The following is a 72089-nucleotide window of genomic DNA, read 5'->3' as shown; positions in this document are numbered from 1 at the left end:
TGGCAAGAAAAATGCCAGAGCATTAGCATCCTCAGCAAATGATTCTTACATATAAGTTTGCTCATGTAAGATACCAGTAGTTCTAGATCATTCTAAGGAAATAATAATTATTAAAAAATCTTTAAAATAGCTCTGAGTTGTATCTGAAAGATGTGACAACAGTTAGATCAAGTGGTGGTGTTGGTATATAATTTTTCATAATTGCATTTGTTTAAAATTATTACTTGTATTTAATCATCTTTGAGTGTAAACATCGAAGATTGCATTGTAAAATACTTTCTGAAAAGAGTATCAGTTTTCATAATGCTAAATGCCACTACTACTCACATGAGGAGCATTGCTCTATTATATCTTAGCAGTTACTAAAACAAAATTAGAACTTGCAATCTTGTTACTTCTAAAGCAGTACTCCTCATCGCCGTGCATCCTTCAGCTCTCTCAAACCCATTTTAATCCACCCTGAATGCATTTTTAAAAATAATTATGAAGAGCAACAGCTACAATTTAAGTGTTTGCTCTGAGATGGATCTTAAACAGATTTTCAGGCATTAGATTCTGTGGGATGTTTAATCATTTTCCCTGGCTAATGTAAATATTTTCCTGTATTTTTAAACAGTTCAGTATATCTCAGTAGGTTTTGTAAATGGAATATTTCTTTCCCTCCTTAGATTAAGTCAGCTGACTGTTTTCTGCTTAGTTTTGAACACAATAGTACTAACTCATAAAATTAATTCCCATTTTGTGGGATTGTCAGAAATGAGGATTGCTCTGACCCCTGTTTGAACTCATCAGCTGAAATGAAGTTGTTCAGTGAGCTGGAGAAGACAAAGCTGAGTTCCAAGAAATTAATCAACTCCATCAGCCTCCACGATAGGCCTGAAAATGGCACACATCAGACTGACCCTGAGCAGCTCTGGATTCCCTCCGTAAATGAAAGTCATCATTCCTGGCAAGGAAGATACTAAATTATAGGCTTTTAAATTTAATTTTCAGTTTACTTGTGTTTTCGATTAGTGTGCCATGTTTCATAAAGATGGTAGTACCTTTAAGTAGTAAATGCCCTTCATCTACCAGCTCGATCCCTGTTGTAATAAAAAGGTAAATTTGAACTAAAAACTGTTAACAAATGAAACATGTGGTTGGGTTTTTTTCCCTTTTCTCTTTCCTTTCTCAGTGACACCTTAAGCAACAACACCAAATTATTTTCTTCATACCAAAATCAATAACAGGCTTGGAAATAAAAAGTAGCCCCACAGCCTGAGGCCACAGATTTTCATGACAGGCTACTAAAACTATCTTTCAGTAGCCTGAAGGACTGTGAGCTAATCATTCACTTTCCTCTCACTATTTAGTTGTCGGATATCTCTCCGGGCTAGTAAAACTTAAAGGCTATGTGACAAATTGTCTGCTAAAGAAACGTTGTCCATTTTTATCTTTGTGGAACTTCAATCTTTAGCACATAGGCTGGAAAGTTCACATTGCTTTGGAAGGAAGACAAATTCAAATGCCAACTAATCTTAAATCCTTAAATGCCATCTTATTTTATTACACGCAAAGCATAAAAGCTGTTGTTGTCTACCTTTACAAATCAGTAGTACTAAAAATACAATTTTCTTTGGGAGAGACAAGTTGTATAAAAAAGGGAAAACAAGTTTAAGATTCTTTAGTTCAAGTCTCAAAGGTGAGGGAGAATGACAATTAAGACTAAAAATCTTAATTAGGTTTCCCCTCCCTTGTACATATGTATGACAATATAACCTATGAGTAACTATAAAAATAAAAAATTTTACATGTAAATTATATATAATAAGCATTATATATGAAATTATATAAATAAATAATATAATTATAGGTAACTACAGGAATTCCCAGCATCCATTGTAAGTGAATCTATCCTACGGCAGAGCTGATAGGAAATTGGAAGGTGATGAAAGCTGTTAAGTCTCCTCAAAATTATCTTTTGTACAGGCTTTCATTTAAATATATAAATGTATACATTTTGTCTAGATAGTAAAATTTCATTTCTACCTTTTCAAACAATTCTAATGGTTACCAAATAAGAAATCTAGCAACTTCCTAATATTGTCAGCAGTAATTTCCCCATTAACACATTTGGGAGAGATTTAATTAATTAGTTTGACCAGCATCTTTCTAGTATTCCAGACTAACCATGTGTTCCTAGATCCCTACTTATATGATCTTTCAAGTGCATGGCTTGAGGCAAAATATGCATCTTTGCTTCTGTACTGTTCTTCAACATTTCCAGTGTTCCCCTTTTCCCTTTATACCTCTATTCCCTCCAAACTGTGTCCTGGAAGGGCTTTTGCAGATAAACCAAACTAAAGCTTTCAGATACATAAGTATAATCTATGCTAAACCTTTACATCATCTTAAACAGATTACATCAATATAAGTCTTTAGATCATCATAAGTACCTCAGACCTATTAATTTGTTCTCTAATAGGCATTTAGCAACAGAGGTGCACAGATAACGGGGTGACTAGGGTTGGGGCAAGACAGTCAAACCTAGTCTGAAGCAGGTGAAGTGCTTCACCACCGTGGCTATGTGCTAAATTTTAGTGATTAACCTTTGTGGCCTCCAAATATCCTGACACAGAGGATAGTGCATGTCAGTTTAGCTTGGCTAAAAAGCAACGAGCCTTCTCAACCTTAATTACTGCTTATTGGGTTTCATATCTGAGAAGCAAGTTTTGAGGTGTTTCAGTTCTCTGTCACTATAATGGGGAAGTAGCTTGAGGAGTCAATTATTTCAAAAGTTTTTCATTGTGAACAGGAAAGTGCACTCACAATGTGTGTTTGTATTGTACACAAAAACACACGTAAAGGAAAAAGGTGATTTGTACTCTTTTCACACTGTTCTTTTAAAGCAAGTACAGCCAGAAGCAGCAAACTCCCTGTCAGAGTTCCTTTCCATATCCACACTACCATTCTCCTTAAAAAAAATATCTTGCTGCTGGTGAAAATTATCAGACTAAATTAGGTGTGATGATTGCCTTATGATAAAACCAGAAAAGAAGACTATAGATGATCTGAACATCTAACATCACAAATGTGATCAGACTTAAAATATCCTTTATGGGAACTTTTTGGAGCCTTGAACCCCTTACAATTTGAAGAGAAAGTAGAACAGACAAGTGCTAAGATTTAAACAGAATAGTAGTAGACATGAAGTTCTTGAAAAGCTGTTGAAACTCTTAAGTTTTCTTGTTAAGGCAGGAACCAGGCAGCCTCATGACTTTACTCACTAGAGTGTAAACATCCGAACTTGCATCAGGCTTTGCATACCTCACCTTAGGTGGAGTGTAAGGGACAATATTCATGTAAGTATTTCACCTTCACGTGGTATTTTCCACGCTTATTTTTTAAGGCAAAATGTTTGAGGTGACTCCCATGGAGGGGGATAATGGTTTACCAGGATCACTAAAACATTGCTGACCCTCAGCACTCAACTGAGTGAGTGTACACCTTCCCTGCAAAGTAGAAAGCCTAAAAATCCCAAAGTAATTTCAAATAAAGGTGGCAGTGTGGGTTGAGTGAAGGGGTACTATATAATTAAAAGCACTTTGCATGTTTGGGGGAAGGAGTCCTGTAAGAGCACTTAAACAAAAAAAAAACACACCTCTTGTTTCAAAGTCTTTGAAGCATAATTACTGAGACATGAGGGACAAAGTAATTGTTGCTTGTTCTTACCATGTGTCTGGTATAGAAGTATACTTGGCAATATACAGAGCTGAGATAACTAAAAAATTATTTTCAGTTACCTGTCCATCGTGTCACTCTGCTAAGATCATCACTGGAGAAATAATGAATTAATGGTATAAACTGCTGAGCTGTATTAAGTTTTATAAAAGGAGCAGAGTATTTAAGCTAACAGATGACCATTTTAGTTTACATTAATAACTGCATGTTAGCTCTTAAAAATGTACTCAGAGATACATTCAAAATTCAAATGCTGGAAGTCAGATGTTTTACATCTGTGGATTAATTGTGGATTAATCACAAATGTCTTGATATTTCATATTCCTATTTGCAGTTTGACAAAGAAGCCACAATTCAAATGTTCTGAAAAACGTTCTTATTATTTCCCCCAAAGAATACTTTGCAACACCTTGGAAACTGAGGTCTATCTACACATGCATGCAGATGTTCAGCTCCAGTCTTTCCTTTCTTTTGATAAATTACATTTCTGTGTTGTGCCCATCTCTCCCTACGAAGGCATAATTTGTTTTCTTCCCCTTGCTGGTGCTGGGTCTCATACAGGCATCCACAATGACACACGCTGGTGGAAACAAGGTGAGAACACCGGTGCCGACCTCCTCTGCTCTGTGTCAGTTATGTCATTATTGGCACTTGATCTAGTGGCACACATTTGTTTAATGAAGCATGGTTGCTTTAACCTTCGAGACTGTCCCTCTCTGAGAAGCATCAGCTCTCTCCTAGAAATTGAGTCATGACTCAGTAACGTGCCAGTTATTATTGTAATAAAAACTGTTCCCCCACAGCAAAGACCACAGAAAAGAGGAATTTGTTAATCTTCTACAGCTATCTGTACTTGTTACTCTTCAGATGAAGAGTTAACCCATTACTGGAATATACTAAACATTCTTTTATTGCAAAATGATGGAAAAAATCCTGAACTTCTCAATTTTTCTTGCATTTATCTCTTACATGACTTGATTCAATACAGAAATGAGGCTTCAAAGTCTAATAATTACAGTCGTTATTTTCATTTAAACCTAAGTTACTAGTAGGAACAAGCTTCCTGTCTTAATATTACCTTTAAAATACTAGCCTTAAAAAAGGTGTGCTTTGCATTAGCTAGCCTGAAAAATCACACATATAACTAGAAGTTGGAATCTCAGTCACTTGTCATTAAGTACAGAGGAACAGCCTTATATGGTTAATAGATACTATAAAGGTTGTTTTATTTCTGTGTTAGCATCAGAGACTTACTGCAAACATCAAAATCAATAAGGGATTTAATTCAACTGAAACAAAGATGTGTTTGAGGCAAATCACTGTCATACTTGAGGAGTTCTTTTCCTGCTTTTTTTTTTAATTTTGGTAATCAGAAAGTGACTGCTACTCTTATAGCTAAATTTTATTGTTAGTGCTTGATTCCAAAACAGCTGCTGGTGCCCCTGAAAGAGGAATTCAGCTAAGCTTTATTTAACAATTCTGTTGTATACTCTGCCAAGTCACATATCTTCTAGCTTGACTATTAACATAAATCAAAAGATCTTGTGAAAACAACAGACTGTCTAGGAATTGGTAGTGCTATAGAGAATATGGACTTGGAAGCAATGCAAATGTTCAGATATTTACCTACCTTTCTCTGTAAACAGGGTATTATGAGCAGAAAGATTACAAATTTCAAAAATGTAAATAAATGGTTGACTACTTCTTTACTCACTTTTTTGAGTTGGATACATTTTCTAATGGGGTTTTTAAACAAAGGCTTTGTGACACATGAATACTACTGCTTGTGGTTATGATGAAAGCTTGGTGTTACTAAAACTTCAAAGGCAATGATTCAGTGTGAATTTCTCTGATTTGAGCATTGATGATAACCTTTGTCTAAAACACTAGGCTGGAACACTTTTATTGTTAAACACTTGTGCTGCATTGACCTTTCTCAGGATTGTTTGCAGTTGGATATTTCAACACACCATACCTGCAATTGTATTGACTAGAGTATTTTGCCTGTCAGGATTAAGTTAATGTTGTTATCTTTGGCTGTAATGAGTTTTGAGCCTGCTGATGCCTGCCTGCAAATGCAACTGTAAATTACTTTACAGTAAGACGTGATGATTTGCTAAGTCTCTTGATAGGTTCTTTAGCCAGATTTAGTGTAAAATATAAGGTGAAAAAGTTTCTGTGCTCTGACATTCTGCATTACAGCTAATGTTTTTGGAACCTTAGCTCTTATATATACATATATATATGAGAAATTTCACTTATATCCTGGAAATTTTAATACTCTTTCCTATCAAAGTAGGGGGGGAGGGAAAGAATAAAGAAATAAATGGTCATGTGATTTCAATTTTTCCATCTTATTTTTAATATTACTGGGAACTTCTAGGTTTCATGTAAAAATATTTATAACCTTGTAACTGAGCCCAGTTGCACAGATACTTGGCACATTATCTTCAAGTGCTTTCAGCAACATCTACCAATGATCTCATGCTTCCTCATGTTTCCTCTTCCAAATCATATGGGTGAGACAAGAAAGCAAGCCAGGACAGAGAAGCTGAGTGTGCATATTGTCTGTCCCATGTTTGATGTACCAGCTGTGTGTCCTGCCCAGCCACAAACACAAGACTCCTGTACACATTCCTATAATTTTCATCTCACTTAGTGTGATACCTTTTTTCCTACTTTTGACAAATACAGTATTACCTTGTTTATATTTGTTCAAGACAAGTCTGTAAAAATTGCTTTCTTGGGCAGGACCTAACTTAGAGATCTGGTGCCAAAAAGAGCTGCCCTTTGCCTATCACACCAAGAATCAAGCTCCTAGTTTCCAACCTAAGTAGCCACAAGAACCTAGCTTCATCTTACTTAGTATCATGCTGAAGTTAATAGGAGATGAGCCAAAATGGGTGCTGTAATACAGTGATCAGTGTAATCTCAGAGATGCGAAAGGACATATTGTCCTCAGCAGGGTGACACATTGGGAAACCCTGGGAGAAGAAAAGGGAGAAATACTCTGCAACCTCTATCCAAGAAAAAAATCCCCTTGACGCTAACTTTGGCAAATATGAAAATATATTTAAATTGAAAGGCAAATTTGACCTGGTTGAGAAACAAATAATGAATTTAGAGATGCCTAGAGAAATTAAAAACAAAAAACCTTAGCTCAGAATGAAAAACTGAAACTTAGAATTTTCATAAAATTAAAATGCAAATTGAAATGGTTCAAGACAATTGAAAAATTTCGTATCTTGTTTTGTTTAGACTTAGAGCTTTGATTTGTACAATTACACATTTTACACCATCACACTGTAGCTCATACTAAGCTATTGTCACTAATACCAAGCTATTCACTAATGTCAAGTGAATGAAAACGTCATTGTAAAAATATTTTGGGTTTTGTTGGGTGAAAATACAGTTGCTACGTTTCATGTACAATTGACAGATTATAATTAATCTTTTTTGTATTTAAGACACTACAGTGGGATTGTTTGGACTGGGTTTACAGTTTCTTTGCTGATGATAACCATTTTAATTTTGGGGATAAGATAGGAAAGTGTGTTTCCATCAGAGCAGCTGTGGTACCAGTCAGCTAATCAGAATTCAGCTTCCCATCTGTTTCCAGTTCTATGGACCACAGCTATGGGATTCACCTCATCTGCATGTCAACACATATTTTAGAGATATCTGGCTAGTTTGCTAGGCTTTCCTTATAAGATGCAACTTTTAGGTGCATTTAAGGTGGTTAGACCTCTCTGATGGCTGTAACTGCAGTCTAATGATTAATGATTAGGAGTAATGCAGAAATCTAAGGGGAATCAAGGTGAATGCTTGATATGACCAAATTGTGCACCAATGTCCTTACTTTTTTTTGTTTGTTTGTTTGTTTCTGTAAATCATTGGTTTCAAAAGGTGGTATAAGTTTAAGAGACTTCTAGATTTTGCTAAAAACAAATATATAAACTCTCATGCTGACACAGTCTCCAGGACAGATTCAAAAACTTATAGCTTAGCAAATCTCACTTCATATCCTGCCACAGCTGGGGAAATATGAAGAGTTAAAACCATTAAAGATGTTGTTTCTGGATGATGTGTAAGTCACAAATACATTCACAGATATATTAAAAAAAGAAAAAGGCAATTATATCATGAGATAGTTCATAATAAAAGAAGAAGAAAAAAATATTAAAAGTGCATCAGTATTATATATGCTATAGTATTTGACAAAAAAACAGATACGGTATTTATCTCTAACAATATTCATCCTCCCAAAATTTTCACTCTATTTGGAAAAAAAAAAATATAAAAAACAAAGAGGGGGAGGATAGAACTAATTTTCCAAATTTAGAAATAAATAAACAGAAAGGTAACAGAAGAAAACTGTCACTTAGGTGAGTGAATGTCGGCTGACTTATTACACTTTCTCTTGCCAGTGTTTCATCGTGGATGAGGTGAGGTAATTCACATATCACCAGAAAGGTAGCAGCACATCCTTGAGTTTCAGGGTCACCTGTTGAACTCAAAATACTCATAACTAAGTGGTTCAGGAGAAGCTCTTTGATTCTATCCTGTCACCTATAAATATTGAAGTGCCTGAGCTGGAATAGCATGGAAAAGAGTTTGAATATAACAGAAGTTGCAGCTGCTATTGCCCTAATGCCATCCCAGTACTTAAAGGAGGTTATCAGGTTTCAGCCAAAAAAGGCCCCTACAGTAGCTTTGTTAGGGGAAAGAGAGCAAGATGTCCTAAGATAGATTTGTGTGTTATGACCTAAATGCTTTTTTCAGATTGGCTAGAAACACAAAGATTTTCAATGAAAAAAAATTTAAAGCATATATTTTTAAAACACCTTTTCCTGACCATATTGTATGATAAAATAATTATGCAGCATAAATTAAAAGAATTTTCCTAAAACTTGCTAACGGATTTTGAAGATAGATTTAGAAGAGTGTTCAGTGCACATGCAGGGCGCTGTATGTCACTGAAAGAAAAAAGAAATTAAGCAAATGGATACTTTGGACAGAAAGACTATACAAATCTACTTGTCATTATGAATTTTCACTCCAGCTGGCTGCACATCTTGCAACAAGAGATGATCGTATCATTGTATTTTTAGAAACATTAAAACCACAGTTCTTCCTCCCTACCTGTAGAGCCAGCTCTTAGTCTCCATCTACTGCTGAACTTGTTTCACTGTTACTCACACCATTGTTAAAGTGCATGCTAAAAATTGTAGATTATTTCTGTTCACTGAACACTACATTGTTTTACCATGGATAATATTTTATTCATAAGGAAAATAAATTGTCAGAGTTAAAAAACACAGTGCATTTTGTTCTAGGCAACACATTGCTTTTATCACACAAATAATTTATTGGTTTTGCTCCCAGATGAGTTCTGTGCTGACCTTTCCAGGTATACTGAATATTGCTGCATAATTCGTCTTGTTGTGAAAATGTATTTATTTTAGCCATTAATACATGCTGTGATAACCTTTGTGTTGAGGAGCAAGTTTGTTGTTTTAATTCTGATACATATTTTTACAGAGGGATATATGGAAAACAAAACTTCCTATCTTAAAGCCTTTCATTCTGAAGAAGAGGGACAGAATCCAAACCTACTGTACAAGCTTTGGTAAAGGATCGCAGCAAAACCAGAACAGCCCCATTTCCTGGTTACAGGGCAGACACAGGCCCGCTCTAGTTCAAAACCAGCCTCTGCAAGTCATCAGCCCAAAATGGCAGGTACATCTTCAGAACAGCTCACTGCATTTTAGTAATACCTAATGTGAGCTTGAATAACTTCAAACATTGTTTCACAGCACCCCTGTCTTGTGCAACCAAATCAGCCACCACATCAGCCCATGTCTATTTGAATATTTGCTTTCAGGTTCTATAGACAAGGGTCTGAAGGCCAAATAAATGCCAAAACCACATTTTTCAGTTTATAATGAACAGCACACATGTCAAATTTTAAGTCACAGGAAAGATGTCCAAAGACTAAAGCCAAGCTAGAGTAGTGAAATCAGTTAGAGTAATGAAATGCATTTTGAGCAAAATGAACACAAATTTTCATGCAGTAGTTAGGTTTTTACATTGTTAAATATATGTCTAATAACTTATTTTGAAATAATTAGTTCAAATTTTCTCTTCCCAGTATCCTGAAATTTTCATGAGAAAAAATGGTTCATTATAAGTGCAGAAAACCAATATGGAAGTCTGTGGCTTACACTTCTGGAAGAAATGAATCTCTGAAAATGAAGTTACATCTGTTTTGTTTTGTTGTTTTCTTTTCTGAACATCAAGCACTTAATATCTCAATTTTTGTAGTTTCCAAGTCCTTCTACAAGCTGCTCAAAATCTGGTCTCATGTCTCATGCTGGGTATTTGCCTACTCAGACAATGTTGGTGAACATATTTATTAGTTTGTTGGGCTTTTTAAGGAGAAGGAGAAAAAATATTCTCAAAGCAGAAGAATTCTCAGGGTTGCAAGGTGAGCAAGGACTTGCAAACGTTTTCCACTTCAACAGCTGCTCCAGCAGTTTAACATCACTTTGTGTTTTTTTTTTTATTTCAGTACACCTTCTGTTTAGACAGCTGCATGAATACATGTTTATAGCACACAGAAGAGAAAACTCTCCCAGTAAAATGTAGCACTAGTTAAAAAGGCAGACCATAACATGGAATAAGCCTACCTCTACAATTCTTCTCTCTACTATAATTAATTTGGACACTTTCTGGCATTTGTTGCCTGAGATTTGAAACATAAACACTGCTTACATCCATATGCACTCATGTTCAGCTTGGTCAACTTATGATACAAATGGTAGGAAAAAAGAATTAAATCCATTTTTTTCATAATTATATTTTTTTTGGAAATACAGACAAAAAAATGAAGTGTTCTGCCCAAAAAATCCCAACAAAATATGTGAAAATGTTATGAGAAAGATCTTAGTGCTAGGATTTCTCCTGCTCTCTCTCTGGCCCATTTATTTAATATTTATTATTTAACAGTAATATTTAATTATTTATGTGAAGCGGAATAGCATCAACAAGAGAGGCTGGGAGAAAAAAAACCAAACCAACCTGACTTTGTAGAGCAGTGGTTATTATACTTGCCCATGATGTGGAAGAGGGAAGATGGAGGAGTTTATATTCCAAAGCAGGGAAAACAAAACTTGAAGCTGTTTTCCAACCATATTTGTATCAGTAGATTAAGCTATTTCATGATAAAAAGTATTTTGCATTTTTTTCCTTTCTAAATTTTAATGGGATAGCATTACAACCCACTGCTGCAATTTCTTAAAATAAAAATTGCATGCCAATGTTGAGAATGGAAATGATCCCCTTTAGCCTGGGACATCAGCTTAGGTGTCTCAATAGGCAGCTGCAGGCATCTTGGCAAGGAGATACAGAGCACTTATTTTTGATATATACATTCTCTATCCACTGCACAATTTCAGCTTTTTCAAAGGATGATGGGGAAGGCCTGTGGACCACAGGACATGACTTGGGCTTATGTGCAAAAGACGGAGATGACTTTGAATATCTGCACCTCTCTAGAGCAGGTACCTCAGATTAGCAAGAACCAGATGGAATATTTCTGTTAATTCCAGTTTGTCAGTGAATGGACTTTTAGAAAGAAAGATGCTAAAGGGGAGACACCTGTTCTCTCCATTTTCTTCCCTGGACTATGGGGATATAGAATTCATACCACAAACTTTCTGGTAGAATAGACTGTCTTGCAAAATTGGATGACAGAGAAGGACCAAGAAGCTGCCACTCCCAATTGGTGTCAAGACACCTAGAAAAAGGAACTCTGAAACTGAAAATGTTTATGTTCAGTATATAGTTGCTTAGATTAAGATCAGCCAGCCTTAGCAGCTGCAATATCTGGAACACAGTCTTCCATTCCCTCCCCATCTCAATCCCCACTACAGATTCTCTTCCAAAGAAACAAAAATTCTCCTTTCACAGCACCAACATCAGCTGTCACCAAGAAATTTATTCCCCTATGTACCTGTTGACACGGGTGACTGCTATGGGGAAGAGAAGAGAGTAGCAGGAGATCAGGTGGATAGCTGCATTTGTTCCATGCATTCCAGCTGCTGGGCTAGTCGCAGGGGATAAGGAAAGAAACAGTACTAGGAAAAACCCAGTGCTGACACTTCAGGATGCTGAGCTCAGTCCAGGTACCTCTTTCTGCTGGAGTGGTTGTGGAAGGATTGGTAGAAAGAAACCTGCTGAAAAGCTACCTGGCTAAAGAAACTCTGCTTGGCTGCTGGTGTAACTACCCCAGTTTCCATATAGATGCAGTAGGGAGGATAGGAGGTTCTTCTAGACTAGTCTGGGTCTCTGGTGGTGTGCTGTGTTAGGCAAGCAGGGACTGGAGCCCAAGCCCTACCCTCTAACAGAGGCATAGCTACCAGCCAGGCTCTGCAAACTCCAGTCTCCATCCATCTCTTGAAATCAGGACACTCAGTGCTCTAAAGATCTCTAATCAGCCTCCTAGTGCTTCATGCTCCTGACAAACCCTGATCTGAATTTATTCATGCTTGAAGCATGGATGTACATGAATGTCTTCAGTAAGATTGCTCGGCAATAGGTCCTCTGTTTCCACATGATACTCAGTTAAGAAGGGTCACTATCTTTCCGTTGCATTCAGCATTCCTTAAATTTGTTTGAAAATTAGATTTACATCTTTTCTTTCTTTAGTTCCATGATTGTTGTTCATTATTCTCTGTTTCCATTTCTCCTTCTGCTTACTGGAAAATCTTATGTGTAATTCTTTTTCCCTGAAAACCTTAAAAACAAACTTATGAACTTAAACGTTGCCTTTTTTCTAATATTTTTTTTTTTTTTTTTATTCTGTGTCGTTAACACAATTTTTTTTCCAAATCAAATTTCACTGTTATTTTCTTAGTAACTTAATTTTAACTGGTCACCATGAATCATCATAATTCTCAGAGAGCAGTCTCCCCTGCCCACCATCTCAAGCTGTTTTCCTCAGTCTTTGTCTTGTTTGAGGTTAGATGGCCTTGAAGAGGGTGCATCCAATCAGCCCAGTTTTAGCATAGCATTGCATTTAAGAAGTTCTGAGCAGCTGCTTTGAATCACCTGAAGAAGACAATTGTCTCTGTCCATTAACTACAGGTCACTTAGGTCTCTACATTTCATGAATCTGAATTGTAACCTTAGTGAGGTGTCTAAAACGAGACCAAGTTGCAAGTGTGCATCTTGTCATAATTGACAAATGATTTGAAGTTGGTGCACTTGCCTGTAGGAACAGGCCCAGTCAAGAGGAGGATATATATTTGTTTGAATTTGACCGCAGAATGAGGACATGCTCTAATTATAATGTTCACACAGCTGCTGTGCTTCAAAACAATTCCATGCCCCAGTCCTGGAAAAAGATTTGTTGTGAGGTGCTCTTTGGCCTTGAAGAGTTTTATTGACTTCAACGAGCCTACGAGTATGTATTGGTGCCAAACACCGCAGCTGCAATAATTAATTAAAATTGGGCTGTCTAAGAGTGGGGAAAGGTACAGTATTTCTAATTCCTTTAATCCAGAGCTGTTTTTCCCCATGTGAAGAGCTAAAACTTTATAGCATGGGTACATCATGATACTCATGACCACCATAGCACACTGCATATGCAATGGCAAGTGTGCCTCAATACCATGAAAAGGTTAATCCATCAGCACCTTATCTGCTTACAATTCCATTCTTAATTTCCATTTTAAGTATGTACAAAGTGATGGCTTGGACTTGAATGCATGCAAAATACTTGATTATTTACACGGTTGTGCTTTTTTTAAGGGGGATTCTTTTGGATTTCTTGGACTGTAGGAAAGTTTTAGGACCTAAAATACTGCTAAAGAAAACCATCTCTGAACTTGTCTTTAACCTCCTCTTCACTCACTAGTTCTCTTAATTTTTAAGAATATAATTATTTGAATTTTCCTGCAGCTGTTTTCTCATATGCCATTTACCTCAAGTATTTCCATAGTCACTTGTCAGCATTCTTCCCTACCATTGTCCTACTCTTGGACCAGCAGTGCTGGAAACACCAGCTATGTAATAAAATTTCACTCCCTCTTGTGGGAAAAAGGAGATAGGAAGCTGCAACCTGGAGAGATGACTGAGAGTAAGGTAGGCAGAAAATATTACTTTTATTATTATTATATTTTATAAAATAATATGCTTGTTGTTAACAAAATTGAAAACACCACAGATTTGAAACTGGCTTTCTAGACCCTACCATGGGGGCTAGGAACATAATATTTACAAATTAAAAGTTGGCATTCCAGAATATGTTAGTAACAAGAGTTAAATTCCATGACCAAGGAATCACTCAGTCTTGCCGATACATCTGCCTTGTTAGTAATAAATCTGCAGGAGTCATTAGCAAAATCTGCTCCCAGCTACATACCCTGTGGTTAAAGTTCCTTTACTTCTCATAGGCTTGTCCAGAACATGTCTGATCAGGACATGGGCAAGAAAATTTCAAGAGAAATTCAGGATACTGGTAAGCCATGTCTTTGTAAAACAATGCTGAAGCCATGTCAGCTGGAGTGGTACAAGAGCATATCCTCTTGCTGGAGAGGGTAGCCTGCCAGACTGCATGCTAAACTGCTTTGTTATTTAACCTCAGTCTCTATATGCATGAGGAACATAAAACGTGTGTTCCCATCAGGCCAGGCAAGCATAGAGCACTGTCGCTGTTCTTACCCGCAATGGCTTGCAAACTGAACTAAGAACAAACAACAGATTGAGATAGAAAAACATACAAGATGAATGAGAGGATGATAAAAACAATGGCAATTTTCAGAATTATTTCAGCTTTTCAGAGCTCCAGCTATTTGACCACCTTTTTTTCTCTCTCCCTGGCTCTGTTTGAGGCACTCTACAAATGATATTCAAACAGATTTTTCCGTGTAACATCTGAATCTTTTTGGCATTCCATCAGAATGAAAAATATTACTGAAGAACAATATTATTAAGATTAATTTTTCAGCTTACTGCATACGTTATTCCTATTATAGCATCTGGAAAGAAGAGATCTGCCAGGTCCTTTAGAAAGTGTAAATTACAGTTGACAAGTATAATTGATACTCCTGGGCTGCCTTTTCTCTGTGGTCAACTGGGAGTTTTGGAGCAACACAAGCTTTTATAGATCCTTCAGCTAAATTGAAAATCCAAATGTAGAATGCTGCACTAAGAACCATATGTGGATGTGACGAAGTTCCTGAAAAAAAAATTAAACCCAGAGTCAGTGAATAGGTTCTACTGTCCAATGGCAGTATTATACTGATATGTCTTTTTAAAGACAGTATTTTTCTTTTAAGTAGGGTACAATAATCACTGTGGCTGACAGTTATGGAATGATATTGCATATATAAAGCATAGCAAGGTTTCACATCCCACTTCACTCAGTAGATGGTTGGGCCCTGGAATGAGGTCACCAGGGAAGCAGTCACAGGATGAAACCTGGCAAGGTTCAAGAAGTGTTTGGGCAACACTCGCAGACTCATGGTGTGATTCTTGGGATATCCTATTCAGGACCTGAATTTTGATGATCCTTATAGGTCCCTTCAGGATATTCTATGGTTCTACAGTTCTGTGACTTCTTAGAGAAGTCAGGAAAGCAAAGATTGAAATAGCATTTGTGTACTCTAAATCTTACCTCACTGAAAGTTATTTTCCTGGAGTGCTTGTGAATGCATGAAGATGTCATACATAGGAACTCTAGTATTTTGTCTATAAAAATGGTCTTGCAGACCAGTGCCTAGGGCTATCCTTGCATGTTTTAATAGATGATCATTATATACATGACCTGAGGGCAGGACTCAGGCCTTTGGTCATAAATGAAGAAACCAGCTTGAAACCCACAACCAGCTGCTCATCCCCTGCAAAATCCTAGGAGTTAGGTGAGGCAACGGTATTGTCTTGGTTTTGGCTGAGTTTTAAGGACAGGTATCTAACTTACATCCACTGAGTGAGAGTCTTAAGTACTGTACTCTTACATTCTTACCTCAGAAACCCATTTATAAATACTCAGGTCTTTTATGCTCTATTTCCCCATGTTGTTCATAACTCTAATCTTTCCTTTCATTATGTGAAAATTAATGAAATTTTAAATTTTATTAAATTTCATTTAATTTTAAATGGTGGGAGTTTTTTTTCATTTCTTTTGTATTTTCTTCTGTTTCTTAAAAATATTTTGGAAAATAATTTCCATTATGACTAGTGGGCCAGGACATCAGCTGAAGAGTCCACAGGCCTACTAAAAAGAATCAATTACACTTACAAGTGGGGCAAAGAATGGGGATGATTGTTTGAGTCTTGGGTTTGTGCAACATTTTTAATACTCACTGAAAATCCTCTTAGCTGTCTTTACAAAATGGTGCATTTTTAAGACTCTTTAAACCTTGTCTTAATGATTTGGGATAGATATATTTTAGTATTTATTTTAAGTGCTTGCTTGGTCCATACATGAAGTGACAGCACTTCTAGGAACAAGCCCACTGCACATAAAGAAAGTTGCAAAATTAAAGGGACATGTTCTGTTCTCAGAGAAATCTGCAGAGACTTTGATCTTAACTATGTTGCTCTACTACTTGACATGACTATTTTGCAATGCATTTCTAAGAATTTATAGAAGGGCATAAATAATGATTTTTAAGAGCCTTTGCCAGTTTGAATGTACATAGAACCATTTAAAAATCTAATGCAATTAGCTGATCCAGAGATTGCTTCTCTGATATCCAGAACTATTTCTCTAGATATTTAAATCGATCAAAAAGCATTCTCAGTGCTGTCTTTCAGTTTTATTTTCATCCTAGCCTGATCTCATTTAGCATTCAGCAAATTTGTAAAGTTGTATTAAAGCTACCAATGGTAAGATGCAAAATAGAAGATGGATAGGATGGATCTGCTACTTCAGATGTGTTTTCACATTGTTAAAGATGGCAGCACAAATAAAATTAACCATCATGAAAAACCACTCAACACTTTATAGGTACATACTAGACATTTCCCAGAAAAATTGCATTCTTCAGCTGTGTAGGCAAATTATCTTCAGTTTGTTTGTAAGAAGCTTTAGGTGTGAGGAAAACCAATCTTCCAGAACCGTATAAAAACTATGTGAAGACATACGATAAAGACCTTGTAGATATCACAGGTTACCTAGAGCAGGATTGTCAGAAGAGACCATCACTGACACAATTTTCCTCTCAGCAACTTCAGAGGCAGTAGGACAAATAGGAAAAAAGCAACCAATATTTCAGTGGTGTCTGGAAATCCAGAGGAATTGAGGCACTTGGATTACAGTAAAACAAAATTTTTCACCAAGGAGATTGCAGTGAACTGAAGTCACCTCTAACATCCAAAAGATGCTAGGTCATTAACTGGCATACCATGGGAGGACAGCAATCCAGTGTCACTGGAGTATCGCAGACAGAAAGCACAGCAGTAAGGTCTCTATTTAGAAGAAACCACCAAAGTGTTAGGTTCAGCCATATGGGGGGGAAAGTCTACGCACCCTGTCGATATTTTCCTGGACACAATTTCATGACCTTCTAGACCATGTGTCTGATGCACCTGAGATGGAAAAATATATTAATTGACTTCACACCACTGTTACACAAAACAGAGTCTCCATGACCTTTACTGAATATGCCAAATTGCAAGTTAGAGTTCTTCTGGACCCCTTCCAAGTGAGCCTTTGGAATATCAGAAATTTCATAGCCACCATGAAAACTGTTGACTAAACAATTTTCTCCTCATTTAAATTACTGACTAAACAAAATCTCTGCTTTTCAAACAGAATACATAGAGCCCTGCTTTGAATAATTTCAAATTCCATGTTTTGATAAAAGTACTGAAGCTCTTGGAATATTTTATTTTAAACTTTTGAAAACAAAAACTCTGCTTTTGCATTCTGGAGGAGCTGGAAAATAGTGCTCTTCTCTTCTCTAGTTATTTCCAAGACCCAGCTTTGTCTTCTGGGAAAACTTGAAAGAGGATTTGCTATCCAGATGGAATATCCTGGTGGCAGGCTAGTTGTAGAAGATGTCTACTTTTAATAGGTTTATTAACACTTGGTTATTATTCCTTATATCAGCCCACCACAAAGCTACATACAAAGCTAGAACAGAAACATGTAAGAAGTCTATTGCAGAATGATCTCCATTATTAATTTCTTAAGACTTTCCCCTCAGGGGAAGAAATACTTGAATGAATGCTAAAAATAGCAATGCCATCACTGTGACATCCTAAGCAAAGGTATACCTCAAAACCCACCATGCTTTTCTAGAGAAGACTGACATCAGCAGAAAGGGGCAAATTTTTGTCCTGAAGAGTGAAGATGATTTGTTTGTTTGTTTGTTTGATTTCTTTTTCACTTCTTTCAAAGATATGCTAGAGCTACATGAGTCCAGCAAGATGGTTAGAAAGCCTCATGAAAACAGCACACCAAACATATACTTCCCCTCTTCAACTATGCCACTGCTCCTGCACTGTCAGGCATGCTAATCCAAATAAATTGGGTTCTGGGTTGTGGTGCGTAGCTCGCTTCTTTCCTCTGTCATGTCATAAATAGTGCCTGTTCTCTCAGAAAGGAGAACCTCTGTGGGACATGAGCAGTGACTTTAAGCTTTTGTAGAAAGTAAATACAGGAACTGACTAAGGGATTGTGAAAAATATATGCACTTGTTAAGTTTGAGAATAATAATAATAATAATCATTTGAGAAGAGTTGCCATATCAGGCATAGAAATCTCTTTCTACACTCTGCTTTTTGAACAAGTGAAAATTACAGTACTAAATTTTTTCAATGGAGAGTAAAAGGAGCAGTCTCCTTGCATATAATGCATATAAATACCAATTGTCTGCCACTTTTCAGCAACCTAACATTGTTAAATTGCCTTTTAATCACTCTGATATTTGATATGTAGCAGTAAAATGTTTATACTGCGAATTGTACAGTAAACCTTCAGTTTAGGAGCAAATTAATAGTCTGGAACCATGAGAATCTGACTGTATCTGAATATTGATGATCTCACTTTCTGAGTCTCTCTGGGATTGGGGGTGCGAGGTGTTGATCATTGCTTCTCACTGATAAGCAAAATATTTCCAGAGCGTGAAGAATTCTGTGGTGTGTGAGAAGGATAAACCATAATCTGCATCAACACACTAACTTCTCCTCTGCCATTTGCATTGAAAATCAGGTAGAAGTTATGCTAAGCTCTCTATTATAGCCTCATGTATGTGAAAGGTCTTCCCCTTCATTTGAATAAGGCCTCTTATGCATGTGAAAAAAAGCACATTTAAAAGGAAGGTTCCTTTAATTAGGGTGGCATTTAGAATTCTTAAATGTTCACTTTTTGTGATGCTAAATTGTGGAGTATTTTCAAATATGTTGTAGTAGTCATTTTCATTAGCCACTTTTATTTTTATTTATTTTTAAAAGGAAATGACATGCTTTACAATATGGAGTGAAGGAGTAGATTAATATGACTAGCTAGATTAAGGAAAATTTAAATCAGAGTGTTTGATGAAATGTAGGAAAATGTTTAAATATAGGATTAGACTTACAATATAGAAAGCAGTCAAGGAGATCAAAAGAACTCTGTTCAGAAAGTCCTATTAAAAAGAGGGGAAAAAATCTATTGAGTGAATTCTTATAACTAAATGATTAAAGTGTTTTTAATATATTACATTCAATCTGACTTAAAAATAAAAATAAACAGTAAAGAATATGCACAAAGTAGAGATTGTATTCATTTTTGTGTAAAGACCAAGTGATGGGGCCTATGTGAAACTGTCATAAAACACATATATGAAACTATGGAATTTAACTTAAAAGGAATTCCCTGGAGAATAATTTTAAATCTTTCATGCAGCTTTATGGAGACATAAGTTAACTGATTGGCATCTGTATGAATATGGATTTCTTTAAATCCATATTTGATTTTCTACACCTTAAAAAAATCAAATGTAACCTATTAAATACATCTTAAGCAAACCTTTGGAAGAACATGCTTAATCCTCTAGGGAGTCAATAGAAATGCCTCTAACATTGGTATCATACAACTACCCTAGAACATAGGAGACACTTCCATAGCTGCCAATGTCTTCTGTATCTCATCAATCTAGGTTTGTTTTGTCTTGTTTTGTTTTTAATTAATGTTAGACTGAGTTCTTGAGTCATTGTTAACACTCGGTGTTGACAAGATCCTGCATGCTTCTTTTATCCCTCAATGGAAATCTTTACAAGAAATACACAGGGAACAATGTAGATTGAAATTTACTTTTCATATTATACAGAAGCTTTTCCTATTTTGATAATCTGAGACTTCAGCAGGTTTTCATTACATAGGATAAGCAAATAGTGGACACATAAATATTATGCAGCTGTATGTGCAGCACACATCACCTGTAAAATGCATTTCCTGTCCTACTGATCTACTTTTGTTTTAGTGCTTTAAAAAACAAAAATAAAAAAAAAATATTTAACGTAGTGTACAGTATGCTCATATGAACCACAGAATTATTTCTGTCTTGATTCTTCTTGATTCTCTTTCATTTACTCAATAAAATCTCTACAGAAGTTATGAGCTTCAATCAAAATGAACAAAAAATTTGTATTTCAAAGTCCTATTTTAATTTGGCATGATTATTCACTAGTCAATGTGAACTTTTTTTCCTAGTTTACTTTATATCCAGGCGTATTTAGTACAAATACAGGAACAAAAGAGGTCATTTCATTAAAGCTCCCCCTTCCCACCCCTTCCATCAGCCCTTCCTCATGACATTTACCTCCATGTTTTCCAGATACCATCTACAGCAAAAGTGCTCGTAGATTGAATGTTGGTGTGGAACAGACTCTTCTCCAGTGTCATATTAGAAGTGACTCTGCTATCAGGCCAAACAGATGACAATTTATTAATTAGTAAAGGAAATACATTCATTCATTAGTTCAATAACTACAAAATACAAGAGGAAATACTTTCCCAAATGCATACATATTTTAAAATATTCTTGATGTAAATGGGTAGTTTCAGTTTTCCATTTTTATTGAACAAATTTCAAGCAGGATTTGTTCATTGTTTCTTATTGCTATAACAACACAGAGGCATGGTCAGTTCATTAGTTTATTAATGCACATTGACAGTGTTTGAGAGCTGCATTCAGAGAATGTCCTTCAACCAGAAACAGGCACCCTTGTGTCAGTAAAATTTCCAGTTGTTCCTACAGCAGCTTTAGTTCACCAAATCGGAGTGAATTGTGAGAATACCTTTATACAGAGATACCAGTACACTACTATACTACACTGTACTATATTCCTCAGCACTGTGACTGCTGGTGTGGTCACACCTTGAGTCCTGTATACACTTCTGGGCCTCTCAATTCAGGAAGATATCAAGGTGCTGGAGTGGTCTAGAGGAGAGCAATGAAGCTGGTGGTCTAATGAGCAGCTGAAGGGGCTGGGCTTGTGTGGAGGAGTTCAAGGGGGATACCTTATCACTCTCTACAAGAACCTGTAAGGAGGGTGTAGCCAGGTGAGGGTCAGTCTCTTTTCCCAGGTAACAAGACTGGACGAGAGGACAAAGTCCTAAGCTGTGCTAGGGAAGGTTTAGGTTGGACATCAGAAAGAATTTTTTCAAAGAATGATCAGAAATGGGGATGGACTACCCAGGGAGGTAGTGGAGTCGTCCTGGAAGTGTTTGAGGAAAGACTGGTCATGGCACTAATTGCCATGGTTTAGTTGATATGATGATCTTTGGTCATTGGTTAGACTCAATGATCTCAGAGGTCTTTCCCAACCTGATTGTTTCATTGAATCAGTGATTTGGTAATTTTTGTGACCTTTGGTACCACTGTGAGCACAGCTTGGCATTGCAGCTACAATTCATCAGCTGGCAGTTGCTACTCTGCAGCAGAATGGGAGATGTGCAAGGTAAACAGAAACAGCAGTGTTAAAAAGTGGAAAGGAGGGGAAAAAATCTTGGAGGACCAGAATATTCAGGAGATCAAGTGTAGAAGAAATTAAGGTGAAAAAAAATCTGAAAACAGTTTCTCAAAAACATAGTTTGAAATAATGGAAGATACCATAAATCAAAATAGTTAGGGGGCAAAAAAATGCCATCAGTGAAGACTGTGCACCTGGCAAGCCTGAAAGAACAGGTGACCATACAAATCTTTGAAGAAGGCACTAGGTTCATGGCTGCCAGTAAGTAAACATGATTCACTTCTGTTTTACTACCTGTCTCTTACTGGTGGAAGCCCAAAGGCTGGCTTGCTCCTTCTCTTTCTGATGTTTCACTACTGACATCAGTTTCTATTGCACATCTACAGAACTTTTACTTTATGATTTCCATCTTAGCAGTTGGGAAGTCTCATGATTCAGATTTTTACTAATTCCCTCCTGCAGTAAGACAAAGTGTAAAAATGAGAATTGATATTGAATATCTTTGGCATTTAACTACAGTCAGACACATGTGAGCTGAATTTGACATACTCAAATATCACTCTATTAACTTCAAAGTGGCTTGTGAGTAACTTCCTAAATTTGCATATTGACAAACATTCTTGAAAAACATGTTTAATCAATCCTGCACAGGAGAGAGGTCTTGTTATTGTGATGTGCAGTGAATACTTCAATGAAAGCAGAGATAGTAATGTGTAGAATTAGAACCTGGGCAGAAGTTGCTAGATGTCCAGGAATCAGGCCTGGGACAGAGTATCTTCATACTGACATTAATGTTTTAACACAAAAGAGAAAATAAAATGATAATAAAAGCAATATGCAATCTAATCTAAAAAGAATCAGTTGATCTCAGAGATAGACAAAGCAGAAATGGGATAGCAATTGAAATTTGAACTATTGATTTTTCTTTTCTGTACAAATATAATATTTTGATGTATTAGACAAGCTATTTCTGGATACAATATATTATACCAATTGTCAATTTTGAAGATGAATTACACCAATAAAATACAGAAGAGACTGCTACAGGAATTGGGAGAATGGAAAGTACAACTGATGAAAAGTTAAAGAAAAGGGACTTATTGCCTTGACAAAATAAGGTGTAAGAGTGAACTGCTGCTGTTCATAGGTGCTGCAGAAGGATGGAAGAGAAGAAAATAGACTACCAAAAAGACCAAAGAGTGATGAATTACATAGGCCTAAATGCAGCTTTGGTCACAGAGCTGCAAGACCATGAACATGATTAGGAAATAGTAGGAAGTATTTTATTAATCTAGAATAACAAATGGAGTAGAAGTGAGATTGATGTTCTAAAAATCATTTCCTCTCTCCCTCCTTTGCTAAGAGGAATAATTTTGCAGTGAAAAGCAAGACTTAATACTACTGTCCTAGATTAACTTGCAGATAGTTTTTAATTCACTTAAGACATTCTGGCCTTTATCACACAACAGTGGGATTCTCTGTGTTTATGCACGTAAACTTAATGGCAGAGGCCACATATACTTGCTGTCAGCATATGAAACCTGTACTATGAAAGCTCATTTGTACACAGTGAAAGGCATCTGAATCACACAATAGATGACTTCCATGTGGATCTCACAGTCTGCAAGGATCTCTTTGTCTACTTTAATCTCACAGTGTGTTAATAGTTGCTGACATGGCAAATTACTCCTGACTAGAAAGGATGCATTAAATTCACACCTGCAGCATATTACAAAAGAAGGTTTCCATGTAAATATATCCTGAAGTTATGAGGAATCTAACTGTAGGCTGTGCACATGGAGGGAACTACCTCCCAGGAAATATCTCCTATCACAAGCAAAAGGATTCCACTGAGGAAATTGTGCTGGCATACCTGACATGTTAAGATCTTACATGATAAACTTTGCCTTTCCTTTAAAGATAAGTCTTAGGTATGAAAGTTCAGTCCTACTGTTCAACAAGTAAAGCTTAAAAATTTATAGCCTGGTTCACTTTCCTATCAGAGCAGTATGAAAGAGGGGTCACAAAATGGTATAGCTCTTTTAATTCAATCTGTAGATATGGTATGCAGCTAATAAGCTTTCAGAAGAATTGGATAAAAACTTAATAAAAACACTGAATCTTGAAACTATTAAGATGATCCATAGAAGTTGGTCAAAACCTTTTACATTGTTCCACTGTAAAAGTAAAAGGCTCATTCTACAAAGTTAGTGGTTGACAGATGTAAAATGAATGAAAAATTGAATTTAGCACATCTCTTAGCAATTTCAGAAGCCTTATTTCGAATGATACTTCTGAGGTGTAATAATAACACAAGGAAAAACTTTCTTCCCTATCTGCCACGCTTAGCCCAGCAGGGTGGAGCATGCAGGTGAGAAAGAAATTCTTCAAAGGAAATACTGGCTCTCAGGAGGTGTATATGTTAGCTGAGTTCATGTACAAAATCTGAACTCTACCTGCCTATAAAGTAAACAAAAACATGTTAATTTTAAACAAAACTACATTTATCCATATCCCCCCAAGTGTAAATATGTGTTAAAACATCTCTAAAAATAGAGTTCAAAGACAAATGCCTTTCCTATGGGGATCAATGAGAGAGAATTTCTTTTCATCTCAGTAAAACCTCAATTCAAAAGGAAGGCTGCAGCCTTTGGGGAAATACCTAAAAACAATGTTAAGATGTTTCAAAAACTGTTTTCCACAGTTTTGAAACAAGCTCACCTGAGTTTAAATTTCTGAGGTATGACAGACCTTGTTAAGTAATTTAAAAAACAAAAGCCAAACTAGAAATACAAACCCAGTAAAACTCTCAGATGTCTGTTTCCTTTCTATGCTTAAAAGCAAATCTTCAGCATTGTTTCACTCAAAAAAAAAAAAAAAAAATTCTAATAGGGACTAAACCCCACTGTTCTAGGTTCTGCCTGAAGCTGCTATGAAAACCTTTTCTGTAACTTCTGCACTCCTGGAAAAGTACCTCCATGAAGTTAAATTCCTCCTCTGCCTCTAGACAAAGAACTACAAATAATGAAATGAACACAGTCTTTGTACCCTGAAATCACAGACATCCTCACTGCTGGGAGCACTTTAAATCACATGCTTGACTGGTACTAGACCTAAACTTTTATGAGCCAGACCCACACTCAGTCTAGAGTAGCAGGCATGTGTCTGGTGTACAGACCATTTATTCAATAATCTAGGAAGCCCTTACATTAATTGAGGCAGACTAGTCATTGTCAAATATGAGCTATGCCAAATGTTGCCTATAGACTCACTCTTCATCAGCTCCCAAAAACACAATTTCGTGAGAGAAATGAGTTCCCTTTCACGCATGTATACTTTCTAGATAGTCCCAAATGATTTTGCCTTGTGCCTATAGGTCACCATTACAAGGTCCTTAGCATTTTGCTGAAACCAAAGATCAGTTTCATTAAGCCATTATATCACTCATTTGTAATGCAAATTGGATGTTTCATATTTCTACAGTATTTTGTTTTACATATTTCTACTGGTCATTTTGTGACCTGTCATTGCTGTCTGGCTTTCTGTTATACCAGGCACTGAGTAAACATGGAAAAATGTGTGATCCCTCTTTCAAAGTGCTTCCAAGCTTGGTAACTCTAAGAACCAATGAGTTTTTTTGGACTTGGGCAAGATCTGTCTCATTATTTTCCAGCTCATTTCTGTTTATTTGTTTACCTCTAACAATATCTTTATTATAAATTTTTTATCATCCTTTCTTACATACCAGTTTTCTGACAAACAGATTAATAAATACTTAGGTTAATATGCCAGAAGAGTTTTCAATGTGTAAGCACTGGGCTTCATGTGAGATATATCAGACTGTAATTGCAATTAAGACCAAAAACCCTCTGGCTTGATATTCTCCAGAAAAAGGAGATGAAAGGCTTGTCTGTATGCGTGTGGGTTTGTGGAAGAAAGTCGGGTTTCGAGGTACCTACTTCTTTTCCAAAGTAAATGTAATCCATACAGAAAAGCCTGAATGCCTTTTTCTCCTACACAAATTTAATATTTTCAGCTCTTGCTGATTAGATGGTGCACTTGCTCATATTCTCTCTTCTAAAATCCATGAGTGAATGTCATAAAATTCATATAAGCTTTTACTAAATTACTTTATAAAGTGAAATGTATGGGGGTAAAAAGCAAGATTTCACACTAAAATTATTGAAGGTGTAAAAGAAGGAAATCTTTATTCTCGTAAAATGTGTTTGATTAAAATGTAACTTACTTTCTTTTGAAGAAAAGAGGAATTTGATTTTGATTTTAAGCCTCCTGAAGTGTCCATGTGTGCATCTCAGCTATAAGATATGAAAATGAAATGCTGGACAGAAGATCTAAAACAGAAAAGAATTTTAGAGAAGATGATAATATTTCAAGAAGATATATATACCAGCAATTTTAAAGCAAATACTTAATTTTCTATAAAACTAATTCATTGAACTTTTGAAAAACCTCAACCTGTAAAATGGCTGAAGTTTATATAATGATTTAAACTATTCAGTGCTTGATATAAGCACAGACAGATATTATGCTGAAAGTGTAAAGGAGAAAATTGCCAGGACCTATAAAGCGCACGGTTGATTTTAAGTATATCGAAGGAATTAAATATATGTGTATATGGAAAGGAAGTGAAAAAGAAAATAAATGGTCCTGTAAAGAGGATAACAGATGGTTCCATTTGATCAGAAAGAAGGCTAGGATTTCCTTGCCTTCGCTTTTTGATAATTTCTAAGAATTATTTTCTTAGTTCATTTAGCTTGTGGATGTTAATTGTCTGATTTATACATCACTTACTGAAGGGTTGACTTAAATAAAAGGTAAGACAAGACATCTGCTCACTCTCTTTGATATTTATAAATAACTAGACACAATATAGAATGAAGTTACTAAATTAGAAGAAAAGAAAATATGTGATAAGAAGGCAATGCCACTTGTTAAATTTACTCTTTACTGCTTTCCTGGGTGATATATCACAGAAAGGTTGTCTGAGCTGTCATTGTGGCATCACTAAGAGGATGTACACAACATCTTCCATTCAAATTACCTTTCAAATCAATCACCCTCATCAGGCTGCTATCTTCATCTGATGGCTGTAGGACAAATGTTTTGGCTTATGGGTAGGAAGTGTTAGCATTTGAAAAAGCTCTGAGAAAGAAGGTTCCATGTTTAACTTTGATAAATTGTGTTAGGAAAGGGCAGCTAATAATACAATTGGTGAAATCCTTCATCCAACTGTCTTGCAATTTTTTAAATTAAAAGGCTGTTCTATACTTTTTTTTTTTTTTCCTATGCAAAAAATGTGTCCCTAAAAAACCTAGAACAAATACTTACTGTGTTTTTACAGGGATGAATTATTCAAAAATGCACTAATGTGGCACACCCTTGTACTGCTTGTAGAACTGTCTTCTGAGTCCTAAATTACTTGGTTTATATGTAAGACTGAATTTTCCCACTGGTGTGTGTATGTTTGTGTATGTGTAGAAAAGCATGAGGTAAATGGCTGGGGCGGCAGGAAGGTTTGTGTTATGTTCCAGTCAGATTAAACTATAAATCAGAAGCCTGGGTATTTTAATAACACATTAAATAGTTCTATGCCCTTAGTACTGCATAATTGTGTGTTAAACAGCAGCTTCAAGTATTTTCTGTGGTATTCTCATTTTTTATACAGTAGCTTTTTAAAAGTGATAAATGATACTCAGCTTCAAATGCATTGTAAATACTGCATGTATATTACCAATATACATTTTAGAATTTTCTAATCTTGCTTTAACACATATGGTATTATCAATTACTTACAGTATTTTAATATAATGTAACATTACTTTAAAATGACATACAATTTATACTGGATGTCACTAGCCCCTAAACTACCTTGGCACATATTTATATATTTCAGCTACAATTTATCACTTTGTGAAATATACTTTGCGTAATTGAAAATAATGACACAAAAAATCATCTACTCCTATACACTGGTAGTATGATATACAATCCTGATAGCTTAGTGTACTATATGAAGCCAGTCTGCACAGCCATGCCTTTGAAATATGATTTAAAACAGAATTTATAATGTCGCAGAATTACATAAAACTGTGTGAAATTGTGCAGATAATCATTTAAATCTCCCTACATGAAAAGATAATTGCTCCAGAAATTAGCTGTACCTGGGGTTCATTCATTTGGTCATGGCTAGTTTCTTATATAGTGATGATTTGATATTACAGCTAATTAAGATCAGGTCAGAGTTGCTGAAGGTCAGACATTAATGCACAGGATCATTGAAATGATAATTATAAACAGATTAGGAAGCTACGGTCTTTTATAAGGGGTTATTAGATAATTACTGTGAGAGTGTACGGCTTACTGTAATAATGGATTATCGACTACTTACAGCGTTTTAAGGGTGAGAGTATATTACTTCCTCAAGGACTAAGAGGAATAATGTTGTTGGAACTCTGTAAATAAAATAGCACCAATTGCTTTTCAATTTTCTTCCACAGAATATGTTCCCTCATTGGAATAAACTGTATCATTTTTATCTCAATGAGACTTTAAATAAGAAAGGTCTTTAATTTTTTTCCCTTTCAGAGATGAAAGAAGAAAATGAATTTTAAAAATAAATATTTTATTCTATTGTAAGTACATAGCTAGGGCTGCCAGAAGCTTTACAGACAGCAATAGAATGGGAACAGTAAACATTTTGCGATGATTCAGAGAATAGGAAAATATTAACCTGAAACTTACTGACATAACAATTGCACATTTATTGCTATGGCTTTTATTCAAACATATCCTTTCACAAATAAAAGAAGAGCAAAATAAATAATAAAATAATAGAATACTTATTGTCTAGCTGTAGCACACCTTGATCTACTACTGGTTGAACTCCATTTCATTTGGAACTCTGTTCATCAGAGCATGACCTATAAATCAGTAAGGGGGAACAGGGCTTGAAAAGAGCTTCTGGAAAGACAGCATCATTTAAATACTGCAGAAGACACTCACAGACTGATTCCAAAAGCAGTCAGTGCAAAGGAAAAGAGAAATCATTTGTGCCGCCTATGGTGATAGTGACTATGTGACCAAAAAAATAAAACAAGCATGAGGGACACCTGTGTGGTGTCCTTTGAAAAGAAGACTGTTTTTATTGTGTAGTCCCTCTATGCAGAACAAAAGGGATAACCTTTGGAGACACAGTACTTTATTCTCCTGGACAAAAATTGTCATACATAATAGCAATGTTGAGTTGTAGATGGAAAAGTCTATATTTAGCTCAGTCTTTTCCACAGAGGGAGGAACAAGACAAATGAATGTGTGTCTTCCCAGGTGGGTCCCATACCTGGTTGTAGAGATGACTGGAAAGGCTATAAGGGAACTGAGTGGCACTGGCAATGGAAAAAAGCAGACCAGTTACACCTGCAGAACCCTGAAAATATTTTGGCAGTTACAATTCAATAAAAGCAGTTAAAATCAAGAACAGAAAGGGGGCTTTCCTTGCCCACAATAATGAGACAAAATTTCCACCATTTGATTCTTCTTAGATCTTTCGCCATCCATGGCAATAGGAGGCTTGTTATGCCCAACTGTGCCTTAGGATATGCTGCAATACTAGGCTAGTATTTCAGCATAGGAGACAGGAAAGTCCCCTCTGTTTCTTGGAAAGAAGCAAGCCAGGAGGAGCTTTGAGTCATTGTTTTTTCACCTAGGAGACAAAGGTATTCTAGACCATTATTATGGAGTCCAGAATCCAATACTTCGGCCTTAAAAAATCTGAGCCTTTATTAGATCTGAACTGATCCCTGATCTCCACTCCTCTTACACCTTCAAGGCATCAAATTGAAAACAAAGCCATTATCTTCCAAGTTTTGCTTCTAAAAATATGTAAATTTATTAATTCACAGCAAGATTGAACCATAGATTCATTGAAGCATCAAGATTTGAAGGGACCTCCAAGATCCTGTAGTCCAACTGTCAATCTAGCATCACCCCAACCACCCCTAAACCATATTCCCAAGTGACATGAATTAAATAAATAAAAGGCAATAAAAAAAGGGAAGCATTAGTATCCATTTAACATTAACCTCATTTTGTTATACAGGCCCAAACTTCCCCACTATCACATATGTATATCAAAAATACTCCAGATGATTCAATTTTTATTTGCATATGTTTGAGGTCAGCCTGTTTTCTATCTTTTCAATCCATGGGTATAAATCTTGCAGCACTGCCACATAAGCACAAGAGTTACACACTTCGCCCCCTCATCTTTTCATGTGAGGGAAAATCTGACTCACCTGTCCAATTTTAACAAAATAGCTCTTAAAACTGAAGAAGTTCTGCACTGCCTCTGTGAAGATTTGCATGCCTATATGTGAAAGAATGTGGTACATTAAGGCCTCAAGGATAACATCCCACACCATGTTTTTTATGCAACAGGTTAATGTTTCTGTTACAGAATAGCTATATTTATTATATTTAATAGCTAAGAATGAATACTGATGTCCCCCTACCTTTGAATGTTGCCGAACAATTAATATCTTACACATTTTCTTACTATAAAATATGTCTGCTTCTCATCTGAAAGTTATTTTAGGCCTCCACTAAATTTGTGCAATTGTTGAAACTGGAAGTATACTGACTTCCTCCCCTCCCCCAGCTACCACTGTTGAAACACTTTTTAACTTACAGACTATCATTTACCTACTGTATATCAATTGATTATAGGTGCTGAATTGTGATGGATATTCATGTGATACCAGAAAAAATCCATGCTACTTTTAATCAGATTTATTTTTTTCTTTGTATAATTCTATAGTTACATTTAACCCACTCCAGTGTAAAATTCTGACTTTTCTTTAAAGGGATGAATCAGAACAAAACAGATATCTGATCTTTAGCATGTTGGTTTTTTCAGGCATTATTACAAACATGTTTTAAAACAAAAGCACTTTACCTTAAAGGAGGAATCTTATTATAGTAGATATGTTAGATGAAGCCTTCTGTGTGTGAGTCACTGGAGTTTAATTGAAGAAAGACTTTTGTTTGTTGCTATTCAATCACTGAGTCTACACTTTGTACAATGGAGGTGTTGAAAGAAGATTTACACAATCATAATGTTATACCCTCTCTTTGTTCAGCTTTTGTGGAAGAAAATTACATACATCTCAACAGTTCTCGGAAGATTAAATCTGCAGTTTAAATTTGCTATTTGAACCCTGTATTCAAAACAGCATTCCACAATTAGTAAGCCATGCTGTTTGGCCTGGGGTTAAACTAAGCAGGAGACAAGGGCGAGGGGAGCCGAGGACCAGTGTTTTCTGGTAGGATGTGTAAATAATGCTGCTTTGATATTTCAGTCCTCAGCCTATACAGAGCTCATTCAAATGTGTCCGTTTTTGACAGTTATGCAGGTTGGAAAAGATTCCTTTCCGTGGGTGAATAGTGGCAGCACTTAGGAACAGCATTACTGCCTGTCAAAGAAGAGAAGAAAATCCTGGATGTTAGGATCTTCCCTGTCTTTCTTGCTTTGCATGAATGATACTAAGATGGCCATGGAGCGATAGAAAAACAGCTCTTTTAGAAGTTAAAAAAAAAAAAAAAAAGCAAGCTGAATATTCATGTAGGCCCTAAAATACTGTTGACCATGTGTCAGTTTTATGTGTTTATGGTCAGTGAAGGCTGAAGTACACTTTTCCTGAGACATGAACAAAGTGGGGTGGAGGAAGAGAGAAGCAAGTGCAGAGGGGCACTTGCAGACAATGAAATCTTAAAACCTTCAGGAAATGCAGATTACATTGACTGTTTCTTGAAGATCTTACAAGATCTAACTAAAATCTCAGAAAAAAACATTACATTTAATGTGCATAGAATGGATGCACAGACAACATTTTATTTTTACTCTGAAATTTATGTCTATCAGTAAGGTCACTTATACTATGTCTTTAATGAATAGTGGTCACATATTTTAGATATTTACTTATAGCTAGGAACTAATGATACATGTATTTGAGCAGGGATTTTTTATAATGCTGAAGCATTTTTTCCATCTCAGAAATAGTAAAACACTAGTAATCCTAAAGACACAGTTTATGCATGACTTTGTGATTAAGTATGTCTATGTTAATATTTGTATTAGAAAAAAGATTTTATATATATATATATGTGTGTATATATATATGTGTGTGTGTGTATGTGTGTGTGTGTATATATATATATGTAAACTGCATATATGTAGAATGTTTTTTCTCAACATTAAAAGGTGAGAGAGAGTTTAGGGTCTAAGAACAAGTAATAACAGGCAATTTCTCTCTGCCCACCAGAAGCACTTCCAAAGCAATGACTTTGCACATTTTTCTTTTTTTGCTGTAGGATAATGTAAGTCACTGGTGGGTTTAAGGCTCAGGTTGAAAAGGTTAATCTTTTCTCCTTGGGATCCAACTGGATACTTGCACCCACTAGCTATGGTACTACAACAAAAAATGTTGACACTTCAAAGCCTTCAATACACATGAGTAAGACCCTCAAGAAATAAAATTTCAAATTAATCTCCTTTTAGAATTTTTCTTTGATTTTTTTTTTTTAGCTACCTTTGTAACATTTGCACAAACATTTCCACTGGGTGATTTTTTTTCTATTTTAAAAGTGGAATTCATGAAGTATTGTATTGGAAATTGAAGTATAGATGAATAAATGGAGACTGAGAGCTAGGACAAGAATAGCGAGAATAGGAGGACAGAAGTGAAACGGAACAAGAAAGAAGGTGTAGGGAGAGAAAGAAATGGCTGGAAATGCAAAATAAAAGAGAAAAAGAAAAATGGAAGTGCAGAAGAATGTGCTGAAGATAGGCAACAACATGTAATAAATAACTTGTAAATATTTTGTGTTCATCTACAGTTTTATACTGTTTCTTGGGAGCAGTGTAACCTATCAAATGTTATCTGTCTGTCTTCATACTATCTCTCATTCTTCTAACCTTTCTCTGACAACAGAAGCCCCATCACACCACCCAGCTGGCATATTGTTCCTTTGCTCAAGAGATCATTTGTGTTTCTCCTAATTTAAAAAAAAAAATCCCTCTGTTTTAGAAATGCTATCTTGTCAAAACAGTTACAATATTTTTGTTAGCATAAACACAAACTTAAGCAATTTTAGAATCTATCAAAAGTCTTCATATTAAAAAAAAGGAAAAAAAAATTAAAAAAATTATTTTTTAGAATTTTGCATTAATTCACTATTAAAATGATTAAGAATTTCCAGGTTGATGTAAAAATGAACAACAATTATTTAATTCATGCCATCTCAACTGTTTTTTGAGAGTTAAGATATTTCAGTTTTCAAGACACTGAAAGGATGTAGGATGGGAAACTTTTAAAATTAAGAAATTCTTGGAAGATGATATTTTTTTTCATGTTACCCCTTAAGTCAGCAAGCCCAGAGTAAACAAAATATGTAGCCATAGTCCAAAAGGACAGATAATAATTTCCTGATAAAATCCTGATTGTGCCAAGGCATTGTGAGATGAAGATCCTATCAGGAGCTCTGTTGAAAAAATAAAGGAGGTAGAACAATCTCTATTCAAAGGGAAATAACACAAATGTTTTCCTTTTCTTATCCAATCTCTCCTTTCTGTTGAAAGAAGGAAATGAATTAGGTCCCCTACTTCTTTGATTTTAGTAGATGGTCAAATCAAATAACCAAGTAACAGACTTCAGGTTTTATACTTTTAGATTTTTTTTCTCCTTAGTCTTCTGGCCTATTCTTCAGCAATAGTGGGAAATTAAAAAACATTGGTAAAATATTGTATTATTAAGTCTGTGGTAAACAGGTATATCTGCATACTCCAGAAAGTAGTGTAAAGATCTTCAGAGTCCAGTCCATGCTTTGGCATCTCTCTGCTTTAAAAACTAAAGTGCAAGAGATTTAGAAATATTCAAGCTTCAATTCAAACTTTACATTTAAGGAGGATTTATACTTCCCTTAATGACTTTATAAAAAGTAAAAAAGGACAATTCTGCCCTCATAAAGAAGTTCCAGTCACTCAAATTTTATCATTTTACAGGCTGACACTTTGAGTGGGGAAGAAATAAAGGTACCTCCTCACTACATGGTGGTAGGTAACTGGGAGAGATCCCAAGCACAGTGAGACCAGGGGGAAATGCTCTGATGTAAGGGTGATCAAGAGGAGAGGTGTGTTCAGAGAGTTTATGGATTGCTAGATTCCTCAAGTGTTTTGTATCTGGAGGTGAGGGATGTACTGTCCACTTGCCTTCCTAGCTAATTCCCAATTATTTTTCTCAGTATATACCAGCCAGTAGCTGCTGTTGTTGCAGACATCAGTTTCATGACTATGGCATGTTCACCAAGAAGATGGGAGAATTGGCTGGAGCTCTGCCCTGAGTTGAGAGTTTCTCAGCTAGGATCTCAACCTAGGGGCCTAAGCACTACAGACTTGTACTGGCAGAACTCCTTGTGACTCCATCATAACTCCTGGAGAAGAAAGACTTGGTAAAAGAGAGATATAAGGACTTGTAATGCTGATTTCAAATTTTATTAAAATGTTAAAACTTTCTCATATATATAGAAATTAAGTTGAACATTTCTAAAGATGATGAGAACTTTTACTCCAGTTCCACTGGCTTTGTTGCAGAAAATTGCCTTTACAAATTGAATGAACTGATTGAAGCAAATATAAGATGAATGAAAATAAATACAGAGAAACCTAGTTTGTGGGGTTTTTTTTGTTGTTGTTGTTCTTTTTTTTTAATTATTAGGCTTAGAATGACTTTCAGAATGTTATTTAACTTACTTCTTACCCAGATACACGATCTTCTTTTAAATAAGATTTTTTTTTAAAAAAAAGACTATGCCTGTCGTCCTTTAATGTAGCTGTTTCTTGTTTGTCTGTTTCTGACTAACCTCATGCTTCAGTAGAAAACATAAGAGAATGTAAAGACTATAAATTATTGTGGTAAGTTTCACCTTTTTCTCTTCCAAAGGACATAAAGCTATACTTTTGGGCGATCATCACACAAAAATGCTCAGTTTCCATGAGACGGAATTCATTATTGTCAAGTCATTCACTAGTGCATAAGAATTCAATAGAAGAAGATGTTATATTCTCACATCTTGATTTTCAGTAATTACAAAAATGAACTCCAAATATGTTTATAAGTAAATTCTATACCTATCTGTAAATGTATTGGTATTTTGATGAAAATAAGAGATTGATTCACCTTCCTTGGCTTGACTAAGTCAGTGCTCGCTGCTCAGTGTAACAAATCTTAAGGTTAACCTCTACAGAAGTCAATCAATACCTCTTTATTATTCTGTGTATGTGTGTAAAACATCAAAGACTAACTGACAAGAGACAGCTAACATTTCATTTCTAGGACAAGAACCTGTGAAACCTTACTGTATGGTTAATGGCTGAATCTTAAATAATTTTAATCTCTTCTCGTGTTTCAGTGTCTGAAGAGCTCAAAAAGTTGAAGAATGTACATGAAATGAAACAGAAAAAAATGTGAGTGCAGGAAAAATTAAATACAAAAAAAAAAAGGGTAAATTGAAGGAACTATTATAACCATCTTTCACTGTGAGGATCTTCATTATATTAGCTGCCTTTTGTAAGCATGTGCTTCTAGGCAACATTTAGATTATTCCAGCTGGTTGATTTTCTTATTTGATGAAATGTACACTTCAGAAACATTGTCTAGTTGGTTCAGAGGAAGAAGTCAGTCTTAAAAGCATGCATTCAATTCCCATAGTATATTGTACATATATTTACAGCTGAAAGAACAGTTTTCCAAATGCATGAAATGATGCTGACAAATTTTGCCACTTTAAATGGGAAATAAATGAAAAATCTTGTGTAAAAAATGTACACCATCTATGTTAATTTGCTACGTCCCTAGTACGATTTCATAAGACAGTTACATTATAAATAAGTTGATTTAATAGGAATGTTATCACATTTTTAAACATTATATTTAACTATCTACAGAGCAGTTATCTAGTATTTTACCTAATTCCCTTTTCAAACTTTGTGTAAACATTCAAAATAAGATTGTTCAACTATTTCTATTGTATGAAACCGAAGTGCAAATAATTAATAAAAACCCCTCCATGTTCTTAAAGGGTGAGAATATTGTAAACACAATATCAGGTCTTTTGTTGTTACCTGTTCCTACAAAGACTTCTGACATTACCCTTCAATGTTTGCATTATGTAACATCTAAAGTCAAAACACTTTGAGACTTTAGCAGGATGAAGCACCTGGCCCAGTCCCACATTGAGTGTTTATGCACCTCTGTAATTAGGTGCCATGAAAATATGTTGTGCTTGTTTCCCAAATGGAGCAGGAGATACACATTATTGTATTGCAAAAAGTCTCAAACTCATAACCAGCATCAATTTCAGACAAGGGAGGCTCCCTGCTTACACAGTACAAGTGTGATCCAAACTGCTCATGATCCTCATATCTATCAGTCCTGCTTGAGATGCTTGAGGGGAAAGGGGAAGAAGAAGGGCAAAAATCACCAAAGATGAGGAAAACAGGATTGCTTAAATAAATTTACAGTCTATTTCAAAGCAATAGCTGCCCGTTAAATACAGAAGTATTTTACTAAAGAGTTTTCGTTCTAAGCCAGGTAAATCATAAGTTTTAGAGAAATTGTAGTGGGCTAATCTTGGCTAGCAGCAAAACTCCCATCCATTTCCTCTCTCTCACTTCTGCTTCAGTGGGGTGGGACAGGAAAAAAAAGAAGACTATGAATGAGAAAGCAAGCTCATATGTCAAGGTAAAGAAGGGCTATTGTTTCTCAGTTACTCTCACGGGCAAAACAGACTTGACTTAGAGAAAGTGCATGTATTGACAATTAAAATTAATATTTTTGGTAGAAAAATGCAAACAAAATCAAAGACACAAACATTAAAATCTCATCTTTCCTGTTTCCTTTCTCAGAGTCAACTTCACATCTTCAGTCCAGATTCCCTTACCCTCCACAGACCTGCTCCAAGCTGTACAAAGGGAATACAAATTGTAGTTAGCACCTAACCGTTTTTTGATTCTGCTCTTTCTTCTTCATGGTTTTCCTTGGCTCCAGAATGTGCTGTTCACAGGCCACGGCTCCTGTCAAGAATATCCAGGGCAGTTCTTCACAATCTGCAGTGAACAGGCTGCTGCCATTTGCATCTCCTCCTCCTCTTCCTCCTCCTTTGATCTGGGTTTTCCTGCTGCTGTTTCTCACTCCTTTTGTGTCTATGTTGCCCTCTGCCTATCCAGGATCTTTTGTCCTTTCTTAAATACACTTTTCCAGTCTGGATATGGGGCTCAGCTGGGGCCCTTTGGTGGGTCTGTTGGAGCCAACTAGAACTAGAACAAGATGCTGGAAGCATCTGTGTCCAGCAAAGGGCAGCACCTGACCTCTTGTCACAGAGGGTGCCCTTGCAACAGAGACCCAGATACCCATCCAACCTTGTTTTGTGGTAAATATGACAAACCAGAGCAAATTCTTGCAACCGAAAAATTAGCTGGTGCCAGCAAGGTATGCCCTGAATCTGAGAGAAGCATCACCAGCCATGAAGAATTTTTTTTCAGAATGCCTGTCAGCAGAAGATGAATGCAACATTAATTTTTGAGCAATTGGATCCTAAAACCTGATCATTAGAGGAATAGAAGCTCACACAAAATCTACCAGATGTAGCTAGTGTCAGAGCTAGCTGACATTAGCTTTTTTGTTTTGACAAAAAAATTTTGAAAGGGACTCAAAGAGTGATCTAGGCAACTATCAGTCTAGAAAAAGGAGTAACAAAGGTGACAAAGTTGCACAAGGCCTTGTGATATTGAATGACAGTGGTAAAATTATAAGACAAACACTGATAAATGATCAGTAAATTATATAAGGAAATCTAAGCCTAGCTGTACATACAGAGTGAGTGACCTGAAATTATTAACATCAAAGAAGAGTCTCAGAATTATTGCTTTAAAGTGTTAGTACTTTGAAACCATCAGTTTTATGTTCAGTTCATCTGACCAATAAATGCCAAAAATGTGAGGGATTATTAGTAACAGAAGAGAAAACACATGAAACCACAGTGTAAATCTAATGATCTCACTTTTTAAAATATTGCATCCAGATCTAGTTCTAGTTCTAGACACCATATCACACAGTAAAAGGAAACAATCAATGGTTTACGACAGGAAGATGATTCTGTGAGTGCTGGATGCCTCAGTTTTTGAAGGGAGGACATAAAGGAGGAATACAGGTAGATGAGATATGTTTAGCCATCTACAAAAGAGACATGTGCAATACAAGCTGGGATTTTTGTGGGGGTTTTATTTACTTTTTGTTAACAAATTTGCATTTAAAATTCTAATCATAAGTCCTGTTTAATGCATGCCTTTTCTCCTTTTTAAATTCATTCTTGTGGAAAAAAAGAATAATTAAAATATTTGAAAAATTAAGGCCTATTATGTCTTTAGAGATTTTAAATCAAAATAATATGGTTTGTGAAATCATTCTTGCAGAACCAAAGTCTCAAGACTGGGCCTCAGAAAGGTCTTCTGTAATAATGGGATATACTTTAGGAAAAAGGGGTTCAAGATAATTTAAGGAACCTGAAGGTGCACAAGTCCGTGGGATCTGATGAGGTCTTTTGCTGGGTCCTAAGGAAGCTGGTAGATAAAGAGTTTAACTCACCATGCATCTCATACTTGAAAAGTTGTGTCAGTCTGGTGAGGATCTCACTGACTAGAAAAAAGAAAACATAAGCCCCATTCTTAAAAAGGGAAGTAAGGAAGTCCAGGAGAAATACATAAATAAATAAAACACACACAGAAATCCCAGCTTGTATTGTACATGGGTCTTTTGTAGATGGCTACATGTATCTCGTCCACCATTCCTCCTGTATGTCCTCCCTTCAAACACTAAAGCATCCAGCACTCACAGAATCATCCCTCCTGTCATAAAGAATTCATGGTTTCCTTTTACTGGAAAATTCACTATAAAGGAATATTCTTGGCCTAGCTGAAAAACATTAATGTTGTACCTAGAACTAGAACTAGATCTGGATGTAGTATTTTGAAGTCAGTCTTACCTCTGTGCTCAGCAAGATCACGGAGCCCATCTTCCCAGAAATGATGCCAAGGCACATGCTAAATAAGGAGATGAGTGGTGACAGTCAACATGACTTCACTAAAAGCATTGTGCTTGACAAATCTGGTGACCTTTCATGACAGAATTGCAACACTGATGGGAAAGGGAAGAGCAACCAACATGATCTACCTGGACTTGTGCAAAGCACTGGACTTGAATGACATTCTTGTTTCTAAACTGGGAGGACATAGATTTGATGTATAGGCTACCCAGTGAATAAAGAATTGTCTGGACTGTTGTACTCAAAGCGTTGCAGTCAATGTCTCAGTGTCCAAGAGGAGTTCAGTGACAAGGTGTTTCCTCAGGGATTGGTATTTGGACCAGTACTGTTTAACATTTTTGTTAAGTGACAAGGACAGTGGGATTGAAGGCACTCTCAGCAAATTTCCAGACAACCCCTGGCTCTGTGGCGCAGTTGATACACTGGAGGAAAGGGATGCCATCCAGATGGCCCTGGACATGCTTGGGAGGTGGGTCTGGTGAACCTCATGAAGTTCAAGAAGGTGCAAGGTCCTGCACCTGGGTCGAGGAAATCCCAAACACAAACAGAATCTGTGCAGAGAATGGCCTGAGAGCGGCCCTGAGGAGATGGACTTGGGGGGTGATGACGGTAGATGAGCAGCTCAGCATGAAGCTTGGAACCCAAAACCATACCCTGGGCTTCATCAAAAGCACGGCCAGCAATGCCAAACCTGGCGAAGGAATATCTTTTCTGACGCACGAGAAAATCAGACTACCTGGAAAGAAACCAAAGCAGGACAAGTAGGGCTCGATGGAAAGCGGGGCCTGTGGCTCAGGCCCGAGCCGCGGCGGCGGCGCTGCAGTCTCGGCGCTGGGCAGTAGAGGGCGCCGCTCGGTTGTGCTGCCGGGCGGGAGCGGGGCTGTGGCGGGCCCGGGGCGCCCGGCGGGCCCGGGCCTGGGGCCATGGCGGTGTGATCGCTCCCTGCCCTCCGCAGCCCTCGGGCCGCCACGGGCTGGTGCTCCCTTCCATGGGGCAGCGACCACTGGGAATAAAGAACAAAGCCCTCTGCCTCCGGCGTCGGTATTGCTTGTGCGCCTCCAACCTGTGCCTAGAGTCTGTTCCAGCGCTTGGGTCGGTGTTGGAAAACAACGAGCTGGTAATTTGCGGCAGAGATTTTTGAGAAATGAATGTTGCTTCCTTTACATTGTCTTCGAGCAGAAACCAGCATGTACTCTCTGCTCGCTCTTTGCAGGTGTTAAATATTGTTTCATTGTTTTTCATTTTTTTTCCCCCGTCCCTTGTCTAAAGGACTCACCTTAGCTGAATGCTTTAAGCTTTGTGAACACAGACCTGGTCTGAGAAGTTGGTGCAAGGAAGGTGATCCTTTCTCGTAAGCTTGAAAGCTAAAATGGTCAAAGAACATGGTATATGACAAGGTTACAGGAACACCAGGCATTAAAGAGTACTTACTGCTTGAATTGGCTTGTCGCTGTTGCAACTTGCCTGGTTTTAGAAAACTTTGGAATTTAGAGCAGAGGCTGAGGAAATTGGCAGTGGTTTGACATTTGTAAAGCTGTAGGGTTGAGAAACTATTAAAATACAAGGAAAGCTATGCTGTTGATGAAAATCTACACAAAACCTGAAAATTATTATGATCCTACATGAGAAATGCAACCTTTGGGGAAAGGACAGACATCATCTTCTGCCATTATCATGAATCCCAATCTAAAGTATGTGATGTGGCCAGGAGAATGTGTTCTGTTTTGAACATGAACAGTTGTAATCATGCACTGTTAATGATTTTGTTATACTGACGAAAAAAGCCCCAAAGCAATCTCCCAAAATCCCACACATGCATACCAAATCAGGTTATTGAAGCAATATGTGATAGTGTCTCGTTATTTGCTGTATCTGTCCTGTAGAGACAGCATGCCTGCATTTATTTCTCTCTAAAGATGATGGGTTTCTGCGGGGTTTTGTGTGAGGACAAAGATCTTATAGAATAAATGATACAATAAATGTATAAAAGATGCTGTATATGTAAGTATTTTGCAAATGGTACTTTTGATTCTCAAGAGGCAGGCTGGACTCCAGAATCACCTAGATGACATTACTACACTTGGAAGATTTGCTGGAGGTCATGAGGGGTATGTGCAAGCATCAGTTAGACTAGGCTGGAAGAAAATGTCCAAATGTCTCTACAAAGGAACAGGCACACCTTCTTTGAAGGGTAAGAGGAACAGACAATGCCGATTCAAACATATGAAGAACCTATTCTAAATAATTTATTTGCAATTAAATTAATTTAATGAATACTCTTGAAGATTTGGGAGATCTAATTGTGGCCCTCCAGTCTCTAAAGGGAGCCTACAAGAAACATGGAAAGGGACTATTTACAGGACCATTTACAAGACAGGACAAGGGGAAATGGTTTCAAACTGAAAGAGAAGAGGTTTATAGTAGATATAAGAAAGCAGTTCATTAGTGTGAGGGTGGTGAGGCATTGGAATAGGTTGCTCAGAGAAGTTGTGGATGTCTCATCCCTGGAGGTGTTCAAGACCAGGCTGGATGGGGCTTTGAGCAATCTGCTCTAGTTTAAGGTGCTGCTGTCCATGGAAGGAGGGTTGGAACTAAATGATCATTAGTGTCCCTTCCAACTTAAGACATTCTTTGGTTATCATATCACCTTAGACTGCTGTAAGCTAATTCCTGAGGAAAGAAGAAAAAAATCTTTGAACATAATAATGCAAGATTGTACATTCTTTGGTTCTGTGTTAGCTATACCTGTGATGACTGACATAAAGAACATGTTTGTCTTGTCCAGAACACTCCATGGACTCAGGATTTCCTTCCTCCCTTAAAAGGACTCAAGATTCCCTTCCTCCCTCTCCTGTCCTGAGAAATTAATGTTTACTGTGAGCTGTTTTTCTGGGGACCAAAGGTAATGGTGATAATTTAAATATGGTAGACTGTCTTTCTGAACGTTCTCTCAGCTCAGAGATGATTATTAGTTCTTTGAAGAAAAACTAAGAAATAACAAAAGGTTCACATTGCTAAAGAACTTTTTACCAGTAATCATTCTATGAGAATTATGTTTATTTTCAGAGAAACACATTTGAGAGAAAAAAAAAAAAAAAAATAAAAGAAAAAAAGAAAAAATAATAAAAGGAATATTGAGAGAAGAATAAGCACAAGAAAATGCTTATTTGCATATTGGCTACACAGAAATGAAGATCCTGCTGTGGAAGACACAGATTCAAAAGAACCATAGATTACTTGGTGATGGTATGAGAAAACAAGAACTCAAAGGATGGGAATCTGAATTATCACAGAGCTGCTGAGATTTTTTTCTGTTCTCATATGACAAGAGTTATGCAAAAGAACACTTTGAGTGCTTGTTCTTCATTAGACACTTCACCAGAAGATTGAAAAACAAGGACAATTATTGCATTAACAGAATTTTAAATGTAAAGCCTAACATGTATAAATTATCATAATACAGGTGAAGCCCTTGCAGTGATATACTTAAAAATTCTGAAAAGCTTGGTATAAGGTTCACTCTTCCCTGTAACATTTTTCAGAAATCCTATGAACTAGATGTGTGGTATGACATACTCATCTGCTGTGCTAAGGAGAATAGATGAGAAAATATGCAGCCTAATGAAATGTTAGATCAAAAATCTGTCTTAAAGATAGGCATTATCACCATAAGATATTTAGATTTAAGACACTCTAAACTCGTGTTACTTCCTTGTGGCTATTTGACATGCACAATGCCATGAAGTGATATAATGACCCACTCTCTCCTAGATTCATCAAACCTCACAACATTTAGTGTCAATGTATTTGACAGTGTAGCACTTATTGCCTTGATTTAACCACTATGATAACAGTTGCAGAAGAGGTCAGAAGTAGCTTCGTATCTATGTGCTGATTTAGGTTTTTCAGAGAGCACACACCATTTTATCTGTGTACTAGCAAGTTAGCTGAAAAGTGGAATATGTCAGTGTTTGAAACAGTTTGCACACAAATAATCTGAAAGAAAAAAATTTAGCAGACTTTCCTCTAGTTGGCCTTTTCTGAGCTGCTGTTTTGAGCAAAGGTGTAATAGAACTCTACTGGATTGTTGGTTCTACTAGACCTTTGCTCAAAACAGCAATTCAGAAGATGCCAAATGAATTCTGTATGGAAGGAGATGTGTTAAATATTGCTAGGTTATGGATGCCTAAGGCTAGAACATGAGTCCAGATGGCTGAAGTTCAACAGATGCCACAGAACTACAGAACTTGCATAAATATGTGATGTCAAGTGTGGGAAATCACAGTGATGTTTTTCTGTGCAAGTATGAAGGCCTGAGTATCTTACCAACAACCACAAATAAATAAATATATATATATATATATATATATATATATATATATATATATATATATAAATTAAGTTCCCAGTATTTTACATTTGAAATAAAAAAGAAGACCATGTTCTGTGTCTCTAAGCTATCTATCAGATGTCAGTGGAATTTTTCTTGCAAGTTCTTGCAAAAAATTTCAGAATACCTATTGCAAAATATCAAAGATAGAGGCTTTATCCCCAGTCTAATGGGTTTATGAAGATTGATGTCATAATTAGAAACATACCAAATAGTCTAAATAGTCATATTCAATTCAAAATACAGTGCAGCACTGCTGAGACATAAGTTTCACAGTAATATTCTCTTCAGTAGGGAATGAATGAAAATCATCTTGCTTGTACTGTGAGAAAATTTATGCCAAAGATTTGGGGCCTCCAGATGTATCAGGTGGCACAGTGTGGAACAAAAAGCTAAATCTCACTTGCAGTTAGTGCCATCACTTCCCAGAAATAGATGTTGGGCATTTGCAATGAGAAACAATGGTCACGTACAGCGGTGGTATCCGGAAAGATTAATGCAGTGGTCTTACCAAATCCTCAATGCACACAGACACACTGGGTAGGGAAGCAGCCAGTGCTTCATCCAAATTCCATGACAGAAAAATTGCAAAAAGCTCTGAGAGCCCCAGGCAGAGAACCAGGACAGGTGAAACCAGCCAAGCCATCGGATGCATCATATCACAACAAGAGCTTCTGGACCATTTCCAGCAGCAGTGCTGACGTCTGAAAGTGCTTCAGAGTGATTGAATATTGTTGTGTGGGTAACAGTTTGCACCTTTTTAGCCGAGCAAAGCACAGTTTCTGATTCTTTTAAAGAAACAGTCACTTCTTTTAATATATAGAAACACTATTTGGAGAGCTTATGTTTGAGAGGTTCAGCTGGGATGCCTTGCAATGAGGAGTCAGATGCCCATTTAGGACTGTGAGGGTATTCCTAAGCTCTGATTATTGTGTGGAGCTCATTGCCCAATGGAACTCTATTTTAGTTCTTTCACCAGAGTATTTTTCAGTGTACTAAGTCTATACCTAGATGAAAATGAGATCACTACCACATTTTTTATCTTTGTGATGTTTCAGATTTTCTTTATGACGTTTGTGCATTTGTGTCTCAAAAATCCATTCATTTCCTCTGCTGACAATCTTCTTCAGGAACATCTTCAGCTTCTCTAAAAGTTTTTGGTTTTTTTTTTGTTTTATTTTTTTGTCAGACAGAAAACCAAAATCATTTGCCTTTAGTGTCTAGTTCAAATTCTAAATATTCTAAATATAAAGTGGTGGGAGATGATGAAAAAAACTTACTATCAAAGATAATCTGATCGAAAATAGTTTGTTATACAGGCAAGATAACTGAAAAACAGTTTTCAATGTCTTTATAAAAAAAGAATGAAAATGCAGCTGTATTGATGTAATATCTCACCTGCCTTTTATGAAGCAGATTTCATTGGTGATGCTGGATTTGTACTTCAGGCAGTAGCTGCTACATTTGGAATCAATGATTGCATCTCTTGACTTTTGCCATTAGTTATAATAAAACAAATATGTATGGATTTTAATTTTTTTTACTGTGAACACTTTACAGGACATGAGTTGAACATATGTGCGGCTCCAGACTGCATGAGCATAATCCAAGCGTAAAACAGCACATTATCTCTGAAGTCTCACATGTCCCTTCTTTAAACTTTCCAGTTGGGTATGAAAAAAGAACCTTGCTAAAAAAGAACTTTTGTATACAAGTAATTGGAAGAAAGATGAGGATTCTTTTTTCTGACCTTGACATAGCTTAAAAATATTTTTAAAAATACAGGAAATTATGAGGGCAGAACATAACACTATAGATCATGTGTTTTGGTAAAAATGAAGACCCTTTGATGTTAGTAAAAAAAAAAATCACAGTTGTGGAGAAGTAGGCCCTCTAGCTGACAAAAAATATTGTCTGACTAGAACTTCTCAGAATTCAGTTATTTTAATGAAAAAAAAAAAAAAAAAAGAGACTCTTGTTTGAAAAATAGAAAAGATGATTGCTTTTCCTTTCTCTTCTTTGTGTATCTGTTCCCCTGCCCATGAAAGCTGTTTTTCAGTGCTTGCTTTCTCTTTTTTAGAACTATAATTGGATATATTTTTGTAAGTCATGAAGGTTTATGTTGCACACATTTGTTCTATGGTTAATTGCTTTTCTTAGATTCTGTAATGGTTTTTCTTCCAAGGCTGAATCCTCCTCCTTAATTTTCTACTGTGTTTTAATATTAACTGAAGCAACTTATGAGAATACTATATCTAAATATGTATGGCAAGTCAAACAGCTGCTAAGAGTGGGACAGTGAAGAAACTTACATAGAGAAGAGCCAGCATCCATTATTTTTCTTGGTGAAACCTTTCTTGTGATGCTGTGATGCTTCCAGTACCTCTGAATGTCTGAAGAATTTAGAATTTTCTCAGATGTTAAGGCTTCGACTTCATAGTAAGGGAAACAGGCAATTGCTTAAAAAATATTGTGATTGGCAAACGATCTGTAAAAAAATTAAAATGTATTAATTTCTCCATAAATGTGTTAGTTTAAACAACTTCCATAAAACTATTCTATCTAAAGTGGCAGTTATTAAAAAGACAGAGCCAGGCTCTTCTCATGCATGCAGAGCAAAAGCAAAACAACAGTCACAAGCTGAACCAAGGGAAATACTGACTACATAATATGAGGAATAAAAAATTTACAGTGAAGGTAATTATACAGTGGAAAGAGATTTTTCTAAATCTGATTTGAAAAGACTAGGAGCAACATGATCTAACTCTGAAGTTAACTTTCCTACATGATCTTCAGAGGTCTCTTCTAACCTTTTCTATGACATATATATATATCTATATGCATACATATATAAATGTGTGTGTGTATATATATTCTATTTAATAGTGTGTAACTATTCTATATAATACCTAACTGAATATATTTTTGCCTGAAAATCACAGTAAGGAAAAGAAAAAAATAAGATCTGCTGTCCAGTGTCTTTCAAACAAAGGGAAACATATCCATCCAAGAGATCAAAGGCATGAAGAAGCTATTGGGACATTTCAGAACCATATCTACATCAACGAAGGAAAACATCCTTTCAGTTGTTTCCTCTCAGTAATTGCTATTTGTTAGGGTATCATATAAAAAATCCCAACTTTTTTTGTATTTATAGAAAAAGAAAACCAGATTTAGAACAAGGTAGGACCTAGAAATACAGTTTGTCTTATCCCATAGCCAAAGCTAAGTGATCTATCCTTTTTCTAATACTAAACTGTATTTAGCTGAAATATACTGGAGTGGAAATGCATTTTTTCAGTTCAGAAGGCTTCTAATCTGCAGTTTAATACTCAGAAATAATTTCCTATTCCTATTTAATTCATCTTTCCTGAAAAAATACCCAAATTTATTTTTCAATTTAATCAAGTTGGAAACTCAAACTTTTGTCTCAAAACCATACTTTAGAATTAAGAAGATCAAAGTTCTGCAATTCATGGGGTGGAATGTTTTCTTCACTAATTTTTAATTGAGGAGAAATTTTTGCATTTATTTGTTGAGAAGTGCTCTGGCTGAACGTCAGGTTTCTGCTACTGGGAGTGCAGCATTACTGCAAGACGGTTTTAAAGCCGGCTTTCTGACTGGATGAACAGAAGATTGCCTGTTCTGCAGTTGCCTTATTGAAACCTGCTACTCCCACAATCTTACTCCTAGAAGGAATAAAAATACCATAATTCAAAAATATAGAAAAGATTAATTTACAGGCACTTAAGACTGACTCTTGAACAAAAGGTCCTGTGTAGTCTTACACACATGCCAGTAGTATATAATTCTGCACCTCTTAGAAGAGTAATGCCTCATTACCCGAGTCATACCCTGGGTGAAGACCACCTGAATGATGTTAGATTCAGGCAACACAGAGGTGGAAAGAGGAAAATATTTAGTAATATAAATCACAACTAAGGCCATCTGTCCTGCAATTGTCAAGGCAGTAGACCGCCTCAGGCTCCTCCTGGGCTCTTCATCACTACCAGCTACCTGAATAGTAACAGCTGCTGCACTTTCTTTCATCTGTGGATAGTGAGGAGGCAGTATTCCAGCTTGTCAGCTGCTAGTGTGCCCACAGTGAGCCATATATTTTTTATCTTTTGAATCAAGCTATTACAGTAACACACTTCACATGGGAATACATTCCTATATATAGAAAAATTACCAATGTCTTAACATTTAAATACAGTAGAAGCACTTGAACAAGCAACTTTTTTTTCTTTGATTAAACACTGACTGTTCCTCAATTATCAAATCAAATTTGAGGTCTTAGTTCTTGGTCTTCAAAGCTCTCGAGAGAGTGGATAAATTTAGAAATATAAACATTATAATCATAATAGACTGGAAGGTTGCATGAAGAGAACATCTAATCCATCTTTCCTGCCAGAAGGCATAATCAACAAGGCAAATATCACCTCAGGTATATATTGGTCCAAGCTATTTTTATACATCTCCAAAGGAGAAGTTTCACAGACTCCCAAGACAATTGTTCCCATGCTTCGCTAACTTTGATCACTATAAAAAAAAAAAATTAAAAAATAGTAACCTAAATCTTCCCTGTTGCAATTGAAACCCATTATTTCCTGTCCTATCCAACATGAATGTAGAAAACAGATTTTTCCTTTCCTTCCTGCAGCAGCCTTTTGCTTACTTGAAGGCTCTTTAAGACTACCTTAAATCTTCTCTTTAGGTTAAACAACCCTAACTTATCAAGTCTTTCCATAAAGCTTTTCATCAATATCAGTGCTGTCTTTCAGACTCTTTTCAGTTGGTTCAAAACTGAGCAGAATGGTACAAATAAAGGTTTATATTAATTTATGAATTGATGAAATAAAAAGGCTAAAATATTAAAAAATACAGATGAAGGAAATTGTCTTTTCAGTTTAATTCTGATTGGATAGTAGTAAGGTAATCCTTTAAAAAGGGAGATGAAAATGTGTTATGAAAATTGAGATACCGTGTAATAAGACCATGAACAAACATGGAAGGACATACTTGATGAAATATACTGAAAGACATTACAAAAAAATTCCATCTGGTTCTGAAGTGTTTAATGGAAGGGCAAAATAAGAGATGGCACAACCTAAAAAAGGCCATAACCACACTGAAAAGGGAACAAGAATAAAGTATTAGGTGTGTGCTTTAGCCATGCTGAGTTTCAGGTGATATGTAAGTATCCATAGAAAATATTACAGAGAGAATTGTGACAGGAACTTTGAACTGAGTCAAGAGATCTGAGATTAATTTCTGAAACATAGAAATGTGCCCATCAAATCTAGATCAAATCTATCATCTTCCTAGAGCTAGAAGAAAGGCAAATTTAATTATATTCCTAAACACAACATGGCCGAATTCCTATGGAGAACTACAAAAAATGTACATAAAGAGCATGTCTGTCTTGTCCAGAATGCTCCATGGACTCAAGATTCCCTCCCTCCCTTAAATGTCATCCTGAGAAATTAATGTTCATTATGTGCAGTTTTACTGGGCACCAAAGATAATGCTATAATTTAAATATGGTAGACTATGTTTCTGAAAGTTTTGTCAGCTCAGAGATAGTTATTAGTTCCTTGAAGGAAGACTAACAAGTGACCAGAAAAAAAGATCCTCCCCTTTAATATGCTCTCTTTTTTTATGCAAAAAAAGACCTATGTTAAACATAGCATCAGGCCTATGTTAAACATAACATCCTTGGCTTTGGGTCATGCATTTAGATCATCTGGTACAGAAGATTTTCTATAAGCAAGTAATAATCCCAAATATGTACTCTTAATTCTGGATACTGTGGAGGTCTTCCAGATGTGAATGTAGCTGTAGCTGAAACAGCAGTGTCTGTTCAAATCTTAAACCTACTCAAGATAGTGACTCAAGGCTATGAACTCTCTTATCCCGTTAATAATGACACTTCATTGCCACTGTAGTCTATTTAATAAATTCACATGAAAGCAAAGGCAACGGAGAAAAGTTGTAGGGGTGAGAGAGAAAACATGGAGAAGCAGGAATTAGTAGCTGTTTCAGATAAGGAGTGGAGAGATGAAACAGAACAAAAGGAAGGAAACATACTAGAAGAGGTAGCAAGTGGTAGAAGTAGCAGTGTCTTTAAACAGCCATTGTAAACTGAATTACACTGAGTATACCAAACACCTCTTTATTCAAACTTCAATAATTAGGGACCTTTGTCCAAAGGAAATCTATGTAGTACAATAAATTGAAAAGTAGTCATTAACATGTAGAAGAAATCCTTTTCAAAAACGCAGTGTTACATTGCAGTGACAGGCCATCTCTGTTATGTAATATTAATGAAAAAAATTATTTTTCTGGAATAAACAGTCATATGGCAGACAAATCCAGCTCATCATCTCTTAGAGTTTTGGCAGTGCTATTGAAAATGCTTGGAAATGATAACTGGGCCTCTTAACAACTTTCCCATTCCAATGTCCTTTTGGAGATTTCCATCTGAAGAAGTAAGAGCAGGCCAAGCAGAGCATGTGTTTCTGCCTAGATAGTTGTGAATTTTACAGTATGTCCTTCGTTTAGGGATCTTTTGACCTGAAGGTGAATGTACCTAGAGGTAAAAAATCTTGGGGAATTTATACCTTTATTTGGTAATCTCAGTTGATGTCCTCTTACTTGTCTGAGCAGCACTTCCTTACCTTCCTTATTTTCCTCCATGTTTCATACATAATTTTAAAGTCATGGTCCCACACTTCATCATTTACCTCACTGTGGATTTCTTACTTGTAATTTCTTAATTTGGAATAAAAAATACAAATCTTTTAACTTGGTTTTCATTACCAGTTTTCTGTACACTTTTAATACTCCTTGTGGCTTTACAATCTTACTGTATACCTCTGATGTGAGTGGGCTAGAAATATAAACTGTGTTCAAGGTCTTGAGGAGTCTGCATAACTCAGACAAAACGTTTTCTTTTCCATTCTATTCATTTTAACTCCTAAAATTTTCTTAATTTTCTAAACATTTCAGTGCATTGGCCTGAGGTGTCAGGATTTTATGAATGGTAACATTTAGTTTAGAGCTTATTGGTGCATATGAACAATGAGCTGGGATATAATATGAGCTTATTTTCCCATGTATATTACTTTGAATTTGCTGACATTGGTAATGTCTACCACTTCATATCGCAGTCATTCAGCATTATGACAGTGTCCTACAGTGTTGTCACCAAATGATTCTATTAGATCCTTAATGCATGCTGTAAAATAGAAGTCTCAGAACCCTAGTGTTATCCTATTCTACTGTTAATATCATCAGCTTTAATTTCTTTCTGTCTTTCTATACATCTATTATTAGTCCATGGAAACTTAATTTCATCATAAATCTCTACTGAAAAATGTTGTTAAAAACTTTCTGAAAAGCCAGTGTCAAGTAACTATTTTCCATTTGGTCATTGATTCTTTGAATAAACTCCAAAAATATATTTACAGGAGGCAAATTATTTCTTCCTATTTATGTTCACACCTATCCATAGGCGTACTATTTTTTACATGGAAATCAGACTTTCTAATCAGAACTTCAGTCTGAGAACCTTTCTATGAACTGAAACTTTATTTCCCACTATCCATGCTACCAAGGACATTTTATATTTTAACTGAATCACTTACTGCAGTGCATCTTTTTTATATTTTAGTCCCTTTGAAACTCCTAGGTGAGTACCATCTGGTCCTTGAAATTTGCTACAACTCATGTTATTGATTTTTTCTTCATAAAAATGTAAGAATGACTGCACTATGTCAGACCAAAGGTCTATCTACATCAGTACCATTCTCGGACAACACCAGATGTCAAGGGAAGATTATAAGAAAGAAAGAAAGGTGTTTTGGTAGTTCCTTTAAATTCTCCTCTTGCCTTGAACCATTTGTGGTTCAGAGATGGCTGAACATCAAATCATCACTTTATTTTAAAATTATTAGTGATTTTTTTCTTCTACAAACCTTATAGTACAGGAAGAAAACACTGGACTTGTCACATCTGCCAGCCCCCTTAGCAGAGGTACTCTGTACTGTGCACGGAGAAACAGATCCTTTTGTTTTGTTTCATGGTTGTAATTTCTGGTAGGGAAACCTACTCCATTTTCTGCATCTTCATTAAGTTTACAGATACTCATTAGGTTCACAGACTTCCATCTCATCCATCTTTGATTATCGCTTTTCCAAGCTGAAGCATTGTACATTTTCAATCGTTTGTTGCATGGAATTCCTTCCATATACTTTCACAACATTACTGCCTCTGTCTCAACCTTGTGGTGGGATGTTTTTGTGGTCAGGAAGCAATCTCCAAGCTGGCTCAAAGCATTATAACTTTTCAAATGTATCTTCTATTTTATTTTTAATATACTGTCACATCAGATGATTTCCCTGTTTGAAACTAAATCCCACTTCCCCTTACACCTGATTCCACCAGCAAATGAATGTGTGGGTACAATCTGTCAGCTACCGCAGAGTAGGTATTTGGTAGCAAAATTTTGAATGGTATCCCAGTCAGTGCTGGGAGAAAGGTAAGCACTAGCTGTATTCTCTTGGATTTGCTAGCTCACAGCTCCAAAAACGGGCTTTCAGTATCTCTGGATGAGATACCAGAGTTTCATCTCTCTCGTGTCCTAACCCGATATTTAGCCAGGCTACATGATTGAAATCTGCTTTCGTTATTGAGTTTTCTGCTGCTGCATCACTTCTCATTTTTTGTGTCCCCAGTCACTTTTACTGTCATGATTTGGAAAGGAATGCAGGAAATGTTAATGTAACCCTAGTATTACCCACTTTCATAGGTGTTGAACATTCCTGATTGATAGTCACTTTATGCCCTTTCTCATTTGACCCTGTTTATAATACAAGGCCACAGTATTGTCAAATGCTGGAATAACTGGCACCTTGTAATTATTTCCTTCTTACTTATTTTCCTTACACCACATTTGTAATATGTCTCTTAAGTGAATATCTTAATTTAAAAACAGGCATTTTTTTGCAGGAAAAACAGGAATGGTCTTGCTTTTGGGAATCATCTCTTCCTTTGGACCCAGTGAAGTGACTTTGCAGGGCTCTGTTGAACTAGATTGAAAATTAGATTCATTGCAGTCAGGGTAAATGTCATATCATGTAGATATTATGCTTCTGGGAATACATTTTTCATCTGTCCTTCTCTACCTTTTTAGATGCATTTTCTTGATCTCTTTGATTTGCCAGCTACGAGGGTAGAAAATAACACTGATAAGGAAATGATTCCTGAAGAAACAGAATGTGCTGAGAACAGTTACTTGTTCAGCCAGTGCCTCTCATTCTGTTTTCTGAAGTTTCTGGGAAAACACAACTCAAAAAATAAAGATTTTTGTCTATCTCTGAAAAATACTCATTTCTTCCAGTCACTCTTTACAGCCAACCTCTATCCTGCCTCACTTCAGCAGAGGTTAAGATTTTGTTTTCCATTCATTTTATCATGCCAAGAAAGAAGGGGAAGAGGAAATTTACTCATCAGTCCACACAAAGGTTTGGGATAGTCCATAATAGTCCACAAAAGCTGTCATGAAAAAAGATGCAAAGCCTATGCCTGTAAACATAGATAAAAAAAGGCCTGTTTACTTTTGAATTAGTAGAGTTCTGACTCAGCAACCACCTGAAAGTAAGATATTCATCTTATATCACCTTCTTTTTGAACAATGAAAAGATGAATGGGAAAAAAATCTTGAGAACAGAAAAATTAGCAGGGCAAGCAATGCATGTAAACTGGTGTGAAAAAGCTAACTTAAGTAATTTAGAAAAAGAAAGAATGAACAGATATACTGACTAGTGAATTGTGTAATGAAGATAGATGGTTTGGTGCTCTTAATTTAGTCTCATAATGTGAGAACAAGAAGACACTCAATTACTTTGTGTTAGCAAGTTTAAAAGTGATAAAAGGAAACAATTCTTTATGTTGCGAATAGTAAATCTTTGGAAATCAAATACTCTGAACATTCAGTTACCTGAGCAGTTTAGAATATTCAGAACCAGGCCTTACTGAATGAGAACAAGCACAGCTTTGGTTACTGTTCTGAAGCAGGAAATCACAGTGAAATAGTGTCACTATATCTATCTATCTTTTAAAATGTTGGAGAGCATTTGCAATTTGATTTCAAGACCATGTTCTATATTGGACACCCACAAAAAATTGTGAGAGCTTTTGGTGTTTTATGATCTCTCAAGGAACGTCTATGTTGTTTAAGATTAAGATAATTAAGTTCTCACTTAGAGTGGCAGATTCATTCTCATGTCCTAGTCAGAGAATTGTAGCCAGCATGCCACGCTTCTTGTGAGGGCTGGAATAAAATCCCTTGGGCAATTGATCTCACTGCTATAGCTAGGTCTTGGATAAACACCATTACTTTTTTAAGGCATGTGAATGAATCTTCTCTTGTTGTCATTATGCTTGATGACATCTCTCTTCTTACTGAGGCATTATAGCTGAATTTCTGTTCACTGGACAGTTTGGTTATCTGCAGGGTGTAGGTATCTGTGAGAAGTGTGCTTGGTAGAACAAGGTATAAGCTGATTAAAGTCAAGGAGCCCGGGTGAATGTTTACAGACACCTAGGACAAACTTCAGACATTAAGGCTTTCAGGCAGCACTTACACTGTTGGAGTGGTGATCAGCTGTTCTCTGGATTAGCTTCAACAGTCAATTATTGGCATGGTGCAAGAGACATTTCAACATTTCAGTGTTAAGGTTTCACTGTTAATGAGAAATGTCCTCCCTAGGGAAGGCCAACAGTCCATCTAGCCCAGTGCTATGCCACGGGAAAGTCAAAGAATGCCATTTTAGCAGAGTGCATATGTCCAATTTGCAAGCCATAACTCCTGTACTCCACCAACTTCTGCAGCTACTGTATTAGAATATTGCACATGAGATCTTAATGCATGGTTTTAGTATCCATTTGTGACCCCGTTGCTTATGAGTTTTTCTGTACCTTTTCTTCTTCAGATCTCCCTGCTTCTACTGCCTCCCTGAGCATCAAGGTCCAGATATTCTCCAACCACTGGTAGAACAGGTATTTGTTTTAAATACATGTTGTACTAGCTTGGAGCCACCTTACTTAGTGTCACAGAATTTGTCTGTTGCAGAGTTTAATGAAGAACAGCTCTGCATTACTGTTAATCTCCCCCTGTGAGTTTATAACCTCTGCTCAGGCCCTTTCCTTAGCATTCTTTACAGGAAAGATGCTAACCTGTCCTTGTGACATAGGTACTCCATCTCCTTGATCATTTCAGGTTTCTTCTCTTGTATGCACATTCTCTATATCCACTACATCCTTCTGAGCTGCAGAGATAAAGGACACACAGTCTGCAAGGATGTAGCCATGCTAGATGCAGCCTTTGCCACAGAAACAGCCTTAACAATCCTAAATGACTTCTGCACATGTAGCTGCCAGTTCAGAGCATATCCTAATTCACTGCTCACAAGAAGTCAGCACCCTAGGAACACAAGCCCATCTATTATCCTCCTACTCAGACTCTAAAATGTCTTACACAGGGCTTGACATTTCTGCCAGTCAAACTTCCACTTTAGAGACCCCATGTGACTATTTTAGTTTCCACTGCTGACAGTTTGGTTCTGTTACAATGAAGGTTCAGCCAAGTCTTTCTAATGTAGGCTCTTTCATTGTCATACATGGAGATTATGGGTCCCTGCCTGCCCCTCACAACCTGCACAGTTTCAGAGAATGTTACTATGCAGGTCAGGGACTTTAGTCCCTTAGCTAGCAGTCTGAATTTAGCTTTCAGAGTTTCCCTCTTACATTTTCCTACCGTGACTGGACAGACAAGAACCAAGTTTCTCTCATGCATCCTTAGCAGGTTTAGTGTTTTAATCCTCTTGATTGAAAATAAAATAGTTTCACGTTTGGACATTTTCCTTTGGTTTAGGGAAAGACAGAAACTGTTTCTGTCATGCACTTGTATGTGAAATGTGATGGAAGGGGTTCTGTGATGGGTGGTAAAGGATTTTGATGTTAAGGCACATGTTGTCTGAGATTGCCAGAAGAATGTGGTTAGCGGAAGGGGAAGTATGAATATAAGTACTTAAACATTTTGTAGGCACTACATACCTCCTGTGGGCTAAGGAAGTAGTGTTCAAATGTCCTGCAATCTTCATGACAGAAGTGGGGGGAACAGATCTTCAGCTCATCTGTGGAGTTAGGCACAAAGCCTCTGTAGTATTCCCACTGTAGTATAGGATGTTTAATGTTCATCTTCGCAGTTCATCTTCTCAGCATTTACCCAACTCTGATTCCATGGTCACCATGACATGTCAGTTCTCTAAGGAATTTCTTTAGCACCTCTCTTTTACTTGCAGAGTCACAGATCACTTCATTTAGCATCAATGGCTAATTTTTTTCTCTGCTTGCCCTTTCTCCTACCTACCCCTTTGCACTGCTGGGGCCAGCACTCAGGTTGTTACTACAATTATTTTTGTAGTATTTTTTTTTTTCCTTGAGCTTCACACTTTTGCTTCCATTGACATAATTAACATACACAAATCATAATTACCATGCTGGAATGACCTCTTGGATAGATCTCTTCTCAGCTTTGAACAAGCAGGAAATACAATCCTGCAGATCTATTTTTGCAGCTCCTGCCATGCATCGGATGCTGACACTTCTGCATGCACCCTGAGGTCCCCGGCACTGTCAGTGCCCTGTGCTCAGGGTATTAATTGGCTAGCCAACAGAAAAACAGCCAATCAAACAGCTTAAGTAACAAAGGCAGCATTGTATATTTACTCTGATTATCTTACTTTTGCCTAATGAAGCTGCTTTAAGGTTTCTCTCCTGGCAAGGATCCAAAATGCTTTTATCTGCCTGCATGCAGTGGGCTGTCAAGCTGAGAGAAAAAGCCTCCTTTGTGTGCATGGTCTGTCTTGTTTTCAGAGTTGCTGCAGAGGAAATGGTGGATATCTTTGTGGGTGCCTTGACTTTCATATGGTGAAGGAGGCCTCTAAGGGTGTCTTTTTCATAAATGTTCTGATTTTTTTAAAAAACTTTGATCCCTGTGAATGGAGTGTGTGTTGAGAGTGCATCAGGCACGCAGTTTCTTCACCGTGTGGTTCCCCCACTTTGCTTAATTTCTACGTCACTAGTGATATTACTGGGCCCACTGCTTATTTGCTAATGCCCTCTAGAACTGGCTATATATCCTCTATACTGCTGGGTATATAGCCCTGTCCCCATCCTTCTCAAAGAGAACAGAGAGATCTTAATCAAATACAAAGAAACTTTTGAAGGAAGAAATAAAAAATTAAATCAAGTTATTTCTTGAAAAGAAAAAACCTTAGAAGGTTTAAAATTTACATGGCCTTAGTTTCCAGTACAATATCCAACACAGTGGTATTTTCTTTAATGGATTGCAATCCATTAAAGAAAATAGTGAGAAGTGTGAAGAGGATGCAAGCAGCATAAGAACAATCAGGTTTGTGCTCTCAAGAAAAAAAGTTTCACTAGTTTGTGTATTTATTTCTCAACTTTTATTCCCAGTTAAGACCTTCCCTGATTTTACAAAAAAAAATTTCTTCAATTCTAGAGTTATTTAAGACACTTTTAACAAAATTGTCTCCTAAAATTTTGCTAAGGTATCTCTTATTACAAGAAAATTTTATATATTGTGGAATTTTTTCCCAATTATTTTCTAACTGAAAAAATAACTTTGCACTTTTGTTTATATATACTTTTATTTTATATTTTATTTATTTAAGAAGTTCCTTTCATAGTCAAGTGATATACCTGCAGTAAATATAGATTATGCAAAGAAACTTGTGCTGGAATGAGTTCATACTAGCTCCAACCAAGTATGTAATTTTCACTGCTGTATGTCAGAGTGATTCAGTATACTTCAGATTGAATTTGCAAAATATTGTTTTTTCCAATGTTGGGTTTTTTCTTTCCCTTATGTTTCCCTTAAACATAAACATTTATAAAATAGGACTGCCTGGCTTCATAGTTTCCACAGAAATACAGCCATCAAACTGAAACTCATGGAATTTGCTTAGGTTTATTTCCTGAATAGATGTCAGGGTGCTGCCTGCGTGCCTCTGCTCACTGTGAGTAAGGATGGTGCCCAGATCTGTGCAGGGACCAATGTGTCCCTGAGTCCTGACAGCCAGATCCCTGGAAGGGTGTATTAAGGCACCCCTGGCACTAGTTTCTCAAAAGAAATGCACTAACCTGGAGAAAATGCAGGGTATGAAGAGAACAGAGATCAAATTGGTGGAAGGTGGTACTGACTTGATCTCTGCACTTTCGTAGTCAGGTTGGTTGTCTGTTTTTTATGGCCACAATACCTGAATTTACAGATATTCTGTGAATGATTTGGTAAGAGCGCAAGGACAGAATAAATGTCATGTTCCAGGGAAGCTGGCATGCAGAGCTGCATGATGATACAGCAGTCAGACACCTTCTAAAAGTAACTTCTTGTTTTTCCAGTGACAGAGGACAGTGAGGTGCGTCTGGAAACTTGAAGGAAAAAGAGATTACAGTCATTACAAATGTTCTTATGCTGAAGTCACCATTTGCTTTCATTAATCCATTGATCATGTATTAATGAGAGTGACTGAGTTAAAGAGGAGGGAAGTGAGCTGCTAGTGGGGGCACTGGAGACAATTCCATCCAACCAACTCTGTCTGATTGGAGAATCCTAATCAATGCCAAATAAAAACCTTTAATATATGCAATCTTCTTAATGCACAAAACTCTTTTCTCCTATACAGTCCTTTAGATCTCATTTCCCTTCTTCTGCTATTTCTATTCTAAGTTCTCAAACAAGAATTTTTTTTATGTCTGTCCTGGTACTGCTACTGCTCTAATAATAATTAATCAAATGTTGTTATTATTTTATTATTATACTACAGACAATGTTTTTATCTTGTCTTGTAATTTAACACTAACCATTCAAAACCAGAATTCAAGAAGAATGAAAAATCTATTTTATCTACCAATAAAAGGTAATTTTTCATTAATATGCAGAACAGTTTGCATTTTTTTCTACAATAATTACTTATTTAACCTTTCAAAATTTAGATTTTTTTTTTATGAACAACAGTATCAGACATTGTTAGATCATTTTGCTGGTTTTTATAAAAGATAATGAGTACTCTTCCTTTGCGTGTTCAGTGTAAAGTAATTGTCGCTATCTTGTGGTTTTAAGAAATGTTCAGTCACCATAAACAACGTATTTCAGTTTATGAAAGACGTACCATATATGTCACTTTCTGTTTAGTGTGTGCCTATTCCAAGATACCAAAGGAGCTGAAGTAGGTTCATAATGGATGTCGTTGTTTGCTTTAGGTAAAACAAATACGTTTTTTTGATCCTGTGTGTATGAACAGAAAATGCTGTGTGACAAATCCATAGATAAAAGACATATGCAGCTGCTTCTCAGTATCTCAAGCATGGTGCAGAGCAAATAACTAATCAATTTTCTTTTAGATCAGTAACAAGTCATGTATTAATGAGTAAAACCTGTTTCACAGTTACGTGCCATATGAAAATTCATCCTCTGGAAACATAACTTGGTTGCTGGACAACATGCAACCTTTCTGTAACAGTCAGTGTTTTATTTCCAGTATCATGTTAAGTTATTGATAACTAGCCCAAACACTCAAATATCTTAGGTCATTGAATCAACAAAACCTTTTGCAGAAAGTCTGTTATTTCATTGATTATAACCCAGAGTTCAGATTTCCTTGTACTTCTTTGGCAATGATAAAACAAAAGAGGAAAAGAACAACAGAAAAGCAAACCAACCTCGCTCAAATTAGGATAAGAATGTAATTTAATTCTTATTTCTCCACACCTTTTACTGACAGGTAGCTATTAGGTGCTGCATCAGAATGGAACATCTCGCATAGTGAAAATTAAATAAATTACTGCTCAATGTATCAAAAATCTAATTAGAAAAGCTTGACAATTTTTGTGTTTTGCCTTATTTTCAGTATTACAGTATCTTTACCCAAATATGTATTAGCTATGAATTCTCATTTTAAGCAGGCTTATTTCACTATGAAATTATTTTTAGAGTTTGTACCTTCCCTGCATGAAAGCAAGAAACCTCTTGTGTTACTGTCTACATAAAAATGTTAATATGTTTTTCCTCCTGTGCAGATTCAACAAAAATATCCAGAATCATAAAATCACAGAATATTCTGAATTGAAAGGGACATATCGGAATCACTGAGTTCAACTCCTGGCCCTACACAGGACACTCTAAGAATCACATCATGACTGAAAGCACTGTCCAAATGCTCCTTGAATTCTGTCAGGCTTGGTTGTGTGGCCACCTCCCTGGGGAGCCTGTTCCAGGGCCCAGCCAGCCTCTGGGTGAAAAACCTATTCCTGATATTCAACCTTCCATGAATCAGTTCCATGCCATTTCTTTGAGTCCTGCCACTGGTAATCACAATAAAATGTCATCTCTCTATAAGTGGGGGTATGTGGGTGTGAGTTTAGGTCTTAGATTTGCTAAAGAAGAATGTGCAAGGTAATTGGGGTTGCCTTTGTCTCTGTTTTGTCTGCAGTAGCAAGTAGACCAGTAGAAGCAAGATCTGTACTATGAAACACTTGGTGTTCATGCCCACACAAGTCACATTTTAATGATGGGGGGATAAACTCTAGGCTATCCTATATTTTCCAGCCCATTTGCAGCTGGTGTACTGGAAGTCGTCCTTCTTCCTTAGTTTCACCTGAAAGAATTTCAGTTCAAGTACTCCATGGCAGCTCCATGGTGCATATCAAAACAGAGTAAATGGGGACAATTGGCAGTGCAAAACCGCTTTCCTGATACAAATTAAAACACAAATGTAGGCACGTATACTGTGTCTCAAAAGACGTAATCAGGCCATAATCAGAAAGATATGAAGTGGCTCTTAAAAGGCAGCAATAGAATCTAAGAAATGGCAAGTCTAAAGGAAAAGTATACTCACTATGGATATCAGTGCACAAAACCAATGGAATTGAATAAATGCTGTAACCTGATCACAAGGTATGAGATGTAGGAAAAAAATAAGCAAATGGACACCTCTTAATACTATAACTAAGGGACATTAGAATTTTTTCATAATATCAAGGAACAAATGGAATTAAAAAGCAACATTCACTGGTCTTTATACAAAGAAAGTCTGTCAGACAAAATACTGAAAAACCACAAAAGTCAACACAGATGTAGCATGTTTCATTCCAAAAGAATAAGCCTGTATACAAGCTTGTACAAGTAGAGGGACTGGAGGATTTGAGAAAAGACATAGTGTGCAGAACCATCTGCTGCTGCAACAGTGGATTTACAAACTGAAATTTTCTTAAGTTGCATTGAATAAGAGTCCCTTTTCTTATTCTCACACACTTTTCATTGCAGTTACATGTGTAGCAGCATGACATATGAGGGAAAGAATAATAAAAGGGGAAGGAAGCAAAGATACTGCACAGATGTCTTCTCCCTACCCCTCGCCCTGATTATTACTACAGGTTCTGCTGAGACATTAGAATATCTATGAATTCATTGGCAAGGATCCATGCCATCTAATGAAGAAAACTGACTCACAAAAGGAAGACCTTGTTTCTTGCTATTTGAATGGGAAATTCCCTCATAGCAGAACACTTGTTGCTGTCTAAACATAATGCAATAAATAGATGGCATCCACTTTGTATTTCTTGAGCAATGTGTTTACTGTAATTCACTTGAATACATATAAATCTGTACTAATAGTTTTTTACTAGGTGCTATGCTTGACTCAGTAGGTGTTAACTTTGATTTAGTAGATTAAATATCTGATTCAGCAGGTAATTCACATGTTTCAACAGGCTGTATAGTTGATTCAACCTATGAATTCTGGCAGTGTTTATTTTTTCCAAAGTTTGTTTTATCCACATTAGAATGAACTTTGTTTAGTACTCCATATGGCACATTACTTTAAGTGCAAGTTAAACATTTTATCTTGAATGTATATTGTAAAGTGTTCATTTAAATATATTTATATAGCCTTTCTGAATTTCAAGCAGGAGATTATTCCCTTGTGGAAAGTTTTGTGTTTAAACATTATTCTTCTATTAATGTTAGTTTTTGTTCAGTTGTCATACTGAAATTTCAGAAACACAAAAAAAGGTGTTTTTCTATTTTTTTAACTATTTCATACCCAAAGGATATCAAAACATAAAAGCAGAATAGGGAAAAGATGCAGGTTTCAAAATATGATGGTTCCTCTTTGACAAATGGATATTTATTTTTTGCTTTTTTTAATCAAGTCCTTTTACGTCTTACAGGTTGTACAGCAGAAACTAATTTAAAAGAAACCTTGATAATAAAGCAGTCAGAGGAGAATTCGCATGGAGAAATATGGAAAAGAAAAGTAAGGAGAAATTAAACAGTAATATGGTGGTGTTGGTTGAATATCTGAGGACAGACTGTGGAAGAACATGTTACAACTTCTGAAGTAAAAGCAATAAGGTAACATTTAAGTTCACAGGAACTGCATCAAAAATGAATGCAGAGAAGACCTGTGGCATTTCATAGTGATGTGTGTCAGAGCTAACAAAGAGCAGGTCTTTTAGGAGGCAGGACAAACATGCAAGGAAGTTGTTACCCTGTCTGTCACACCACCATCTAGTGGGCCTTACTAAGATTCTCACTATGCAAAAGTAAATGTAATCTTGGCTAGCAGAATGGACTGGTTCTGAATCTTTCCTGGAATCTTAGCAGTAGATTAGCTGGATTTCAGTTGCTAAAATCATGAAATCAGGTAAGCAGGAGTTGACAAGTAGGATCCTAAGTATCCAGGCCAAACTCCATCATAGCTAGACATATATCTCTTTTTATACTCATCAACTGCTCAGTGTTTTTCCTTTCACACATTAGACTACTGATGGTTAGACATAAACCTGTAATGAAAATAATTTTGTTTAACTTCTTAGAGATTTCACTGAAAGCTACTACTCCATGCAACTTGAGCATCCCATGGTGGCAAATATTCTTTTATTTAATTTGACTTCTATTATTTCTTGTTCTAAATGATAATTGCAGTTCTTCATTGCAGATGGTTAATCTTGTTTTAGTTTGCAATTATTGTTTTATTTGTATTTTAATTATATATTTCATGTTTTTTAGGTATAATAGAAAGTTGGATAGTTCTGTAAAATACCTGGCACAGAAAACTAGGAAGATGCAAAATAATAAGTAGGTAAGACAGGAGAAGAATAAATGCTGAAATGTTGTAAATAGTTTATATGATTTTAGCCTTTCAACCTTATGTTAGGTTATCCTAACTTTGCACTTCACAGTCATTGTACTGAGTATTGGCTATACTGACTGTTTTTATTTACATCTTCATGGATTGATAAATTAAAATGCAATTTTTGCATCTCCAACCTTAATGTTTTTAAAATGCAGAAATTAGAATTTCCTAGACAAAGTAATTTTATTTATTGAAATTGATTTTGGATGTTTCTTGCCATTGACTTTTTGAACAACTGTGCTAAAGAACTGTAACTATGATGCTGATGTACTATGCTCTTGATCTGTGTTGGAATGGGCTAAGTTTTACCTTTGTAATGCATGACTAAAGGTATTAGAGGTAAAGAAAGCATGAATATCAATCTGTTTCTGTACTCAAAATGACCCCTGGTTTTATTAGTAATGGAATCTAGGTGACATCATCTTTTGACAGTCATGATCTTTAACCCAGTTTGATCTAAACCAGACTCCTTTGGAATGATATCATTAAGGTAAATCCCTGAAAGAAGAGCAAGACATTTTATTATAAACCATTTAAGGGTATTAAGTTACTGGGAATGATTTCACTGATTTTTCTCCTTATAAAGGACAAACAATTTCAAGATTGCAGGTTAATATTAAGAGACAACTGAACTTCGAATTTTTTTGCAGTTGTATTAGGTTTAATTTTCTTAAATAAATTGTAAGTCTTCACATCTTTTAAAACATGATACAGAAGTCACTGAAGTATTTCTTACATGAACACTGCAGTAAAAACTGTATTATTATATTTAATTCTATTAAGCAAAATTGAACTGCAATAAGAATAAAAAAATAATAATAAAAAAAAGGTAAAGATTTTGTACAAGGAATCTTATTCTTTCCACCCTATCCACTTTAAACCCATTCCATCAGTCCTGTGAATTCATGTCTCCTTTCAGTAACTGCCCATCCTGGGACTGTTCTCCTTTTCTGTCACATATTGACTAATGATTTAATGAATTAACCAAGATCTTTTGTTTATCATGTATCAAAAAAAATATTATTTTAAAAGTTGAACATTGGTACTAAATGAAGAATGGTACAGTTTTGATTTGATACCAGAGAGAAAAATATTGTTCAAAATACCCACTTAGGCAAGGAAAGCTGTAAACAAAGATGTGTGATTTGATTGCGATATAAATTTTTGCTCTTGATTTTTTCCATTTCTAAAAATCTTGAAGACACTGAATGGAAAGAAAAACAGCAACTAAACACTCTCAATAGCAAAAATGCACAAGTACACTTTGAAGAGCTTTGTTGCTACCAAGAGAAACATTATCTTTTATTCAATTGATTTGTTTTGTCAATGTTTTTCCCTGAAAGCAGATTGCATACAGACATCTTATGAAATCTTATAGTGGCATTATATTGAGCTTAATCCTGATATTTTTGGTAGCCTTACTTTTGCATTTATCTTCCAGCCAGGTGTTTCCAATAGTTTTGACTGTAAGATAACCCAATAGCTGGTGATTAATGTAGCCATCGTAAAGAATATAAACAATCCCGGAAACAGAACTCAAAGTTCAAATATGGATGCTAACAGTAATTGCTTTTAACAAGTGCAAGGAAGAAGTGAGAGGAAACCTGACATTGAATTTTGTGTTGCCAAAGAGCAACTGACCAGCGATAACAGAAGCATCAGAAACACAGAGTGCAGAGAGGTAGCACTTTGCACAGGAAGTATCATGAAACAGCCCATGTCAGCCCAGTAGTAATTGGGCCTTTGAAGTTTCAAATGTGAGAAGAGATGAACATTCATCTTTAAAGTGTGCTGAGTCTCAGGGATTACTTTTGGTTAAAGTAGGAATGTGCAGTTATTTGAAACCTGACCCCAAGGTCTCTAAAAAGTTTGGCTTAGGTTGTGCTAGGAATGACCTTGTAAATTTAGACAGCTGCTAGACTACTGCTAGGAGCAAATTATTACAGCAATTGTGATTTTCATGACTAGCATAAAAGCAAAGGGCACCTATTTAAGACCTGTGAGGTCAACTTTCACATTTACTACATTGCAGAGGAGGAGAAGCGGTGCAGTCTCGCGAGAATAAGATACTGTGAAGAACGTTGAGATTCTGCATAAAGCTGGAGGAAAAGGAAGAAAAACACACATAAATATTGCAGTATCATTCTTTCAAGACATGAGTTATTCTAGCAAAAATATATTACTTCAGAATATTTTATTAAAAAAATTAATTAAAAAAATTCTTGTAAGTATTTAGAGCCAAGGTGCCAAATATTAAAAATATATAGCAAACCTTGAAATGCTAACAGTTTTTTTTTATTGTTTTGCCTCTTTTTAAAAGAATAAATATTTAAGCAAAATAGGTTTGTCAAAATACAGTTGATTTTCTTTTTTGACTTTGTTGGAATTAAAGACTGGATATAAGCCTAAAGATATGATTTTGTGGTCACTTTATTTAATGTCATGTCAATCAGAGATTGAAATCATCAATTCTTTATTTGAACTTTGAAATTGTTTCTATTTGATCTATGTATTTAAGTTGTTTGGTTGATTGGAATGGAGTGGTTTTATTCATATGAATTAAAAAAGTTGAGAATTACTTCTTTATGTGAGATATTAGAATTTCCTGTGGAAGCAAGTTTATTTTTTTCTTCACTTTTTATTAAAAGAACAAAATTACTGCTATATTTTTTAGCCTGTTCATACGTCTGTATAGCATTTGATTATGTGCTTTCCTCAGAACACTGATGGACCCAGAATTCAAACACTCATGTACAATAATCTTTCTTTATTCAACTTACTGACATGTCACAACTAACCCATTTATTTGGTTTATTTTCACCTTTGTGACTCAAATGTTTATCAGGAAACCAACTGAATTCTAAACAAAAATTCAAAAATTGATTTTGCATGTCTGTACTAAGATGTTATGGTTTAACAGAGATATCTGGAATCCAAAAAGGTATCTTTCTCCAAAATGTTGAAAGCTGATGATTAATATTACTATAATGTGGAGCTCAAACTCATGAGCTTTATTGTGCTGACTACTATTCTCACCAAAAGCAGAACTTACAAAAGCCTGATAGAAAAAGAAGCAGCAAATTAGATTTTACAATGAGTGATATTGGTTATGGTGTTCAGGTGTTTGTGGTATAACATTTAAAAGATATTTTGAGGAAGGACTCACTGATGGAGAAATTGGAAAGATTAAAAAAAAAATCTTAAAAAATTAATGGAAGACAGTCATAAGAGGATAGGCATTTAAAAAAAAGATTGGAGTTGGTGGGTAGCTGAGAGAACAAGGAGAAGAGTGAATGCTAGTTTCCTAGGAAGATTCCATTAGGCATTTGAATGAGAGTGGTTTTTACTGAATGTAAAGCATAGGATCTTATTTGAGAGGATCTAGGATAGACTGCATTTTAATTTGTGTATAATATAGAACTTCACTTAGCTCAGAGGTGCAAGACAGATAGATCACCTTGGCAAGCAGATCAGTAAGCTACACATATTTTCAAGGAGAAAGAGCCACAAGCATTTTAGAAGTGTGGACAACCAAGAAAATGCATCAGAATGAACTCAGGAAGGATCAGCAAGTGGGCTGGATTCACTAGTGAGTATGTAGGAGAAGGTTTGGTCTTGCATTTTGTCAGTCAGTATTTAAAATGAATTGGTGAGCCCCTATGTGCTGAAACAGAAATTTGAGGAATGAGCCAAGTGCCACAAATGATGATGTGGACAGGGCACATGAGTTCTTGGAAGAGAAGCAGACCTGTTTAGCCTGAACATAAACCTGCTCATTAGATAAATTCCAAAGCTGAAGAATAATATGAATTTAGATATTAGACATTCACTAATGGTAAGTATTCCATCAGAATAACAGAGTGCAAGAATGAGCCATGGCTTGCAGTCGTAGAGTAGGCCTTGCAATACAAGCCATGGAAGGTGAATGAGGGACAGAAAAAAGTGAGAAACAATAAAGATCATGATTTAATGATAACCACAGGGTCTTTGCCTTTGTACATGCTCAGCAGTCATCTCTTCTCCTTTTAGATCCATTAATACAGGCAGGAATGTTTTTTTTTTTAATATTGTGATTTTTAACCCCTTGTAGCTAACTAGAGCTAAATAAATCCTTTGCTGTCCTTTATGTTTCTAGAACTGGATGTCTGTTCTTAATCCTCTTCAGGTTTCAACAGGTTTTTTTAAGTGTGTGAACAGAGGTTAAATTTTCCAGAAGGTATTTCTTTAATCTATATTCAATCTAAGATCACATTATTACATATTATCATGTTCTTGGTGCATCAATTAAGTCTGTATATTCTAGTATCTTCTAAAGTTTGAAAAACTTATTTTGCTTTCTTTCCTCTCAGTAAGTTTTCATGGAATTCACATATTTTGGAAGTTATACTGAAGAAAGTACTCAGAAATATTTAGGTGAATTAGTTCACCGACTGTACTACCAAAAGATTTTAGATGGTGCTAAATATGCATCTAGAAGCCACACTTGTCAAGGGGGGAAGTTGCCCAGTACAAGAAGCATGTATTTCTGCTGCCATGGTGCAATTTTGCCATTGATTCCAAAAGCAGAAGTAAATGAAAATGTTCATTAGGATTACCCACGTTGACCCTTATCCTGTGCTGTTTGATGACTTTTTTTTCTGTTTTAAAAATATTAAACCTCTTTGTTGAGCTTGCCCCCTCCCTTCTACTAATGAACTTATCATTTTAGTATTTCCTAAGGGTTTTACATTTGTAAGTGACATTAAGTCTTGTGTACTCTGCTGTTTCTGACTGGCACTTCACACTTAGCCCTTTCACTCTCATCTCAGAAATGTAACAACATTGTTCGCTATATTTTAGTTGTCAGTGGAGATGAAAGTTTTTCCCAGCAAAATCTGCCATGGAGTTGGCAGTCACAGAGCAACTGACATCCAGAGCAAGTCCCTCTCTGTAAGGGTTATGGCATGATACTGATTGAAGTAATGTTAGGGTTTTGCATGCCACCCACCTCTGGTGCATACACAATAGATATGGTGCTTGGACATCTTCTTAACACCTAACACTAGGGCTGGCAACTGTAGTGGAATATTCTTGAAAGTTAATGCATTTTGTTTGTAGTCAATTATTTACTCTTCTGCCTATAGAAGTGCACATGTACTATATATGTAAAACCTTATAAAATGTTGGGACAACTATTAGCAAAATACTAAGATGTAAAGACTTAAAAAATATTCATGTAATCTCATCTTTATGGGCATCAAGCTCTTCTAATGGCTTTGTAAAAGATGGAGATTGAATTTTGTTTGTAGAAGAGTCCAGTCTCTCTTTGGATATTCTGCAATTTAGGACCCACAGATGGTTTCATTCAAGTGGATCTAGTTTAATTTGCTTTGTCAAATGCACTAATCCTGATGAGCAAGCCCCAAATGAAAAGCTAGCTTGGACAGGCTCTGTCAATAACCCTTTATGGTAATGAATATCACTTTAAATTGTGTCCACCGTTTAAGCAATGTGGTGTGCAGTGTGAAAGTTCTTAAAGATGGAGGAGAGACATGGATAGAAACATCTTAAAGATGTGCTGATAAAACACATGAGATTTCAAGACCCAGAAAAGCATGGCACTCTGACAAACAGGTAAAAATATTTGGGATTAGGAAAAACATTTCTGCAGTTTGTGTGAAAAGACACAGAGGAATTTATCAGCCTGGACCTTCTAATAATTTCTGAGAAGTATTTTCTTCTGGAATTTTTCTTTCTTGTTTGGTTTTATAGTCTTACATTGAGAGGGGTTTCTGTGTTTCCTCACCCCTGAAAACTAGCTCCAAAATATCCAGAATAAGTTTCCAAGCTCTTTTGAGCTGTCCCAGCTTGACTGATACTACTTTTCCATTGGAGTAATCACTATGCTGTCAAATAACACTCACATTACTCCTTTAATCTTAATTTTAGTGATGTCAGGCTCCAGTTTTAATTTATGCATCTTCTCAACATTAAAAAATGGGGAGGATGTGTGTGTTCATGACCGTACTGACTAAAGTGCTTTCAGTAGACTGTGGTTGGTGTATCTGACAGAGAATACAGAAATTAAAATATCATGATGAAACTGTATCTATACAGCAGCACCAGTCTAGTAATTGTTTCTGTCATCACTCAGTTCTTGCTGATGGATTTTTCCAACTTTTACCCTTGATTGGCTGGACTGATCTTGATTCAGCTCTAGGAAGAGGATGGAAATTGCAACTGCTCAGGAACTGGCAACAAGAACCCCTATATTAAAATACTTAGAGAGAGTGTATGAAGCACCTGAGATCTCTCAGTGGCTGACTAAAATACTATAAAGTGGTTACTGTAGTAATCTCTGTTGGGATAAAAAAATCACTTCAAGACTATTGCATAAAAATATTTGATAACCTTTTTCAGGTATCCAGGGGCAGTTCTAAATGATCTTGATTATTCTATCGTGTACTTTGCACTTTTGTGACTTGTGTTCTGCATTTTCCTTCACGTTGAGAAACAGCATTGTTTTGCCAAGTAACCTATATATGACCCCCTCCCCCATCAGTTATTAACACCGTGCTAATTTAAAGAAATATGCATTACAGTTTTGCTATTTATACAACACCTGAAAGCATGTTTACATTGCTCCATTTCAAAAGAAACTGCTCTATGAAATACTTGAGGTTGTCTCAAGTCCGGTCAGGGCTCACATCATTAAATAAATATCAAAGCAAACAACTGAGTTTTGTCTTTGATTGGAGAACTTCAAGGAACAAATATGCCAGTATACTTTAGTCCTGCCATAACTTTACCATGATTGCTTATATGCTTATGAAATGAAACAGTCTATTAGTACAAAGTAAATGTTAAAATTGCGAACCAATATTTATCTCAATCATAAGGCAAGCTGTTTCTTTTTCCAAACGAAACATGTTTACAATTGCATCTGCCTGCTGTGACTGATAAAGCTTGATAGTACGTTTGCTAAGTGTGTCTCCAAAGTTTTCCATGGATATTGACTTTACAACCTCCTGCAGACAGAACAGCCATAACATAATCTACCTGTAAAAAAGAATGAAGAAGTTATTTGCCAGTAATTGCATGCTAGAAATCTGAATACCAGACTTCTTTAAAAAGCAGATTTGCAGGTATTTATTGCAAGAAGAAATTCTATTGGATTTCCATCACAAATAGTAAATGATAAAATGATAATATGGGATAAAACAATGACCTAATTTTTAAGGTGTAAATGAGTTTCTACTAATTAAACTGATTCAATTTTGGTGCCATGTAGAACTTCAGTAGAGGTCAGGGTAAATGAAACTGGTACTGCTGTGCTAATAACCCACAAATGTGCACTGAAACATGGACAGCCTGCTGTATTATGTTCTATGGTTAAGGATATCAGGTGAAATTTGGAATGGTAAGTTTCTTCCAAAATAGCTTACATTTTTATTCTTCTGAATAACATTGACACTTTTTAATGGCTCATTTTGCTTTTCTAATTAGGAAAACTTCTGATTCATCCTTTCTGGTGGCTTGCGATGCTCATTTGAAGCTGAGGGAAATATTTTTATTGTACAATTAAAGTATTAAAATAATATGAAACTTACAATGAAAAGGATGGAAAATTTACTGTTTCATAAAGCAGAGATTGCACCAGGAATACTAAGTAAAAGGAGAGAACTGGGGGCCCCAAGAGCTTCAGGGTTTTTCCTGACTTTGCTGGAAGCTGCTTTGACAGGTTCAGATGTTGATTACAACCTTGGTCAGAACTGTCAAGCCACCTTTTTTTTTAGGACTTTGAGTTAAGTACATGTTTATAAAGTAAAAAAAAATAAAGTGTTTTGGATGGTTTGAATAAAAATTACTTACCTTCTAAAAGTCCTGTTTACATATTTTTCCTGTTACTATAAACTTTCTAGCTCAGTTTATTGCTACAAACATTATCTTTAGCAGTTTTGTAGAATGGCTGAATATATTAGTTAGACTGTTCTGAATCTGATTTTTTGCTAACAAAAAAGTACTCCAAAAGTGTAAGAAATAGTGGAAACTACTATGTTTCAGACAGCTTTATAAGTCAATTGCAACTATTCTAACAGCAGCTGCTGAGAAACTTCTTTGAATTCTTTCGATACCGTATCCTGACATTACAAAATCCGTCATTGTGATATATCTTGAAGTGTAGAGTAAAATATAGTACAGGCTTCTTGCATGGTATGAAAAGTTTCAGTTTTATGACTATACTGTTATTCAGCCTTTCATCTGCAGTACAGATCAACATTTCTGAATTTATTACATACATCTGTCTGAACTCTTGCTGCTCAGTGGGGAAAAACAACAGTGAACATAGGAAACTGGGACTCCAGTTCTGGCAGGTTTTGTTCTAAGTAATCAGCATATATCACAATCTTGTTTGAGGCAGATGAGCTAAAACAAAATGAAACAAAATGAAAAAAAACACAAACAAACAAAACTACGATGTTTTTCCTTCTACAAAATTAATAGAAAAGGTGTTTATTTTCCCTAGAAATAGTCTGGTTTTACATGATTTTTGTTCTCACCTCAAATAATCTTTAATTGCTTTCCCATGAATGTCTGAAAATCATTTGAAAATAATCTGTAAAGGTGGCATTGCCATCTTCTATTTCTTAGCTGTTCTTGAAAAGGGACCAGGATTGAGAAAAACATAAATTAGGTAATTAAAATCCAGAGTGGAATTTTCTGCTTTGGCTATTCTTCAAATTTATATGTGTTTCTGGGAGGTAGACTAAAATACTCCAGACAGCTTAGCAACTATGTAAAAAACCCAGATGGTTGTGTAAAGAATAAGTATGTTGCATAGAAATAAAAGGAAAAAAAATAATTAATCAACTTAATCAGAATATTGGATGGAAATAAGAAGACAGAGATGCAGATGGACGAAAAATGCAGGGTTCAGACAGAATCAACAACTGAACAAGTGGAAACAACTTCTAAATCAGAATCTGCTGAGCTATTTGTATCAAGAAATGCTTTTGCACCTACATCTCTTCCTTCTGCTGTTGTACTGGCTTCAACTCTTAATGGAAATCAGGGTGTTTGTGTTCTTGGTAAAATATCACTAAGGAACTGTCTTTTTTCCACAGCCTCTATAGATGGGGAAGAGCGCAAGAGACAGAGAATGAATCTCTAAGAAGGCAGGCAGTTTGGATGGCAGGGACATTTGCTTCAGCTTGCCTCTGTTTAGTCCATCATGAACAGTATTTCTCAATGCTGAGGTTTTTTTCTATTAAAGGAAATTTTTGTGTCACTCCCTCCCTCTCTCCCTCCACAGATCTGTGATGCCAATCATGTGGTAGAAGAGGCTTGATATAATACCTTTCTTCAGAGGTCCCTTTGTAGTCCACTTTTGAGGGCTTTTCATTCCATAAACCTGGTCTTTAACAGTCCACTTCTATATTAATTTTGTTATGACTTGCTCTGTGTTCTGTCCCATAACTGGCATGATTCCTTTTTTTCCTCCTTTCTCTCACTGAACATTCTGTGTTTGACAACAACATGGCAAATTGATTTCTTCTCTGTTCTTCCAGATCACC

At 36.1% G+C, this 72089-nt stretch overlaps 1 protein-coding gene and 1 long non-coding RNA gene across 2 annotated transcripts; one reads left to right on the top strand and one right to left on the bottom strand.

Moving 5' to 3' along the window:
• Positions 1-13869: 13869 nt before the first annotated feature.
• Positions 13870-31092, bottom strand: LOC111925408 (uncharacterized). The gene is made up of 8 exons (XR_015288785.1): positions 30659-31092; positions 30000-30070; positions 28570-28628; positions 25934-26039; positions 20535-20633; positions 19311-19358; positions 17258-17316; positions 13870-14962 (listed from the first exon to the last, which is right to left on the bottom strand). It is a non-coding gene; the product is annotated as an uncharacterized LOC111925408 (long non-coding RNA).
• Positions 31093-39723: 8631 nt separating this feature from the next.
• Positions 39724-65199, top strand: LOC111925319 (uncharacterized). Its single transcript, XM_086895904.1, has 8 exons — positions 39724-39976; positions 40897-41050; positions 41645-41761; positions 54247-54313; positions 59417-59704; positions 61568-61653; positions 62409-62481; positions 64568-65199. The coding sequence occupies exons 1-3, from the start codon at positions 39848-39850 to the stop codon at positions 41725-41727; spliced, it is 366 nt and encodes a 121-aa protein (XP_086752030.1). The 5' UTR covers positions 39724-39847; the 3' UTR covers positions 41728-41761; positions 54247-54313; positions 59417-59704; positions 61568-61653; positions 62409-62481; positions 64568-65199.
• The last annotated feature ends 6890 nt before the right edge of the window (positions 65200-72089 follow it).

This window comes from Cyanistes caeruleus, chromosome 1 (genome assembly GCF_971803275.1).
Source record: "Cyanistes caeruleus chromosome 1, bCyaCae1.hap1.1, whole genome shotgun sequence".
In the NCBI taxonomy this organism is placed as follows: domain Eukaryota; kingdom Metazoa; phylum Chordata; class Aves; order Passeriformes; family Paridae; genus Cyanistes; species Cyanistes caeruleus.
This window is presented reverse-complemented; position numbering and strand designations above follow the sequence as displayed.

Excerpts from the sequence above, each read along its gene's own strand:
- LOC111925319 (XM_086895904.1), top strand. The coding sequence starts at position 39,848 with ATGGGGCAGCGACCACTGGGAATAAAGAACAAAGCCCTCTGCCTCCGG. Across the intron at positions 39,977-40,896 it reads TGTTGGAAAACAACGAGCTG|AGGCAGGCTGGACTCCAGAA; the intron begins GTAATTTGCGGC and ends TTGATTCTCAAG. Across the intron at positions 41,051-41,644 it reads AGGCACACCTTCTTTGAAGG|AACACTCCATGGACTCAGGA; the intron begins GTAAGAGGAACA and ends TGTCTTGTCCAG.